Source organism: Fusarium tjaetaba, assembly GCF_013396195.1.
Source record: "Fusarium tjaetaba strain NRRL 66243 chromosome Unknown NRRL66243_c0000326, whole genome shotgun sequence".
In the NCBI taxonomy this organism is placed as follows: Eukaryota; Fungi; Ascomycota; class Sordariomycetes; order Hypocreales; family Nectriaceae; genus Fusarium; species Fusarium tjaetaba.
This window is the reverse complement of record NW_023501522.1, coordinates 1-50,598: the sequence shown is the minus strand read 5'-3', so window position 1 is coordinate 50,598 and position 50,598 is coordinate 1. Positions and strand designations below refer to the sequence as shown.

The window sequence follows — 50,598 nt, the reverse complement described above, 5'->3', positions numbered from 1 at the left end:
GGTGGCCATTTCACCCTTCTTTAACTTACCCCAGAGTTCCCCGGGGGATAAATGCTGGGATGCCCGGGCTTATAATGCTAGCACATACAGCATCATGACCAGTTCATCTCGCGATCAAATCTGGGGTTACCGTGGATCTTGGGTGAACTGAAGGGTCCATCCACGATCATGGTAAACATATGCCGTTGTGGCATCACCCTGTTCACGATCTGTCTCGTGAGATGTCCGGAGACCAGAGACGTGATAGGGGTGCATGGGGTGGTTAAGTGCCTGCTTACTAGTCGAAACGGGAGCCGCTCTGCTTCTGCGGCTCCGTATGCCAGCAGCCAGTTGGCTTGGACCTATTTTCAAAGATTGTCAACTCAACCAAGCTAGTGAGCGCTATGCGCCAGCACTAATATCAACCTCGTGGCTCGGCGGCATCGCAAAGAAGAAGCATTGGCCTGTAAGCCACGCGTATCAAGGAACTACTACAGGCTTTGTTGACAACGGAGGTTGCGAGGAGGTGAAGAAAAACTCCATGGTCGAAAGGGATGTCGATACACCAGGAAGTGACTTGGGGAGTTGACTATGTTCCGTCGGAGCCACAGTCTGTACTCCGTACCTAAGCCAAATGTAACTATCAGAAGGGACGAATACAATATGTTGACTAATAAAATCTAAATCGAGGTGATGCCACAAAATGCTCTCCCTATATTCATCGCCGACAAAGAGTCAATGAAAGGCCTATTAATCTGGGGTAAAGGACCCGGACCACAGCAACTATGTACAACTAATTGGATAAGAAGCGGCCAGTGCCGGGTGGGTGTGATGCCATGGGCTGTTGTGAACATGTCGGAGTGTTCTAGAGTTTTGCGAGTGGTGCCATTTTCTTACCCCAAGCCAAGGGTCACCATTGGCTGAGCAAAGAATACCTGGAGCTGAGGCGTATCCAGTGCTCACTTTCATGTTCAGCTCACTTTTCTTCTCTTGATGGAGCTTTATTACTCTTTTACAGTTTTAAAACACTCGTCTCCTGATAGTAGTGCTGAGGAAGTCAGGGTCAAAGATTGTATATCCCTTGGCAGTTGATAAGAGCCAGGGTTGTCGATATGTTAATAGCCACTAAACAGAGCAAAAGTGGTACTCGGGACCATGTACGGAGTATGAAGCTTATGAAAGAAGCTCGTTTTCTTCTTCTTAGCAAGGTCAGTACTTAGAGCCCTGGCAACTCCCGTGTTGGGAGCTCGTGTGAGCATGCATATATCAGACTCAGATTACAGCCGACGCTTGCAGAACAAAACAAATGCAACATATTGCAACTGAATATCGGGTACTAGTGAATCACGCATATGGAGAAAACCTAAGTCTCAGAGAAGAATCCTAGCATTCATCTATCTACCTTTCTGATTCTGTTTTATATTTCCTCTATTACATGTCCTTGTTTCCTAACTTTTTATGGCCATGGACAACTCTAGTGGAGGAAAAGTCTCTAGATCTCTCAACACTTTTGGCTCTCAAGTCTTCTGGTGTACAAGAAGGGGCAATCTTGCTAATGAATCGAGCTGAGTCGAGTCGAGTCGAGTCGGGTCGAGTTGAGTTGAGTTGAGTTGAGTTGAGTTGAGTTGAGTTGAGTTGTATCGATGTTTCTTCATTTGTAGTATCAATGCTCAAGCCCACGTTTTCTTCTACACGCCCCCACTAAAGCGGATTGGATGTCATCGCACACCCCCAAGCACAGCATCTCACTCACACACTTAATGGTGCTAAATGGCCGCTGCGGCTGTATGTACTCCATGTACCTCTCAGCTTAACTCGTTAGCGAATAGTATATTTCGGTACCTCTCGAATGTCGTTTTTGGAAGGGTGTGAATCAGCGTTGCTAGACAGAGTGGTGAGGTGAGCGAGTTGAATCGAGCCAACATGCATATTTTCCCCAGTGGGAGCCGCTCATGCTCTCGCACTGTAACAGGTAGGCCTTCAGTTGGTATTCGCTGTGCAAGAGGGCATCATCACCTTACCATTTGATTCTCGGCATTTACACCTCTACAGTACGGCAGACTCCTAAGTCCCTGAAGAGCGAAGTGGTATCATAAAGTCGTGCACTGTATCCATCGTCATCATCCACGCCTGCCCAGGCCCATGGACCGGGACTGACATGATCAAGGATGCCAAGAGCACGCCCCCATCCCCAGATTTCTCATGGTGTCTCGTTCGTTCATTGCTGAAGGTCGACCAGGTTAATCGAGAACAAGCATGGCTGGCCTGGCCTAGGCTAGCACTGACTGGCCTCTCCACTGTCCCTGGACCTCCCCCAGGATTTCCACTTCTTTCTCCACACCTCAAAGAGTCAACGACCGGGCCCCATTCCCATTCCCATTCCCTCGTTTTCTACTAAATCTTGCTCTTTCCCACCCTGAAGAATCTAAAACCTCTCATCTTTCCCACTTTCACGTTTGCATCTTTACCATTATTTCTCTTTTTTATCTCTATTCTTGTCCCCCTGGACTCGTATATATATATAAATATACTTATATATCAATCCTACCTCATCGTTCCTCTTAAAGATACCCAATAGCAACAGCCTACCTACCTACTATACTACTTACCCGGCTACTTCACATTACCGCGTCTTAGAACCCCACCAACCAAGTCACTAAATCACAATACGCCTGTCCTCACTTATTAGTCCCGGTGCTAAAATCACTCGACAAAGACCTCGGCTATCACCATTCGACATTTCGGAATTTGACCGTTTCAAGGACACAAGACAATATCGTATAATTACGAAGGAACACCGCAATAAACGAGCAACCCTGGCACCCACATCACTGACCAGTCTCCTCACTCCGGCAATTTAGCCGCTTGTTCCACCCAGGTCCCATCAACTCAACACGACTCAAACCCTTCACCTACCTACGCAGAACAACCACCGCCAAGATGCCCGGAATTCTTCCCATGAAGGTGATCAAGGTGGGCACCAGCTCTCAGAGTCGCATTGCACAGGCTTGTGATCGTTGCAGGAGCAAAAAGATTCGCTGTGATGGAATCAGGCCAACATGTTCTCAATGTGCCAACGTTGGCTTTGAATGCCGGACAAGCGACAAGCTTAGCCGCCGCGCATTCCCTCGTGGCTACACCGAATCTTTGGAGGAGCGCGTGCGACAATTAGAAAGCGAAGTCCGAGAGCTCAAGGACTTGTTAGATGAGAAGGACGAGAAGATAGACGTGCTCTCGAAGATCCACGGCAACCGGTCAAGTCCTTCAATGCCGGCCAGCAGCCCGGCTGCACCAGAGTCCCGAAATGAAGCCCTGGCCACAAAAGAAGATACTTTCCGCGTACAAGCTGCACCTCTATTACTTGGAGTTGAGAATTCCGACTCTTACTTTATGGGTGCATCTAGTGGCAGAACATTTATTGGTACTTGTCTCCATCCTTTCCTATGAATCAACTCAACTGACACCCTTGACAGAGTCTTTCAAGCGAAAAATCCAAGAAACTGGCAAACCTAGCACCGACTTCAACCCAGAGGCTTTCCTGCATATCCAAGGCTGCAAGCCCCTTGGTCCCAGATCACCAGAGCAATCTTTTAGGCTTCCTCCTCGTCTCTTCTCTGACCGCTGTGTCAATGTTTACTTTCAAGAGTGGGCTCCTCTGTTCCCCATCCTCCACAAGCCCACATTCCTCCATGTCTACGAGGAGTTCGTCGCCGACCCTGAGAAGATCAAAGGCAGCCACAAGCTCGCGCAACTCTACCTCGTATTCAGTATCGCGGGTCTGTCATCAGAGAACCCTGACCTTCCCCAGCTTGCTGCCTGTGAGCAGCAATGGCAAACCTCCCTGGATGCTATTCTCATGGAGGATACTATGAATACCTTACAGTGCCTGTCCCTCGCTCTCCTTTACTGCACCATGCGTGCAGACTACAAGCGATTACAGCACTACAAGGGCATCGCCGTTGGCCTCTCTCATCGCCTAGGCCTGCACCAGAGTCAGAAGAGATTCTCCTTCGGTGCTCTCACAATTGAGACTCGAAAGAAGGTCTTCTGGACCATTTACACTCTCGATTGCTTTTCTGCCGCTACTCTTGGCCTTCCCAAGCTTCTCAAAGAAGAGGACATACAGACCGAGTATCCGTGCGATACTGATGACGAGTATGTTACTGAAAAGGGCTTCCAGCCTACACTTCCTGGTGAATATACTCGCCTTTCGAGTGCACTAGCCTTGTTCCGTGCGACTCGCATCCTCGCCAAGGTGCTAGAGAAGAACTACCCCGCCTCAAGCTCCTACGAGATTTCGCTTCAACAGATGGCTGCTCTCGAGAGTGAGCTTGATGCTTGGTATGACCAGCTGCCCACCCATCTGCGACTGAACTTCGTCCAAGATAAGCCATCCACAGATGTGACTGGTAGCCGCTCGCCATTACTGGCACTGGCCTACTACTACATTCGAACACTTATCTATCGTCCGGCAGTAGGCTCTAGTTTGGGTTCCAAGGCAGCCTCGGCCTTGATGTCAATCGGAGCGTCGAGCAAGCACATCGTTCAGATTGTTCAGCTGCTTGAGGAACGCGGTATGACCTTCTCATTTTGTTTGAACAAGACGGATCTACTGGTGGTTTGTGGCATGGCGCTGCTCTACCACTCAATTGATCTCAAGCAAGACAGCAAACTCATGCGCGATGACGAACGATTGGTAAATGCCGTGATTCATATCCTGGATAAGACTGAGGGCTCTGGTTCGCTGGACTTCAAGCGTGTGGCTAGCATGCTGGTCAAAGTTGACGAATCCGCTGTCTCGCCAATGCACACTTCACGTGAGGCGTCGATGCCCCCCGCGCCCATCTCCAACCGAGGATCGCCACCAAGAGGAATGGTTACCAAATCCAAGAAGAAGAGCAGGGCAGCCTACCCCCTCGGTCAGCTCCCAGCCGCTGCAGCCAGCGAGAGCAACTTGATTGATCACCAGGAGAGGATGCGTCGCATGACGATGCCCTGCGTTGCCGACCAGCGACCTGAATTTTACCGTGCTCGGGGCCGTCAATCATTTGACAATCTTCAGGCCGAGGTTCCCGTGCTCCAGCGAGGACATCGCATGTCCATGTCCCCCAACCCAGATCGCAAGACTTCCCCGCTGTCCCGCAATCTCGACTTCATGCCCTTTGCCCACTCATCACAGTCACCACAACCGACTTCGCCGCAACAGACACGTGCACACTCCCATTCTGGCCCTACAAACCAGGCCCATCACATGATGGAGAGCTCTTCGGTTGCTGCCGCTAAGGTGAACGGGGTTTCAACGACTGAGTGGGAGACATTACTTGGATCATTGGATGGTGGAATGAACAACGTATACGATGCTATCTATGGCGGACAGGGACTTGTCAACGAGAGTGCAATCGCTGTTAGCAATTGTGGTGATTGGCCCCCGGATAATTGGGACCTCGGCGGTTTCAGCATCGCTGAGTTTGGAAATAACCCGCAGCCTCCCCAGAGCGTTCTCAGCATGAGTGATGAGAGCCTTAGCTCGGGTGAGGAGGTCGGCCCCTCGGAACTTGGACTGAGCGTGGAGAGCGTTGACTATCGCAACCACATGGTGGCTCAACAACATGGCCATGAAGGATACATGATGCCCGACCATATGGAAACGTTTCCTATCTTGTAAGGGTGATGGACAGAATGATACCACAGGAGAAAGTCTTTGGATTCAACATGGGTCTAACGACGGAGTTAATACTGGGGACTTGCATTTTAATGATGTGACGAATGGGAGTCGGGCTGGGAATTGACTTGCACTGAGTGTTTTTCTATTGAGCGATCTACTTTTATTGGCTAACTATTATACCGGGGAGGTGAAGTTTTGTCAGATACTCGGTATTTTGGAGTCTCTTATCCTCTACAGAGGAAACAGAGACGTGGAATAAGGATGATGGGCAGTTCAAGGACTGCCCTCGCAATACGGCATGCTAGATCATCTAGTTGTTAGTTCGTAACTTGCAAATGAATGAAAAGAACGCAGACAAACAAGCCCACTCGTCCAGCGGTTTAGAAATGTGATACGAGTACCTAGCTGATTCGCTCGGGCGGTTGGCTTTCAACGGCAAGGGGGCTTTTCTGGCAGCTGCCCATCGCATGCATCTGGGTTTACCGGCTGCCCAGTCTTGCAGGAGATGCAGTACGTGGAAATGAGAATCGACGCCTGCTCAAGCCTCAAGGGAGGATTGGACCGGGTCTGACATGCGTTGCCGGTGTTGGACCCAGGACCCGGTCAGAGAAGCAAGAAAGCATATGATCTGACCTTGAATTAGGGTGCCAAAATAAGTTGATCTAGAGCCCTAGTTAAGATATGCTAGGTTTACCCCCAAGACTTTTCATTACTTAGACAAGAGGTCGCAAGAGTCTGAACTGGATGGGCACAAGATTCGCTGTAGCCGGTGTGGTGTGCCTCGGGAAATGACCCGGCCGTACATTCTAAGTTACAGTAGTGTAGTCGCCTTGCAGTTATGTCAAGCTCGTGCCAAACAGTGAGGCATGGCTCAGGGACTCAGATCGTCGACTCACTCGAGCCAATTGAAGAAGAAATGTATAGAGTCTGGAGAGTCAAAGTGGAATCACATTGAAGTGAGGCTAGAGAAGCCCAAGTGTGGCCGTGCAGAATACCTCTAGCTACCTAGGTACGTTAAGTACTAATTCATTCAGGGGCGGGATGACGTCTCGAGGTGAATCAGCCTGTCACGACACCCCGTTCTGATATCGTGTCTATCGTGTTTCCATCCGAGCAGTGAGTGGATCTGATGGAGAAAGCTCTATTGCCCTGGTCTTGAGTTGTCTCCATAATCGAATCCATGACCTGGACTCTTCTGAACAAGAAAGCGTGTAATATTCGTCCATCTGTTTGGTCATTTCAGTCATTCCATTGGCAGGGTCCCTATTGCGCTGCTAAATCCTCATCAACTTGGCTTATCAATCGGCTTCCACAAACATCAACGATGGAGACGGAGCGACAGTCTTTAATCAAGAACAACGCCCAACCAGGGCCTGTTCCTCAAGGTCAGACACGCCAACGACAGTAGAAGCCTCTTGCAACACCGCTAAACTCCCTTCATAACAGCGCCATGGGCCGCCGCCAGACCGTCACCACGAGATCCTTCTCGGCGACTCCCACAGGCAATTGCTCATCGCGGCGCAAAGCTTGACTGGCCTGAAAACACCATGGCCGCCTTCCGAGGTGCAGTCAAAGCTGGTGCTCATGCGATAGAGACCGATATTCATATCTCGGCCGATGGCGTTGCTGTGATATCACATGTAAGTTGGAGCAGTAGGTGGTTCGCTCTTCTCCGTGACATTGCATGCTAAGTATCTACATCACAACTTGGCTTACTTATCTTGCCTTGCCTTGGCTCAGCTCGTCTGACACTTGGGCAGGATGCATCCCTCAAACGCTGCTTTGGCATTGAAGCTCGCATTGGAGAGTGCTCGTGGGAGTATCTCAGCACTCTACGCACAGTAGCCGAGCCTCATGAACCTATGCCGCGGCTCAAAGACTTCCTTCAGTGGTTAATCCAGCCGGAAATGCAAGACATTTGGGTGGTTTTAGATATCAAGGTCCGCTGCATCTGCATCTGCTCAAGCTCAAGCTCAAGCTCAAGCATGTGTCATAAGACGGAAGCTAATGCAGGCCCCCCAGCTGGACGATGACCCGGCAGAGTTGATGGCTGCAATTGCGAGGGATTTAGACGCCGTCCAGGCACCTGTGCCATGGGATCAACGTATTATTCTGGGATGCTGGAATGTAAGCTGCATTGCCTACTTAGCTAAGCTGACGCCCCTGGCACAGTTTCTACACTTTCACATAGACGCCTTGATGATGTTGCAGCTGACATGCTTCAACAGGCATCATTCCTACAGGCTGCGCGTAGTCAACTTCCAACCTATCCATTGGCCCATATCAGCACCTCCCTCTTATATTCACACCACTTTCTGCGCGTGCCCAACCTCGGCTTCAATCTCAACCACAAGACTCTCATCGGTCCATCAGGAAGACTCTTCTTACGCGAACTTGGAAAGACTGATAAGCTTCTTATGACGTGGACGGTCAACGAACCTCGCCACATGGAATGGTGTATCCGTCAGAATCTGTGTCATCCACGGCGCCGCAATGGAAAGATCGAGGGGCCTGCCTTGATAGATGGTGTCATCACTGACAATCCTGGTTTGTACCTCGAGATGTGCGAAAGGTTCGAGAACGAGATGGATGGCAAGCTCGTCAGACCAAAGCTGGCTCTCACTGAAAGGATAAGGAAGAAGGCTGAGATGGTAGCCCTCGTTATCCTGACTGAGACTTTGATGATGGCCTACCATGTTCTCAGAAGGATGCAGGGCAAGTTTGATTTCCTTCGAGACCGCCGGAGCTTGGATAAATAGTAGACGAGATGTGATGATTGACAACAGAAAGTGATGTCACTACTGGCCTAGGTAACGCTTGACTTTGAAGACAAACAATAAAACTTGGACAACTTGCTGGCTTTCTGGACTACGCCAGACTCACAATTGGCGCCAATGCGCCCATCAACCTTGCCAGCCTTGCGTGTTCACAATCAACATATGCGGTCATTCATACCAGAACTGCCCTTTGGGTCTAGCCGTCACAGCATGCCAACGTATCAACCACGGCACAGCAGCCCATGGATCATCAGAATTATAGTGACTGGACGTCCACCAAGCTCTACCTGGTCACAAATCCTCTTGGGCTCAAGTAAACTCTGTGTTAAGATATGGAGTAATCCGCCCTGCCCCGTCTCTTGGTTCTAGCCGTAACGCACTGTGTAAAGGACAACAACAACCCAAACGCTGCTCATGACGCCCCGCCCCTGTCTTTGTATTCCCTTTCAGATTTCAACGTCAATATCCAGGTCTAGTGACCCAATCACATCGTCATCCATCAGCGGCTTATGTATAGTAGGGATTCCCTTCTCCTTGTGTTTCTCCTCCTGCAGCTTTGCAAGATGAGGTAGTAGTTGGGATTTGGAGGTCGCCTTCGGTGTGCTAGCCCCAGGAGTGTTGGTCCCGCTACCGTTGGCCGCTGGCTTTTGTTCCACTTTCTCGTTAGCATCATAAACGAACTTGGCCTTGGTCCTAAGTCGTCTTGACATGTCACCTTGGTAGGTTTCACCACGTTTGAGGGCTGCCTCGATCTCCTTCGACTTCGCTTTCTCCTTCAACTGGGCCTTTCGTACAGCTTCCGCGTTCAATCGCCGGTTCTCTCGGTTACGCTCAGCCAGTCGATCTTGCTCAGTTTGGGCCTTGGGTACTTCGTTGTGCTTCGAGGAGCCCAGACTCGTCCTAAATGCTAAGCGCTGGGAACCAAGGTTGTCGAGCTCCTCCTGTAACTCTTCGGCCTTATCGTGCTCACCACGTTGTCTTGCTTCCTCGAGTAAGTGGGATATGCGTTCTCGCTCGGCGGGGTCAAATCGCCTTTTCAGCTCTTTTATCCGTGCAAGTCGAGCCTTGATTTCCTCTGTGGTCCAAGAATGATTGATCAGGCCATTGATCTCATCAATTTTGTCCATAAGGTAAGCCTTGCTTGGGAGTGTCACGCCCTCATTATGGCATGTGACCTTGTATCGATTGAGCTCGTTCTGTGGTGCCAGTTCAGTATCAACCCAATAGAGTAGTTCCAGTTCAACGTACCTCTGTGAACTTTCCGCTTGAGGCAGCGATGAAAGGAAACTCTTTGATTGCCTTACCATGCGCCGCCTTGACATACTGATCTGTGACGAACGCGCCGTTGGGCCCCTGAAGAGCATATGGGCGACTGGTCGTGAAGCCTATGAAAAATGTTAGTCCTGCTGCTGTATTGTACTCATTGTTACAAACCTTTGATGGCTGCCATGCGATACTGTTCAATGCCACTTTCAGGATGCGGCCCAAGAGCAATACGTATATAACATCCAGTGATAGCCTGCTCAAATCCAGGGGTAAAGCAGACCTGAGCGAACTCGTTTCGCCCCAATCGAACTCGTTCATAATCGCGTAACTCAGCTGGCGGTTGGTCGCGATTTTCGTCGGCATCGGGAGTTGGGGAGCGTCCGCGATTATAGTCATCGTCACTGTCCTCTGCCCCAGAGTTGCGTCTGCGTGGAGAGTAATTATCCTTCCGTCTCTCGAGATCCTCCCGTCGACGTGCTTTCTCTGCCTTAGCTTGGCGCAAAGAGTCCATCGCGGTCTCCCTCTTGCTCTCTGTGCGCGGCCGTGATGCCTTTCGATCGCCATCTTCCAGCTCCGCAGTTCCAGCACTGCGTTTCTTTTTGACCTGTTTGCGCTCCTCATTCTCCATGTTGCTTACCATCTGACGGAGCAGGCGGTTCTGTCGCTGACGCTCTATGTCCGTCATACGCTCAGCGATAAGCTGCTCTCGTTCGAGTTCCGGCAAGGCCATGATCTCTGCCTTTTCCTTCTGACTCTTGTATCGACCATCAATTGGGTAGGCCTCATCGTCGTCTTCTGCTGCCGCTGCTCGACCTCGCGATGGTTCGTCGTCGGAGTCAGATTCATCCATAGGAGCGGACTCAAGAGAGTTTGGCGTTCCTGGCGCAGACCTAAATCGCGATGGGTCAGCATACTGCAAGGATATCACAGTGATCTGGAGGAGCCGCAAACAGGATGCGGATTAGGGGGCCAGGACAGTGTTCAAGCTCCAGATCATCATGCTATCAATTTTGAGGAACATCACTCACGCCTCGCCCTCCTCCTCGGAGTCATTGTTTCCTCGTCGCGACTTCTTTCCCGCCCCTTTCTTGGAACCACTTCTTTTCGCTGGAGGCGGCGATGGCGATCCGCCCCTGCTCTCGTTGCCGGAGGCTTCATCATCGGAATCCCCACCTGCGAGAGCGAGAAGCTCGTCGTCAACGTCAGACATGGCGGCCTTGTGGTGAGCCAGCAACGGCACAGAACGCAATGGCTTTCAAAGACAACAATCGTATCCCCAGGCGCAACCGCGTTCTACGCGTATTAGGTGAACCGGGTAGGAATTTGGCGAGGGAAAGGGGTCGAGGGAGATGCGTAATCGTGCGCGCGGGGATTGAGCGATGAAAGAGGCGAAAGTGGATGGAAGAGAAGAGGATTGTGCGTAAAGCAGAAGTGCACAATAGCTTCTCCTTGAGCAGCTTGTTCTGAATTCGTGGTTTCCACCCAACACCTCATTGGCCAAGGTTATGTCATACTGCTGCACGTGTGTGGCTGGTGCGACGGGACTATCGGGGAAGCTTTAGTCCGCTCTCGGTGAGCGGCCTGCTCACCGAGAATGTCCAGGCTCATCATTCGATTTTGGGGCCCGCCATCAATTGATGATTGAGAAGTAGGTCAATCTCTGTGTAACAATAATGTCTTTATCTAGGTCACTTGCCAAGCCTTTACGCTCTCTTCTCGTGCGATCAACATCTAGTCTTTACAAGCCATGTGTTCGCACCATCGCCACGGCTCCAGCCTCAGATTCAACGTCTGGGTCTCCCAAGAAGCTCAAAGCACTCACCCAGGAGCAACGTGATTTTCTTGACTCAGCTGTAGGACTCCCACACAAATTCGTTTGATTGGTGACTGATATACTGGTAGCTTCGTGTCAACCAAGCTGGTGAACTTGCTGCAGTCCTCATTTATGCTGCCCAGTCACCCATCCTTCTCCGATCAAAGCCTCATCTTCGCAAGCTGATGGCGCACATGTATGATCAAGAAGACGGTCACTTTAAGACCTTCAATGGCCTCATTCACAAGCATCGAATTCGCCCTACTGCTCTGTATCCTTTGTGGTCCGTCATGGCCACCGGTCTGGGCTGGTCTACTGCTATGCTCGGTTACGAAGCTGCGATGGCTTGTACAGAAGCTGTCGAGACAGAGATTGGTGGCCACTACAACGAACAAATTCGGACATTGTTGGAAATGGTTACGCAATGGGAAGCCGAGGGCTACGAAGTGGGCGAGGAGCTATCAGATCTTGTCAAAACCCTCAGAGTGATACGAGACGAAGAACTGGAGCATCTCGATCATGCGGTAGCGCATGATGCACAAAAGGCAGAACCTCATTGGCTTCTCACTGGCGTCATCCGCGCAGGTTGCCGAGGTGCTATCTGGGTAAGCGAAAAGGTTTGAAGCCACGAATCAAATGTATTATAATTGTAATATAAGCCTACGCGAGGCTCCATGGGTAAACATGTATGAGTAGGAACTACGAGATAGAAAGAAACAAGCGCGTGTGAGAGAGGATGGCCGCGCTTGTCGAATGCTTCCCATGAACAAAGTGCAAAACCACCTGGTCAAACTCCTTGCCATGCCTTTTGCAAAGTTAGAGTCAGAATACACCATCTGCAGGACAGCAGGGTCAGGGTCACTGCTAGTTGCTTTATTTTGTCAGTATTCTGCCGTACATTCGAAGAGCTGGACTTACTAAATTGCCAAGGGGGCAACGCCATCGACTTGGTAACCCCAGTTCCCGTTTTGCTCTTCCGTAAGGAGCCAATCATAAGGGAACTGCACGATAGTGCCCTGGACCATATTTAAAAGCTCTTCAGCCTGCCCCCGTGATGGCATGTCGTCAATACTAAAACCACGTCGGCTGTTCTTAGTAGTTGCACGGCGTCTGCGTTTCACTGAGCCAAACTGCCCCGGTGGAGGGGCATTAGTATCTCTTGAGGATGGTTTCTCGAGCGTCGAAAAAGTAGTGCGCCTCTCTCTGTCCTTGGTACCTGTCTGCGGGTCCAGGTATCTTCCACTACTGCCTCCATCGAAGGCAGGGAATGGGGTGTCTCCCGGCGAGTAGACTGGAGATGGTGCCTCTGTATGTTGATGTGCATCAGGACCATTCTCATTCTCCAGCCCAGTGGTGGGTCGTGATGATATAGCATCGCCGTCTTTCATTGCTTGTTTTTCATCAGCATCACGCTGGCTCTCGTCAGGAATGACGATTTTGATTCTATCCTCCTCATGGTGGCCAAGAGGGAGCTTCTCGACCATTCTTCCGATTGCCTTCTCCGCTTCAGTTTCAACGGCCTTGGCCATCACCTCTGGTCCTGGTGCACTAACACCAACACCACCCGCAGTGGATCCACGATGTCTCGAGGATGGAGGAAATTCCGAGTCTTCACCTCTTGATCGGCCACCTTCCATGCTTGCCCGGAACCTCTCGCCGTAGGTCGTGTACTCTCGATATTCTGCCCAAGTGCTCACTTCGGAATCCGGCATGCAACGGAACACTCGGCGGTAGAGCTTCGTGTTGTTTTGAGCAGCCCGGTTCCAAATTTCGTCAATAAAGTTGGGGTTGACTGGATCTACCATACAGTCTTTGTCAATGTGTGCTAAATGAATATCTGCGGCCACCGGATGGAAAACTCCATTAACCGGTTTTCCCGTTTCAGGATCGAGATGTAGTGGAGGGCCGCCAATGTCAGTATCGTCGCTTATCGGCAAAGACGGCAGCTGTGCGGGACGGGGCAGGCCAAGTTGATCTGTAGTGCGACGATTTAGAGCTGGCACAGGGGGGAGGCTGTCGTTGTGGTTTCCTGGGTCCAGATATCGATTATCGGGCTGGGGAATGTGTGACTGTGTTTCCTTGGGTGATTGCAGTGTTCCCTTGCCTTCATTACTGATATTGCTAACAAGGACTTCGCGTCCGTTGATGATAACAGAATCGCGGCCGGCATCAAGGCCAGATTTCTCGGCAGTCTTCCAACGGTCAGGCCCATAACCGGTAACGTCCAGCTCATGCTTCACCTTATCCTCTGCTTGATTGATGACAGTACTATCCACTTCTGCATTACTGTCGCTACTGCTGCTGCTGCTGCTGCTGCTACTGTCGTCTTTAATCTCAACTGCAGCATCTAGATCATGGTTGATACTTGGAATGCGTAGGTGATCGGGGCGTTTCGGTGAAAGCTTTGAGGAATCGGCAGGACCACCATTCTCTTCGTTATATATATCCTCCATCTCTTTCTCAAAATCTTGACGGTCCAGCTCTGCCTGGCGCTCTTGCTCAAGTATTTCGTCAACGTCGAGGCCGAGATGTTCTCGCATCAGTCGGAGTCGGAGTGTGTGAGCAAAGCGGCCAACTTGGTAAGGTCTTCCAGCCATTGTCGAGTTGATCATATCAGTATCTCGAACGATCGCAGCACACTCCGAATCACGACTGCCAAGCATTGATCGTTCATTGATATTGGCGGAGCCGATAAGGGCGACACGGTCGTCAACGATAATTGTCTTGGCATGGATGTAGAGCTGCTCGGTGACAAGGACATCGTTACTCATGACTCCCCATTGACGAAGCGAGTAGAAGGCGATGTAGTCTTCCGGCTCAATGCCAACGGCTCGAAGCCTGCCAAAGATAGACTGTTCGCCTCTACAAATACTAGCGTACTGACACATCAAGATCAGGCGAACACTTGTACCCTCCTGCTCATCGACTGTATTTTGAAACCCAGGCATGAGAGGAATAACAATAACGCAACGCCAGTCTTCATCATTCTCGTGAGCCCGTATGATTCGTTCAACAAGAGCGTCGCCGATACGGTTCACGATTCTGGTGTTATATGCCTCAGTACTGGTAATGAAAAACTGGTTTTCCATATAGACAAAATGATCTGACTCCTCGATCATTTTGATGTATGCATTCTGAATACTGTGCTCAGTCTGTTCGATCCCCAATGACCAAGTGGTGGCAGATCGGAGAATCTGGACTTCGCAAGTGCCAGTTAGACCCAGCTCCTTCAACTCATCTACATTAGCGTCCGGCGGGGGGAGCAGGAACGGTAACGGGCGTGTAGGCTTCCGTCCTCGGCGAAGATAATTCCAACGCTGGACGAAGTGGCGCGTCAAGTCTCTTGCAGGCTGGCCAACAACTTGCATAGCAACATCATGCCAGGGCATGCGAGGTACCTTGCTTCGGTCGTACATTTCCTCATACGGCTCGTTGAGCCTGAAGAAGTCCTGCACTCGAGGATTTGAATAGTCCTTTCCGGGGAATAACTGGCAATGCTCTGCATCCTTAGGTGTCTCAGACATCTCAAATCCAGTTGGTTTGTCGTCGACGATAGGATGCTGAGGACAATCCCATCGTCCAAAGCACAAATCAATTCCTCCAACAAAGGCTACATCGTGATCCACGATGCAGATCTTCTCGTGATGAGCGAAGAAGAATTGGTTTTTCTTGAATTGGTTGGGGGACCGTTGTACAAAGATGTTAGGGTGGAGGTTCAACAATGACAACTTGGTATGCTCGGAATTTATCGGAACGGCAGCTTCGACGTTTCGGTATACTATGACAAAGACTTTAACCCCTTCTCTAGCTTTCTTCTGCAGCAGTCTATCCAGTCGCCATTTCTGGCTGATAGCTGCTGGTCTGCGCATGTACAGCTCGGGGCTTAGCCACCAATCGTGGATGTAAATAACATCGCGGGCCATATTGATAGCTCGAGAAACGTTCCACATATAGTCGCGGCCGTCGACGAGCCATTGGGCAAATACATGATTTCGCACAGGAGAGAAACTGTCAAATCGTTTGTTCTGATACCATGGTGTTTGCTTGAGCATCTGGTTGATGGAGTCCTCAAACTGCTTCATCACAGATTGGTTGCGGGAGAAGAGGCGGACCTTGCGTTCGGATGAGCGAAGGGTCATAGTGTGATGTTTGTCAGGGGGTGCCTCCACGGTCAAATCGATCTCAGCCTTCTTCTCAGCGGAGCCAATCGCCTTGACCTTACTTCGCTTCGAGGAAATACTGAATTTCGAATCGACTAGGTACACATCAAAAATGTTCATGTTTTCGGGGGACTCTACGCAGACGATATAGCTCTGCCGTACAAGGAACCATTTCCGACTGTGTCGAGAGATAACCTTGGCTGGTGTCAAAGCACGGCGAAAGTCTAGACCCTTCGAAGGTTGGATATGAAGGTAACACTCCTTTCCGTGGTAACTACCCTCGGCGGCGAGGCGAACGCCAAGTGCCGAGAGTTCGAGAAAGCGACAGAGTCGGTTGCTGTCAGCTCTGAACATTAACCATCTGATCATCTCAGACAAGTACTTTTCAAGAATACGCCGTTGCTTCTCAACATAACGTTGTCTCCTCGTTGCCATGTCCATAGCAGGCATTCCTGGACCCTCTGGGTTGGACATATCCCCAGGATCGGTAATGCCTGTGGATCTGCGCCTCGGGCCCATTCCCAGGAAATTGCGAGACTTCCTTCGTGGGAGGCCACCGGGATTTTCGTGGTCACTGAAAATGCCGTCTCCTGCTGCTTCAGTTGCTGTACCCTCGCCAGCTGTCTCTTCTTCTCCGCGAACCCTGGCTTGGTCTTCTTCGTCGCTTTCTTCTCCCTTCTTGCGAGCACCGCGAAGATAGGGGAAGGCCGAATATGGAAATTTGGGTTGCTTCGGCCGGCCACCCAAGTCCATGCGCCCTGGCATGTACTTGTCGTTGTTGATAGCAAACTTGTAACGCAAATGTAGATTGTAGATATCTCTAAGCGTTCGAGTTACAGTCCAACTCATTCTACTCGGTCCGCTGCCATATTCCAGTTCTATAGTGAATAGCCAGTGTCGGTCCTTGTCGTCATCCTCCATGGGAGAGCTATCGGTAATGCGAAGCTTGAGCTGCTCAAGAAGAACCGGGATCCTCTTATTCCCGTGTTCATCTCTTTGTATCATGCTAGCAAGCATAAGAACGGCAGGAGCACCAGCCCTTAGTTCGGCCATCAACTCAGCCGATTTAAAATAGTCAAAACGGTCTTCTTTCTTCTGTCGAAGGAGTTTGAGTGTGTTCTTGACTTGCTTCCACTTCTGAGCACCGAAAGTAGACGCACGTTCAGAAGTGAAGAAGGGACGTCGAGGTGTCATAGCATCACCATCCGAAACCCCTCCACCACCAAAAACGGTAATTCGGCGGACATGACCTGTTCGTCGTCCGACCGCTCCAGGGCTCTCGACTTCATCAGTTTCCTCGCCATGGTGTCGCACAGCCGAAGTCATCCAAGAGTTTCCTCTACGGAAAGCCATGCCCAAGCGGTCTCTGCCTTCGCCTTCAGAGACACCATACTCAGGGACAGTTGTATCGGGCATACTTGCACGGCGCTTAACCAGCTGGTCGAAGCTCTCCAACACATCGATGTCGCTCACAAAGCGCCGAGGCGTTCCGGGTGTAGAATTGGTTGCCTTCTTTGTGCGGCGCATCCTCCTCTTCTGTTTCTTTTTCTTTGATTTGCCGTCTCCGGGGCTGCCCTCATCGGCTGTTTCCTCGGCGTCGGCATCGGCGTCAGTGTCCTCCTCTGTCAAAGTACCAGGGATTCCACGGCTCGGTCGCGTCGGAGAGTTGATGTTTGATTGATTGCCTTGACTCAAAGGTCCAGCTACAGTAGATGACTTTGGTGTCGACACGCCACTATTGTTGGTGAGAGCCTTGAGTTTGGACATCAATGAGGCACCACGAGATTTGCCTGGGGTTTCTGGCTCTTCCCATGAATTACCTCGCATAAATGTTGGAGGTGTATCGACGCCATCTGGGCGGGTGAACTGTATGCTCGGCCTCGAGGGCGCCTGACTATTGTCTTGTCCGTCACCGTCAACGGCCAGGCCAAAGTCTCGGTCGCTGATGCCATGGTCCTTGAGCGACTTGGTTGAAGCTGGGGTGGATCTCGGTATGGCTGATAAAGGTGCCTTGCCGTGACCGGAAGCCAATTCGTTTGGAGCTGGCTTCGTTTCTTTGGTCGACCCTGGAGGGTTTGACAAGGTTGTGATCTTAAGACCGACAGGAGGTAGGAGAGTATCGGAGGTTGATTTGGAAACAGATGGGGGACCAGGTTGGAGATTCGGGTTCTCTGGGGAAACTGAACGAGGACTGATGTCCATGGGGGAGACATCCCCATCTGGTCGATGTTGCGTCATGACGAGTTGTCGCTGTCGATTCGAAGGTCTGGTGGTAGTCTTATCCTATACCACCTAATTGGCAAGGACAACGTGCAAGCTGAAAAAAGGTATTATGTGTTCAACTGTGGCAGCCACGTAAAACATGCTGAAAGGAACGGAAAATAATCAAACTTGGAAATGGCGATCTAGGTGCGGTCGTTCTTTTGTCACAGGGAAGTACAGAGTGTGTGGTTCGTAAAGGGGGTCTTCAAGCGTCGCACGCACGTATGTTGGTCGCGCGGCCAAGGGTGGTGACGAACTAAACAAGCGGTCGATGAAGAAGGGTGAATGGTGGAACAGGCGAGAGGATTTCAGTACTGTAGTCGAAAAGTGTTTGCTGTACAGCGTTATTGACGCCGTCACGAGACTTGTGTCGGACAGTAAATATCGGGTTCAGAGGGAGTTTGACACCCTTTATTAATCGAGGTCCATGTACCAAAATTTCGGGAGACAAGCAACCTAACCCTTGTCAAGTCAGTCGCGGATGGAAGATCTGTCCAGGCTTCGCTGCGCGTTGAGATGGACAAGCAAGAATCGAGCTCCACTGAATTTCGAGTCTACCCGGTAAGCTTTAAACTAGAAGCGGTATAGGCGTTAATTAGAGCATCCTTATTTATACATAGGTACGGAGCACCTGCGGTGCGGAAAGCAGTACTGAGGTCGGAGGCGCTGCGGGCGTTTAGACGCGTGGGTTTCAGGATCTTATAGTCTGGCAGATAGCTTCCATCCATGACCGCCATGTACGCATCTTGACCAGATCCTCATATAAAATACCTCCCTAAGTACCTACCTTATGGATGGGTTTCAGGGTGAAATGGCGATCAGCATTGGGTTGATACATAACTTTTCTGTAGCTGCGACTTGAACGGTATTTGTCATTATTCTATGACCTCAGTGTTAATCATTTAACGGTGTCTTGATCACGATGGTTCCAACGGCTTATTCGGGCCCTGGATGCCCCATACTATACCTAGGTCAGAGGAAATTAATGTTAAAATTAATCAAATCGCCTCTGGAGGTTGATATGACCCTTTATATAGGTACGTATAGAAGAAAGCTGTCCTATATTCTTCTCGTCCCTGTCGCTCTACGAAGATGCGCGTGGAAACGACTAATGTATTGACTCGTAGAATACTAAGCATATATAGTCAATTGTCCTGGTGCTTCTACATGAATTACATCCACAGGTGCTGCCATGTCTCGTACTCTTCAACCAGATTCATGTCCTTCAGTTATTATGATCTCTTCTTGCACAGTCAAATCACCTTTTTACCCACTGTTACCGTAGTGTAGTACTGTTACCCATTGTGACCAATACCATCTCAAGTTCTCTATTAGACCTATGATTTGATCAGTACAAGCTCAGTTTAATCTTACTGTCCCCAGCCATATAGTAAATATTGACAAAAACATGTCCTCTGTCTTTGCCTACCTGCAGCATGAGCAACTGGAGTTGACCAAGAAACAAATCGTACCAGTTTCAACTGACGCACCTAGGTCTAGATGCTAAACTTGTATCATCAATGATAGCCATTCATACTGTAAGTCGACGTGTTAGTTGCAGTGGCCAGCGCCTTACCCAATGCACAGGAGGACAAAAGACAGACCCAGGATTCCTTCACCAAATACGAACCCCGATCCTTTCGGTTTCTATTGTTGCCTGCCCGTCACCCTCAATAGCAATATTGCAGACACCTACCTCATCAGGCCTGTACTTTTTAACTCAGCAGCAGACCTAGTTCCGTCAATACGATTGAGGTTACCCTATACAAGAACTTATACTCCACTTGTAATCAGCCAATTGTCTAGGCATTTATATTGCCAATTTAGACAACTATCCCGTGTATTATATATACATTTATGAGTAATATCCAGACAGCCACTGTGCTTTGAAAACAAAATGGCGGGTATTATAGTATTGCTCGTACGTTCTATTCTATATTGTTCTAGCGTCCCATAGCCTTCACAAGTTTTGCAGCTTACTCATTGGTTTTGCAGCTTCGTCCGTTAACCATCAAAGTCCAGTCCTGGTAGGGATATTAGCTCGAGTAAGTAGACGGTGTCGTGTTTAGGCTGTTGCTAACACGATAGCTTCCCAGAGTCTTCACACTTAAGGTCCCTTATCGTGAAGGGCATGAAGGGTTCACCAGCAGAAGAGACATTTTTCTTGTAGAGTCACCAGGGATTTTGTTCCTGGTGGCCTGCAATGCCGAGGCTATTCGGAAAATATGTTCTCGACAAGAGCATATTATAAAGTGTGCATCGAAACATGAGAAACTACGTCAATCCAGCGATGATGTCCTTGCCGTCGAAGGGGGGACTTGGAGGTACAAAGAAAAGCAATACAGGGTTCGTTCAAAATCGATACTGCCATTTTACTCAGAGCTTTAATTCAAAAGGCCCAAGTACTGGTAGAAATGTCGACGGAACTGGCGGGAGGGATAGCGGTACCATCACTTCACTCAACCAAAATAGAATGAGGCAGACGACGAATGTTTTCGCATTTCCCGGATTTGAAGTCTACGGAATATCGCCTGGGTAAGGTAGTCACTGCCCTCAAAAGCTGACCCAAAGATGACTAGGTAAGTATGGATCTCTTAAGTCCATTGTATTGCTGCGACCATTAGGTACCTACCTACTAAGGTAGGTAGGTTGCAACCGCTTCGAAGAATATTATTATGCTTCCCCTGAACATACTGGCTTCTCTTTAAGTGCAGCACGAAGCTATGTTAAATCATCAATGCTAACCAACAATAGTGCTGTTGCCGCTCGCGAGGACTCAAATTGCGGCAAAATCTTCCTGAGAGTTTGGTTAGTATATGCAGAAGCTGATCGACGAAAAGATTATTGAAGCCTGCCAAGCTGAGAGTATAGATGGCATGGGCCTCATGGGCTGGCTGAAAGATCTAGCTGTAGTACTGATGTCGGTTCTCGCCCGCAAGGCACAGAGCTGCACAAAAGGGACAATAACACAGGATGATGTTCGTGGAAACACCTTTATTAGGTTTGCTAGCTGCAGGACATGAGAGAAGGCAGATGTGCCTCAGCTTAGTTGTTGGAGCTGGCAGACAACTCAGTACCGCAAAGAAGTCTTCATTCATATCGTCGTACCGTAATCCACGGTGGTGGCCGGGACGACCAAGCCTGATTAACGGAGGCAAAGACGACATTGACGAATGGGTCTCCGAGCTGTGGTATCGAAAGAGCCAGGAATCAATAGCAAGACCAACAGGTTCAGAGGGTGCCAGCCCCGAGATGAAGAATTTAGGAGCCCTGCTACAAGCACACATCCCTTTCGGCCAGAGGTAGACTCGTCCATCTCCTTTCAACGAAGGGCCAAGATCACGCCTTGGCTGACGGATTTCTTAGCAAGGGATCATTGCTACGCTTGTGTTTTTGATCAAGGAGTACTTCCTGGAGTTGGCTACAGAATATTGAGCTAGTGATGAGCAAATGAACCGAGAGGCAAAGCGCGAAGTAGGTATAACTACGCCAAAGCTCAGTCGAGCAGCAACACGAAGAAAACACACTTATACTAGATCAAATATGCTGGTGGTAGTAGCATATAAATCCATTCGTGCCCTCAGAGCTCGGCTAACAAATATCAATGCTAGGACTGTCCTGTACCTTGAGCCAAGTGGTGTAGTCCAATCAACACAACTTGGAACCGCATCTCAGCTCCAATCACGAGTTTAGTATGGATGTATTATGCAGGCATCGTGGGAACACTTCCATTGGCCATGTGTTCAAATTCAGCTCATAATTATTGCTCGTCCTCTCTTAACCAGCCTGACCGGCACATGTCCATCGCTGATTTGAGTGTGAGCACTGATGATCAAGTTACAACCCGTATCGTCTTTCTGTTTCATCTCTTGACTGTCAGTACTCGACTGCTATGGATGTCTAATGCCTGCATGACTACATCTTTTATACTGACATCTGCCAAAAACCCAAATTTGACATCGTGAATAATATCGATTGTGGCAGATGTTGTCATCGGCCTAGATCGGATTGTATGGAATAGAGAGCTCCCCACTCGAACGAAGCTCCTTCAAAATCTATGGCTGGCGGATAATGAGGTCATTTTTTACGCGAGAGAGCCCCGGCCCGAGTTACACTTCAGTTGTTAGAAGAAATGGAAGTGGAACGTCAATAGCATCGATATCTATTTCCTAGCTGGAAGCCCCTAGGAGCTCCAAATTTCCATCCTTTTATTGGGCGCTTCTCTCACAACAAAACCATCCACACCTTTCCTGCGGGGCATGACCATCAGATCGAAGGGGAAGACACGAGAGTAAAAAAAAACATAAACAAGGGACTGGACCCGCCGCTCATCATTGTTGACACTTGACACGGGCCCTTCCGTTCTTCTCCAGCCCATCAGCCATCAGCCATCAGCCATCAGCCATCAGCCATCAGCCGTCCCCCATCCAACGTGGAACCCCCCCCAAACAACACATTCGAGCTTGTACCTCTGTTCCTCATCACCATCACCAGCTTCACTTTCTCCTTCTGGCCGTGGCCCAGTCTCCCACTCCGTATAAATATTCTACTTTCACTTGCAACAAACGCCCTGTCAATTGCTGAAATTCACTTTATGCGCATTTGCTTTCAACCTATCCACCAACATGTCCAACCACAGATACAACTCTTGGCTGAAGACCAAGAAGAAAGGCGAACTCGAGAATCTTGCCGAGTCTGTTGGTCTCTCAGAGTATGTTTATTCCACCCCGGTCTACTGATATACGTGCCGTTTTTCGCGAGCACCACTCGTTCTCCAATATCGCCCGCATCATCTTTATTTGTTCTTATTTTGCGCCCAAGCATGTCCAAGCGCTTTTGCGACGCGCCCACTCTACCATCATGACCCCTCCACGCGATTAAGGAAACACTCTTGTGCTGACACGTATATGCAGTATCGACGGCTACAAGAAAGATGACCTTGGTGTGGCTCTTGATAACTTCCTCACTGAGAACTCGACGCGCTTTCTCGCCAACCCCGAGCTCGCTGGCTACTTCAACAGTCGCTCTAAGGCCCAAGGATCTCCAGTCAAGAAAGAAGTGTTCCGTGAAGATGCCCTGAAGGTAGTTCGAAGACGACCCTCCAAGGCTGTGGAAGAAGTGACCCCCGAGTGAGTGACCTCCCGTCTTCCAGGAGTCTCTGGCGCGTTTTGCGCCTCTTCTGAGTTGCGCGCGCGCGACGATACAAATAATGCATCGCGCGTCGCGATTGGAGTAACTAAGCTAACATGATGTTTTCTGAACCACAGAAGCGACGATGCCTCTTCTCCCCAAGCTCCATCGACAGCACTCGTCGAGACTCCTGGCCGCTCTCTGACCGAGGTCGCATCGCGCATTGCGCTTCCAGCCACTCCCGCTGATGTTGCTCTCGCTGTTGATCGCTCCACTAGTATTGTGCGCCAGCGCGTCTCGTCACTTTATGAGGAGAGTGGAATCACTGAGGTCAGTCATGCGACTCGCGACACTCTCAGCACCGTCACCAGCATCCTATTTTGTGTCGCGGGTTGGGAGCTTTGGAACGTTCGGCGCGAAATTCTGAGCAATGTTTACGCGTTTACAATTCCCGCCATCAGCGCACTCGGCACATCGGACTACCCTGTCTATGTTCCCGATATGTTCCTTCTTCTGACGTCTAGCTTCTGGTCTCCAGCCTTGACTTGGATACTGACCAGCGTCATCATCCCCTCTTTTGCTGGTTACTTCTTCAACCTGAGCGCGACAAGCCCCCCACCTTCGCGCGGACGCCCTCGCCCAAGCCATGCGGACTATGTCGTCGATCCCTTGACTTTCAGCATCGTCAAAGCCTTGGTTTCATTCGTTGTTTACGGGCAAGGCGTTAATTTTGGCGGTCTTCTGAACGATCTGTCTATAATGCGCCTCGAGAACGCCATCTATGGTGGCTACAAGGGTATCCTGACGGGGGCTGCTGTCACTGCCGTGGTCAGCATTTATGACGCCGTTCTGAGGAAGTAAGATGTTTCGAGGTGAGCCCAGTGTTATACAGGGTTACTGATTCTCAATAACCTCATATACGATTTGGGAGACAGCAGCAGAGATGACGAGCAACCTATATCACTCGTATAATCAGCGACACTCGCTTGAGTTTTACAGTCTTGCCGTAACTCGGAAACTTGCATTTGGGCGTCATGGCGTTGGAGGGGCTTTGAGTGTTGAAGGCGTCAGGGGATTTTGATACCTCGAGGATAACTCTGTTCTCTTGTCTTTGCCTCTTAAAGATGGTACTTTTGGGTTAAGCAAGTCGTTGTGATGCGCCTTTGCCTGCGATCTGAAGCGTTCACCTCGTCGTTGGACGAAGTCGAATGTGAGTGACGGGGCAAGGAATTCCCCGGAAACGCAGGAAATGGCGAGCGCGTATTGCTCTTTACTATATTGACGGCCAGCCTGGACGTGGTATTTAGTTCTTTTAGATTGATATTTTGGTGTCATTCTGAGTTGGGACATGGAGACTGGTTAGTTGGAAGAAGACGCCTCCAATTGAATGGATGATGGCTTAGCTTTATAGTAGTGACTTTGGAATTATGAACAGATAATATGCCCTGAATGACTCTTCTTCTCCCCTCCCGCGGTCCAAGAGACCACTGTTGCTCGAGATGAATCTACGCGTTAAAGGAATTTGTGAAAACATCCCGCCACCAAGTCTTGAATAAAAAGGTCTTGATCATGAATGAACCATGACAACAGAGGCCTCCCTTTCGTGCTAATACTTACTGGCTACACGTCAGTGTTCCTTATGATGTCGAAGCAGTTCATGTAAAAAAATTTGGCCCCCGATCTCGAATCTTTTCTCTGCATTTGTAGCGAGTTTATATTTGCCCGAAGCTGATTTGAGCAACCAGCAAATGAGGCACGCAAATTCGTCCCCGAAAGACTTTAAGCAGGGGAAAGACATATGGTCCTATCGCTGAACCGACTGGAACAAGTCAAGTTTCCTTCGGAAGTCGCCCGTTGAGCAACGTTTGGCCCATGTTACGAGTATCAACAATCAAACCAAAAGGTTGGTTTCAAACCCAGTTAGAATTTCACACCAAACTGCCACCTCTAATACTAGATTGAATCTATACAAGTCGCACCATGTTCACATTTGTCTTCCCAAAATCCCCCGGTCCAGAACGCCCTGTAGCATGCGCGGAGAACCCTTCCGCGGTTGGTCCTGGATGCCTCGTACCCAGAAACGACGTGCCACACTGATTGAGTGACAAAAGTAAAATAAATAAAAAGAACAGAGAATTAACAAACAAGTCGAAAACAGTGAATTTTGGGTTTGAAATATGCAGACAACCTCGAATGATTCCCAGCCAAGACGACAGGGGGATGAATTAGGACGACGTTCTGGAAACCCTTGGCCGAGAGAATACCCAAACGTTGGAAGTGAAGAATAAGTAAGGTATGATAAGGTTCAAATAATAAAGTGTCTAGGTAGTTCTAGGACAAGTTCGCTGGGTCCGTAAACGGAATGCAAGCCGGACGAAGGAAGGAACTGGATAAAATGGATGCATAGAAATCGCGTCATCTCCCTCATCGTCATGGTGTTACTAGGAATCGGATGTCTTGCCATTCAGTAGTCGTGGGTATATTTGTACAGATGCTCCTGCAAATGCATATGTGCGTGGTGATGTCTGTCATGTGCGCTGGTAGAGTGAGGACATGTAGCGTCGCCTTGCTCATGACGGCGACAAGGTTGAAGAGGGACTTGGTTTCGCGTCCCTAGGCTCAAGGTTTCTCTGAAGGATGCTCAAACTTGATGGGATGCACCAGCATACCACGCAGACATAACCGGCCGCTGCTGTTCTCGTTCATCTCTTCTGTCTTGCCACCTCTCTCCCGTCCCTCATTGGCACGACCTCCATGCTTGCCACGGCCATCTAGCTGAGCATAGCCCAACCATCGGCGCCACATCAGACCAGCGAACTCGCTGTTAAAGTACCAACTGGTGCCCTTGTGATTATGCTCGTTGAGTTGGTCAAAAGGACTGCCAGGACCAGATGTCGAATGATCACGACCGGCGTTGAAGGCTGCGTCGATTTCACTGAAAGGGTACCAGGCTCGGTCGAGGAAGATTGGGTGTGGGGCGTACACTCCCTTCATACCATGATGCAGCGCAACTGTTGGAGGGAACATCTCGGAGAACATGGTATGGTGGTATCGCCAAACCTCTTCATGCATGGACATCAACAGACGACGACTGAGACGTGATGCAGTAATGATGGCGCATCGTCGCGGAGGAGGAGACTTGTAACCTGTAGCATCGTCCGAGAAGACCCAGCCAGATTGCTCCGTGTCAAACAGCGGGTTGAGAGTGATAATATCAGCCTCTTCACCAACGCCACATTTGGATCGATCCGGAGCATCAGAGCTGCATGAAGGGGGCATCATCGACTGACCCCACTCATCATGTCGTAGCTGTTCCTTGCCCTCGAACGATACCGGGCCGAAGATGGGAGCGCGGCCTGAGGCCAGAGTGTCTTGTTGCACAGTTTGAGAAAAGTTCTCCCAAGTGCCATGGTAGGGAGGAATATAGTAACGAGCGCTGCGTTCCCAGAGAAGGGTTCGAGGCTGCTCCTTGGCCCACTTGCCTAGGCGGTCAAAGAATTCGTAGTAGCTGCCCAGATATCGCATATCCATCTCCCAGTTCCAGTAATGTTCATACTCGGGGTGTTGCATAGCGAAAACTTGGAGAGGGAAGTGGGCGCTACGGTAGATGCCGTGAATATCGGCACCACTGGGGTTCTCGATCGTCTCGCCAAATCGTCCGGGGTACATGAGTCTCATTTGAGGCTCACTCCAGAGCGATACCAGGCCTCGGAACTCAGCAGGGACGTTGTCATTGATGATACGCTGTACAGTCCACTTATCAGACCAGATGGGCTCATCAATATTTCGCACCTGCATCAGGAAGTGAACTTGATATTCACCACCTGATCGCAGGGAAAGCTCACTGATAAGCGCCCGGAAGTTCAGCACAGCTAATTCAGTCCACTTGAAGCCGGTGTATGTTCGAACGACGACGGCAATGCGTCCCTTCTTGTCGCTTGTCTCCGAGAGTTCCTGAGTGTCAGGGTTGACCTGCTTGAATCTATGCTTATTGGCCTTGTAGCAGTCTTCCTGTGCATCTGCCCAGTTGACATCGATGTAGTTGATTTTCCCAGTCTCTGCCCAAACATGCTCGTTACCAGACGCCTCGGTGTCCAAGCCAGTATCTAGACCGCCCTGGGCTCTGCTATAACCCAGACCGTAAGGTCCATACCGACTGAAACGATCGAAACAGATGTCGTCTCTGAGTCCGAGGAGCTTGTACGAACCGATGGCGGGGTCCGGCATGTGCTGAGGAACACCATTGTAAGCATACAGATCAGGAGCAGGTACCGTTTTCTTGGAGTCAAGATAGCAGGTCTTGACATCGCTACCATGGTCGTAAGGAATGTACTTCTGAGGCTTAGGCACATGGTCGCTCATAGTGGGAGAGGGCATCGGAGCCTTATCAGTAATATTGGGATATTCGGGAACAAGGTTGGCTTTGCTGACAATAGTCCGAAGACCATGGAAGTACCCGTCGAGGCTGAATACATAGTTAGTAAAAGCATTAAACTAGACTGTTCAACGTACTGAGGGAATCTCAGCCAAGGCATCTTCTCAAGTTGCGCAGCAACTTCTTTCTTTTCATCAGCAGTAACATATTCGTTTTCAGGAACGGTTTCGAGCTTTCCATCACCATCCATATCACCGGTGAGCATTACAACAGTTTCGCCGTGTGTGTTCAAGACGGTGGCGGTCGCAATGGGTTGCTGAGTCTTGGTGCCGCTCATCTTTCCAACACTGTAGCCAGAACTTCGGGATTTTACAAAAATCAGGGTGATGAGCACAGCCACGCCAAAAAGCCAGGTCAACACTCTTCGGGCATGGCAGGGGCCCAGAAGTGATCGCATACGAAGTCTGGGTTTCTTCGTTTTTTCTGAAATGATGGAATAGGGGAGAAGAGGATCGATCTTCCTGCCCGATGGGCCTCGCGAATTATTGTTGTTGCGGGCGGCCATGGTGACTGAATGGCGCCGCTGCATACTAGGCTGAAGAGTCTGGCACGCTTAGGCCGAGGGGTTGTCGGTTCGCAAGAGTTTGTACAGCGGGTGCGTGCGATGCTAAGATTTACTGGTTGAGACAGGTGATGACGAAGATTAACTTGTATGCGGAGCGAAAGTCGTAGTGGAGCCGGCCGACATCGAAGGGTTTATTTCAACAGGTTGCAGGTGAAAGTAACGACTGGCAGTCGTCGAGATATCCTGGAAGGTAAGTCGACGAAAGATGTTATCCGATAAAGGGCGGAGGATGAGGCAGGTGAAAAGACTACCTCGTCATGAGACGACGGCAGTAAGATCAAAGGAGGTAAGGGTGAGGCTGAACAGCACAATCGCACGGCGCGACGCAAACGATTGAAGCAACACGGGATCGGTGCTTGTCGAATTTGCGATTAGAAAAAGAGGGCGTCGAGGAGAGTGACGAACAGGCCGAGCGATGAGCGAAGGCGTTGACGAGGGGGAAAAGAAAGGAGGGGGGAATAAGAGAAAAGAAGTTGACCAAGAAGAGATAGGAGGGAGAAAAAAAAAGCGAAGCCAGACCAGGCCAGGAGAGGAGAGGCGAGAGCAGGGGATTATGGACACGGGACAAGGGGTTGCTATCCAGGACCTTGCAAAGGGCGATAGGGGGACGAGGGAGGAAAGCACTCAGGGCAGGTCTCTACCTACTGCACAGTACAGCTCGGATGTACCTACGGATGGGGCCCGCTAGGTACGGGGCTCCGCTAAAGGGACCGGGAAGGATGGACAGTGGAAGGGGTATGGCTACTATGGAACCTCATTTAGGGAGTAAGGACAGTCTTCTGTAGGTGACATTCACTTTCTATCTCCGACATACGTAGGTACCTAGGTAGGTATCCGTACTGTAGATACATTTTGTACTGTATTATTTACACCCATCTTCTTGACTGAAGGCCTCTCTAATTTAGACCTGCATCTGGTGGTGGCTGTCGTCGCCTAGGCAGTCAGGAACCTCACCTATGCCCCGGAGAGCCCGGGACGCATGACTGCAGACAGGATGTTTATAGCTGATGCAAAGAGCAGCGTTCGACGGATCACAAATAGGTGTTTCTCAGTGGCTGTGTTGAGAGCTAAGGAGAGGCCATAGGGAGAGAGGCTCGGGGCTCAAAGGAGAGAGGAAGAATGACCCAAACCACTGATACCAGAGACCCTAGGAAATTTGGGGATGCGCAAACGGTACCTGCGCTGCACAGTGAATGGCGGACAGTACATGTAAGGTGTCTTCATCTTCACCTCGGGCAGTTTCGAGACCAGGCCTGCAGGGAAGCTTGTACTTCCAAAAAAAAAAAAAAAAGAAAAGCCAAGTCTCGCTACTGACAAGGGACCCAGGGAACTTGGGTCAACGTCAGGCATTTGGAGAACATCGAAGAATTAGGACTGGAACATGGCTCCGTTCAAGCTTTAGAGACTGGATACCAAAAGCTCCAGAAACGGTAATAAGTGGTTCACTGGCAACTTCTTCAGCTCGCTTTCAGCACCGAAAAGTACCTAGATTTTGCCGAATCATGGAACGGGCGCCTTGACAATGCCTTTTCCCTTGACGCTCTATTATCAGACGGTGTTGCCGGGGGTGGAGACAGATGTCCAATGAAAAACACTATATCCTTCAAATATCCAACCAACGATCGACATCAAACGCCTTCGGGGCATATCTGATACTCAATTGGCTGAGCAATTTGGATTTTGGCAAGTCTCCGCTGATCTGACATACATACATACAGTACTGTCGAGGGCCTTGGGAACCAATCCGTTGCAGCTCCACGTTGTAAACAATCAACTGGGCCGTTACTGTTGTGGACAGGACAATGTCATCGCCGGTTCTACTGCCGCCATCGCTACCGCTGTCCTGGAGACGGGCTGCTGATGCTTCACTAGTCGTTCCGTATTCTCTACCGACGAGGGGACAGGACGAGGTTTGTCAAGGACAATCAATGGCAATCGCTTCCAGCTAACTAAGCCTTGAGTCGTTGCTTGGCCCAAGCCTTGCATCCCCTGTCATTGCGCCATATCCCAGCAACGTTCTGTCGCTTCCATCCCAATCAGAAAGATTAGAACGCGCACTGGGGGCTCCATGGAACATGGGCCCGTGGGTCTCCCAGCGAGGGCCAGTCCGCCCCTATTGTTAGAGAAGGGAGAGGCTCTCGTGGCTGATTATGGCGCACTTTGTCAATCATGAACCTTCTGAGCTCAAACATTGCCATGCTTGCCTCTGGCGGTGGTTGCGCGTCCTGCAACTCCTGATCGGCGTCTGATTCGAGACCATGGAATCAGCCGCCTGTCAAACCCATCGCCGGTACGGCTCTGTCTCTTCGTGTCCTGGACGAGGCATCAAGCATGGAACTCGGAACTGTCCCTATCGCACTGCGGTGTACAAGTAAGCAGTGTGTACCTACCTATGCTGAGATCTCCAGCTAGAGACCAGCCTGGAAGTCAATGGGCTCGAGGCATGTCTCACTGGCAAATGAGTGCCGAGAGCGACCCTCCTCTTTTATGCTTGTTGGCATCTCATTTCGACCCTTTCCGAAAAGTCGTCACTCCAATTATCGATAGTAAATTAGCTCTGAATTGACAACAAGCTGTTGAAACAATCCCTTCCTTGCAATATAGATCGGTGCCGTCGGTTTAGATTTTAGAATCCTTTACTGAACAATCAGACTAAAGACATAAGTCGGTGAATCTTAATCTACGCAAACCCCGATTCTCTCTCCCAGCCACGCCCCCTTCCGTCCAGTCGAAGGACAGGGACACACGATGGGCGAGGGTCCTCCCGCCACGCGTCCTTAGGGTCTACTCCAATTATTTCTTTTCCACGGGTGTCAAATGGTTTATTATGACTGTGGACATTCATAACGGAGAATTGTATCAAGTAAAACTGTTGGAGATTGACGCACACTGCTTCATTCTGTAACGTTGGTTGCGAAGCCTTGTATGCCGATCCGATCCAAGACAATGTCAACGTCAACAATAATCTGAGAATAGCAACATGGACCCCCACTGTCGGTCTTTTTCAGGGTCAGCCAGCGTGCCGATTTGATTTTACAGAATCTCACGATTAGCCATCGAGCCTGTCGTGGTCTAATACTCTGCATACCTATCTTGAGGTAGTTGGTTCTACCCGAAGGAGAGCAACGGCGAGTTCACTCATTCTCAACCAACCTGCTCTGCGATTCAGTAGAGGCGAGAATCCATGACCGTTGAAGTTTGAACTGTCTTTTTGGCCAAGCTTTTAGCCATGGTTGCATCGCGAGAATTCACCAGCGCCACAGGTGCCACCTCCAAATGAAGTTTAGCGACAGGGGCTGGCGAGCAGAGCTGACAATAATAAACAGCACATGTTATCTCAGATGGACCATGGCGTAAGGCCAGTAGCAACAGATTGCCAAGGGCTGCTCGATTGCTGACACGAAGTCACCAACTGGGCGTTTTAGTGCGTGCAAGGGGCGAGCGAACCGGTTCTAAAGATGCATGCATCGCCTTGCCCAAGGTACAGTACTCTGTAGTCAGGTTCTTTCTGCTTATGGAGTAAACCCAAGACGTTGCAAATCGCTGACTTGTAAATTAGCTCATCGTTCACTACTCCGTACGATGTATTCTTTTGTCTGTCATCGTTGTGTGTATGTACGTACGTTTACTGTGGATATGGACAGGACAGAACCATCGGAAACGTCCGTGACTCAGCATCCAATGTTCTATTGTTGGAGATGCACTAGATACGCAACGTGGTAGTTATCACTGTGGTTGATGCTCCACGACGGAGACCCCCTTCACATACACAATGCCCCCGTTCTCGTGTTTCGTCCGTGTAACGTCTTGCTGGCGATTATGCTGTCACAGAGCAACTGACCCATGGTGTGGGGGGTTTCCCGAGTCTACTTGAGGTTGTGCCGATGTCGTTGCAAAAGTATAATGCATTATCGTATCCACTATGTTTCTCTATTAACTTGAATATGCTTGATAGTTATTTGAGATCCGATGCCTTCGTATTCTTAAGCGAGCGTTTGACTTACATCAAAAAAGGACCCGCCATTTTCTGATCAACTTATTCCTTGGCAATTGGCATGTTTATCGCTACCTCCCGGCGTACCTACCTACCTGAGGATGATTGACTGGGTCGTGGTTCATTTCCTAAAGTCCCCAACCCCAATTGATACTAGTTAGAGGCAGTCGTTGTGAGAATCCAATCTCCAAAGCTATGCAAGGTCATTTCAAAGGCGGCGGGTCTCGCGGTAAGGCCAAGTTGGAAAAGCTGGTGTTGACCAGTCACCACGCGGCAATTGACCAGCCCTGTATCGTTATCATCTTATTTTGGCGTCTTGAGCTAGTTACAAAGGAATCTCTCATCTCAACCGCTTAACTCAACTGGGGTTGAGATTGACTTGCGGGCCGGAATCCCTCAAAATCTCACGGCCATTACTAGTGTAAGGTAGCTCACCATGCTGCGTTGCGTAGCACGCAGGAACTCGACATGAAGAGAACAAGTATTCTTGCGTTTTGCAAGGCGTTCGAACATGTATCATCCCCCCAAACCCTATTGTGTATCGTACAGGCTAACAGGCCAAGACGTTAAGGCCAAGGTAGTACTGTGTAACCTTGAATTCAGAGAAAACGACGAGCACATACATGAGCCTATGGCAAGCCTAACACTAAGCCTAATGTTTAAGGTTGCGTTATCTATCTACTACACTATGTATGTACATACACTTCCATCCACTGCACCCTTCCCACTCTGAGGATGTCACCAAACAACATGGCTTGCGTTGATACAGTTTTCGGTTGGTTACATCTTTCAGGCAAATGGGTGATAGTTAGTGGCAATAACACGGCCCTGTAGTGTAACAGTAGCAACGGGGAAAAATATTGTAAGGCTGGCTTATCTAGGTACTTGTTATTAGCTCCCAGGTTCTCATCTGAAATGAGGGCTGGGGTGAACAACAAACTTTGGCATTTCTCCCCCGATACATTACATCATAATATATTGATTGTGTCTACGTATCACATGGAATTGATGATTGATGGGTGCAACATGTTTATCGTCCCTTATTTTCTACTACCTTATTTCACCTGAAGTGACAGCCCTATTTGTAGGAAAGTAAAAGCTCGCGGAAATGCCAAACAACCTCTCCGCTTCACTTCTTTGCCCTTGCTAGATTCTCAGTTCTACTTCAAATACTGGCCGTTCAGTCTCGTTATCCTCGGTATTACAGCTCGCGCCTACATCTGACCAATAATGTCTCTGCAAGATGTCCCTTCTTAGTCCCATTCCTTTGCAAGAATCAGGTCTCACGGCCTATGTTTCGGCTCTGCTGTTCTGGATCACTCCCGTCAAACGCAAAGCTTGGCCCCAATATTTGAGCACTTTTGGATCGATCTGTATCCATATCATGATCGGCTTTGATCTCGTTCTCATCTTCCTTGGGACCCTCTAACCGTGCTTGAGTTCTCTCTCGCCAGCCTTTCCCCCATCGAATTGCTGCCATGGTCGCCAGAGCTGAGCCTATCAAATACGCTGCTGAGATGGTCGAAAACCATCCAATGCCGACAGCTTCGACTGCCGGTAGAACTACAGCCGAAGCGATGCAGCCAACCAGGTATCTCGCGAAGAAGTTGGTTGCAGCCACCTCTGCCCCATGGCCAGGCATGACATCGAGACAGTAAGTGTTGTACGAGGGAAAGCAAAACAATTGCGCCACGCCCTGTACGAACATGGCGATAACAGGCACTGGAATACCTCCAACCTCCCTGTCGACACTCCAGCCATATACCAGCATGCTTCCCGGCATGATTGCGCCCATGAAAGGCAGGGTGGATCGAAGTCGATCTTCTGGTATACGGACACCTCCACGTTTCTTGATCCATCGCTTGGCCATCATGTCCGCCCAGTGTCCACCTCCGAAAGTCCCTACCAGGTAACCGAAGCCGGGTGCCAGGTAAAACAGACCCGAAAGCAACGGCGAGTCGAGCTTGAAGCGGGGATTCAAAACATAACGGACCGGTGTTAGGAGGCTGTACATGTTCCAGGTTAAGGATGCACTGCCAAAAGCCACCAGTGCAATATTGAAGAATTGGAATAGGCGCAAGACTCGCATCGGGCTGATCATGCCGAGAACCTTCAGTGTCCTTTTCTTGCCCGAGAGGCTTTTCAGATCGTTGATCTTGAGGTGATGAGCTGTTTCGCATACAACAAAGTACACGCCGAGTACTCCGGCAGCAGCCAGTCCTGTCTGAAGCCAAAAGATAGTCCTCCACGAAGACCATGTTACGATGATACCGCCCAAAAATGGTCCAAATGCAGGACCAACAAGTGTGCCGGTCAGAAACCACCCCATTGCTGCACCGCGCTCTATTGGACGGTAGATGTCACTATTTCATATCAGCGACAATGGCTCTCAGGGCACTCGATGCTATTGAAGCTCCTTGAAGATCGAGCTGGCCATTTGAGTAAGCAGCCAGACTCTAGAGGTTGGTTGCTCAGAGTATTAATACTGAGCAAGTCTAGGTTATTGTTGCGATCGCCAATAAGATGGTTCACTGTCTTACCTGTGACCCAGGGTCCTTTCAAGGACATGAGACATTTTATAAGTAGAAGAATGAAAAACCTGGCAACTTACCCAATGCATGCTGGGCCGATGAGAATGAAGGCTGTGCCCCCGAACGCCGAAGCCGCCCGAAAGACGATAAACGAGGTGAGGTCAGGAGCCAATGCAGTGGCCAGACTGAGCAAGAAGAAAATAGTCGAAGAGGACAGGGCTGCCTGTGAAAATGTCAGTGTTCTTCCTGCTCTTATGGGCACTCCGTCAAGACTTGGGGAACGAGTTGACTTCCTGGTTCCAACCAGAGCACCACAAGCACTTACACTCCGCCTTCCATAAACCTGGCTCATGGGCCCCCAGAATAAAGGTGATAACGCCATTACAATCATATACGCCGCATTACTAAGATTTATAATGCTTCCCGTGCTGTTGAAAGTCCTCGCGACCTCTGGTGTCGCCGCTAACACTGAAGTGCTCGATATTGGCGACAGAAACGCCCCAAATGACAGGACGGTCACGATAGCAACTTTGCGTCTTGAGGAAACTTTGTCAAAGATCTCATCACCTGCCTCGCGGTAAGGCACATGGCCATCTGACGCAGTGATGATGGCAGCCGATTCGAACGCATCGTGGCCGGATATGTGTGATGTTGTGCGGTTGATAGCGTCTTGGGTTGGGTCTCGGACTGTAGTCTGTGGGGAAGATTCTTCCTCGCTCATGGCAGATGATGATATTCCATCCTGTGAATCATGTAATGTCTTCGGCATGGTAATCACTGGGCTCTAGATGTTGATTTGGGTTTCCGGGAAGAATGTGGATTTACATTCCCGCATCAGACAAAATTGATCAAACAACTCAATATTTTAAAGAAGTATAGGAAGTCAGAGCAATGAAGCAAACGGGACGAAAAGACCAGCAGCTAACAGGCATATATTAGCAATTTAGCATACGAGAGCTCCACATGAGGAACTCCTGCAGACTTCGTCCCCAAGAGCCCTCGATTACTACATCCTAGCAAAAGCAGTACCATGCATGGGATCACCCCCTCTCCACTTCTTCTTCACCATTGAACCTCAAGTCATCGATCACATCAATGCATAAATAGTTGCTGATATGTGTGTGATATTCACATGGCAGTCTATTCACAATCAGCTCCAATACCGAACACCAACACCCATAACCAAACGGGCGACAACTCCCCAGGACTGGAGACGTTTGCAAGTGACTGTGAAAGATCTCGGAGTGCATTCCGGCGCAGTTTCTTACACTGAATCTTGGGTTGTTTTGGGAATAACCCGGACATCGGCGCTGGTGTTCGGGTGCGGTCTGCCGGGTCGGAATGGTGCTTCCGATACGGGTCATCGTGAATCCACATTTTATTCGGGGGTACCGTTTAGGATTTCCGTTATGAGACGTTTGCCTACAGAGTAAGGTAGAGGTGGATACAAAAATCTGGTCAATGGGCTTAGCAGATCAGATCTCTTTCTAATCTGGTTTCTTATTGCAGCGTCTACAAGCAAACGCCAGGTTGTAATACAAGTTCTGTCATAGAATCAGATGCTAGAACGCCAACTCCTCTCAATGCTTGTGTATATGTTCGTCCAGTAGTCTCACCGAAAAGCCATGCCTCCCCAGGGTATTCTCATATCTAAACATGCACACCACAGTTCCTCCGTTGTTGTCCCTAGGCCAACAGCTTCTGTACACGACTCTGTAGTACTCGATCAACGGGTTGGCTGCTACGCTGCACAACCACGTTTTCTCTGCCTCCGATTGTAACGACTCGAAGCCACTCCGGGGCGACCTCGCTGGCAATCAAGCGCACGCAAGCTGCCCCCTCCTCCTTGGATACCGGAACCCGGAGAGAGTCTTTGAGCTTCTCAAGTATAACTGCCATCGTAAAAGCCTGTCGTGGCAGGGACATTGGGTTGGATAGGCTCAGCATTGAAATGGTTGCTGCAACATCGCCCACGCGATTGAGGGCTGCACGTCGCTGAAGCTCGGGCCCAGAAGGGGGAAGGGGTTCATTGGCTTTAGCTAATTGTTTTAATCGTAGCCGATCAAGCAGGCTCATCTTTGTACCATCTGGGTTGAGGAGGGGGCTGCTGGATGCCGCGTTTTGTCTTGCTGCCTTCTCATGCTGCTTCGTCACAATGCCACTCTTAAGCTCCGACAACGCACGCTGACCTTTGTTGAGAATTGGATTCGCCGTTGTTCTGTTGTCCATGTTCTTTATCTCCACTTGGGGTAGTTCGTTCAGTGAGAGACTATCCAACGGAAGGTCAATGTCCATTTCATCGGCGGAGCGTTCGGTGCCTAATGTTCTCAAATTGATTTCAAATTGTTTCAGCAAACGCTCTTCATGGATTGGTGCCATGTCGACAGAAGAGCGCTCAACACATATCTTTCCCCGGCCATAGTCGGCAATCATGAATGGTGAGCGAGTGTTGGTTTTTGTCGAAGTTTGTATAGCGATGCATCGTCGAATATCCTCGATAGTGACCTGGCGTTTACCCCACGATTGAGAAATATGTGGCGCAAGTGTGCGTATGTCGATAGGTGAATTGTTACCGTTGTGAGCAAACTGGATCATAATTGTCTTGACAAACGACCGATGTATATCAACGAGCTCGGCAAGATGGAGAGGAAGTGCATCCTTGTCGACCGCCTGCTTGCGCAGCGTTTTGAATACATTGTCGAGTTTGGTTTGCACTGTCTTTCCTTGCCTCTTGCTCTCAGAAAGAGGTGTGGTCCCTATGGGCTTGTGGGCAGCTCTCGCCCTTGAGGGAGTTGCCTTCGCAGTTCGCTTCCCTTTTGGCACATTCTTCGCAGCCCGGCTCGCAGCCAGTTCCTGGTTCTTTGATACGGGCTTTATAGGCGTGGCAAGTTCATCGTCACTGCTGGGTGCAAACGAGGCAGTCCGAGCCTTGGTTCTCGGATGGGTATCTTCTCCATCTGTGACCGCTTTTCGTTTCCTAGTGACTACCGAAGATGCAGGCAGGGCGACAATTTTCTTAGCAGTATCGTTTGGGGTACAAGCTTTCGAGACACGGGTGAAGTTGGTAATGGAATGGCTAGCAGAAGGTGCAGCTTGGTTGCGCCTGGCCGGTCGAGGCATCCTCAATTCTCTGTGAGAGCTGAAACACGTGAGGAAGCGATTTAAGTGAAGGAGCAGATGAGAAAATCGAAATATCAAGAACGACCTTTGCAAGCAAGGAAGTCGTGGTCATCAAGTGAGAGGACCCAATCGCAGAAGTTGCAGTGAAGAAAATTGAGAAGATTGGGAAAGTAAAGGCGATGTCTTGGAAAGTGGAAGTCACGTCCACAAAAAGATGGAATGTGCTCCGTCGTCAAGGGGAACGCGAAGATCTAGACGCGTTCTGGCGTGCTCGTCGCGTCTCACACGCGTAAAGCTGTTCCCCCCCACTCGCGAATAAAGTTAAGTGGTGCACGGACCAGTATAGACGGCTGAGCTAGCTGAGGCCCAGTACTCCGTATCACTGTATGTGATGTTGACCTTCAGCTGCTACGTGTACTAATTTAAGGTACAGTACGGAGTACATACTAATATGTAGTACTATAGTATAGTACCTAGTTACCTAACCTTGGTCAATTTTTGCCCGTACTGGTATGAGGTGTCGATACGAATCAGCACCTCAGGCACAACTGATCTATGCTTCCATGGTCGTGATGACATTTCTATAGGAACGAAGTGCCCTAAATTTTCATCCGTATGTCTCTATGGCCTCGAAAGTCGGTATAAGTGTTTAAATCTGTCTGTACTCCTAATACAAGGGAAAGCTGAACGTCTTTGTACATAACCCTAGCCATGCTCCCCCAACACTGGCTCGGGTATTACCAGTAAAACTGTTCCTTTACAAGACTAGATCAAGTACATGTTGATGTAGTGGCCTGATGGGCAAGCACACGTTCTTATATGTCTAGAGTACTTGGGGTAGTCCAGAGGCAGCTTAACCTTTCTGTGTAATATGGTGGTCCAGCAGGTCAATCAGCGTTCTTTGTTTCCCAGTACGCCAGTAGTAAATGTCATAATATCCCTCAGGTACACATGATTGCATTTCTATCTCTCGAAACATTGTGTTCATATAATACAAGAGCGGCAGTAACCGTTAGCTCTCCAGCCTCATTAATAAAGAACAATATTTTTAGAAAAACCACGTGAGAGCTATACATGACTGATTCTCTGAAAAGAGACACCAAGAACGATACCTAGCTGTAAAGTGTTGCTTGCTGCTTGGATCAAATAAAACGCGCCATTATCCAAAATCCACAGTCCTCATGATGGTTTGCATATAAAAAAAGAACACTTCATACTCCAATTATTCGATCTGTACCAAGACTCCGGAGCGCACTAATGTGATATCGTGATAACGCCAGCAGAATAAATAGCAAAGCAATGAAACATTCCTCCAAGGCAAAACAGAATAAAGGTTTTCTTATCCATTTCCAAGTATGGACGGGTTACATGGGTACCTAGCGAGGCTTCGCCAGAGCCATTTAAGTTTCCCCGGGCAGCTAAAGGGCTTGCAGCTCAACGGCGGCCAGACGAGGTCCAATGTTCAGGCCTAAAGCTAACAGGGCTGGGTGGGGGAGGAGCGGGTACGGTATAGTCATCCTCTTGGATATGGTGGACTGGAGTTGAGGGGCGGTTCGTTTTGGTGGAAAGAGTAGCAGTGATACTGGTATAGAGGAGGTCTTGCGAAGTGACGACTCTCATGTTGCGAGGTGCACCCTGGATGGAGGACGAGTGTTGACCAGGCATGTTTCTTTTTCGCTTCAGAAGACAAAAAACAGATTATAGTTTCTGGGTGAATGTGTTGTTAGAAGAAGATTCATTGATATGGGTGAAGCTGACTTAAAAGTCAACAAGTACCGTGCAGTACATACCAGAATAGAAACAAAGCAGCTTGCGTAAACTGTGGATATGTGATGGAGCTGGCCCCAGTAGACTTTGTGATACACGTCAGGTCAGGATATCGTATCCTTAGGCTCGAGCGTATACTGATAGCAATGTTTTTTCTCTTTTTCTCTCTTCTTTCTCAAATTCTCTGCCCCGACTTGAGGTTTCGAGGTCGCCACGGAAGGGGTATCTCGGCAGCCGGGATACTGGCTAATGGCTGCTGTTGTTAGGATGAGAAGAGTCCTGGTGAAAACAACTGAAAGATCTTGCGCGTATGCAAAGCAGCCAGGGTCAAGGGTGAGGCAATGAAAGATTGGTTTAACCTTTTCAGATACTTATCCAGGTAAGGTAGATAAGGTAGGTAAGAGATAGGAAAAGAACAATTCGGGGAAAAGGGCGGACGGCCAGTTTATAAAGGGGAGTGCTATTGCCAAAACGATAGGGATGGGATGGGATGGGATAAGTGAGGTACCGTACCGTATTATCGACGCAGTCTGGGTACCTCATCTCACAACCCAACCTGAGCCTGAGCCTGATTTGAATGAATACCAACCCAGGTCCCAACCAAAGCCGGGGCAGACAAGGGCATCACTGTCATTGCACGATACCGACGCCGTCAAAAGGTACGTTATCAGCGAACAGCATTGACAGGGCGAGCCGGCCTGTGAGACGACGACATAACAAGCCAACAACTTAGCAAGGGCAAAAGCGACAAAACCTGGGGAACAGCCAACAGGACGGGTGCCATGTCTTGGCTTTGGTGCTAAGGAAGCAGGTACATGTTTCTACCTGACCAGGTATCCATGCACGGCACCAACAGGGAAGAGGACACACACCGTGTATAATGACATCCCTGACCTGGATACCCGTACATACAGTATACATATTCCAGCCATTACCTTACCTCACCCCCGAACCCTCCGTGGCCCATTTCGTTCAAAGCCTGCATTGTTTTGGCGTTTGCAAGTGACGAACAAAAACTACTTGTACTTACTAGGTAGGTATACCTACTTATGTAAGGTAGGCTCTTAAGGTAGGGAGGAGACCACCGCCGCCCATCAGAAATCTTGGTGTGTATCGTCGAAACTGTCTTGATATGACAAGCACCATAGCGAAATGGTGCAACAGGCACGGTCTCTCCCCTTCCTCAAGAGCCACATTATCGAAAGGGGGGCAGGTACTCCGTATAGATACAAGAACTGACTACCAGTAGCACTTCAGCCCAGTTAAGTCCACCTAAAAGAAAGAAAGAAAGGCATTGGAGTTGTGACCCTGACTTTGCTGGTTCACAGCCAATAACTGCTTCCCTGGTGATTGCCCTGCATCATGCCGATATCATTGGAGGGACCTCAGCCACTGAACAAGTGTGTTGTTACCAGGACCGCTCCGAACAAAGGTATCCCAGTTACAGAAAGGAAACAACAAATCCGTCTAAAAGGGGAACGGCGAGACGGAAGGCTGACATGTAAAGAATGGCCAAGGTTGTCATCGTTACCTTAGTTGATAAACGAGGCCTCGTTCTGTATCTCAGAACCCGCACAGAAGGAAAAGACAAGTACCAGATAGGAGGTACCAGTATTACCAGTATGTTCCTGATCCTACGACTAATTATGTACGAACAAGCCATCACCAGCACCAGCTTTCTGGACCACAGGCAGCGAAACGTCAGCAATGCCACTGAAGCCCCTTGTTTCTCACTGGTGCAATTATGAATCAATTGTGGGGGCCGTAGGCCTGTTCCCGAACAGACGACAGGCAGCCCCGGCTTTTTACGCAGTTCAATATATTCCAGAAGGCCAGCCACTCACCCCAAGCAGAGGGAGCAAAGGAGTAGGCGAGAATTTTCCATGCATTAGTTACTACCAGTAACTACTCCGTAGTACCGTGCGGTTTTGCCCCTGGTAGTCTACCTAGGTAGGTACCTAGTCATTCGTGATTCTTACCAGTAGTATCCAGCACTAACAGCAAACCAATCGTTGGTCTCCGTGCCATAGATGGACCACAATCAAAATGACACTTTTTGAAATGATGCCTTCAAGTCAATGGTCCGGAATATGCCCAGCCAAGCCGCATTGATAAGAAATCGACACTAATCCATCCTATCACATCCCTGGCGCTGTATCAAGGCACACACCTGGCCACGTCGAATATGCTCAATGAACTGGTGTTGCCTAGGCGTAACGATACGTGCCACAACCTGAGTTGCCTGCAAACACAGCACTTGAGTGTCTCCGACATCCAGAGGAGCAATGGATGTCTCATGACATGACGAGCACTGAGGAATGCCCGTGCAACAAACAACGCGGCAATTTACCTGCCAAACCAGGGAGATAACCACATTCTGAGTCAACAGGGGTCAGAGGAATCACGACTCTTTTGATTAATCAACAAACTGGAAGTTATGTGCCTGCATACATGTGCATATGCGCTTAGCCGTGGGAGAATTTGTTGAGGGAGACGAGATAGTATGAGGTGTCTGTTACTATGGCCTACCATTCCGAAAAGCTGGTATAGCTTGAGGAAAGCTATGCGTAGACTTTACCCGAGATGATCGTAGAAGGCTCCGCGGATCACCAAACATACCATAATCCCTCAAGGGCAAGAGGTTCTAGGCCCTGGGACCTGGGTAATGGACATAGTCGGTATTGAACCATGCCTGAGCTCCAGGCGAGCGAAAGCCCGTTTTGTGATATACTTGTAAGCGACTGGGGAGAATCCAACCTTTCTTCTTATGTATACATATCTGACACCCCCCCGCCCCACTGCTACAGAGTACTCTGTAAGGTACTCTGTAGAGTCGGCTCCTCTACTTGGATGGCCAGATGTCAGCGCCAAAGGGAGGTGACAGAGCATGGCCCCAACCGGAAACCAGCCATTAGCGCTCCGGCGCACCCGAGAACTGACATTGTCATGAGAATTGGTGAGCTGTAATACAGGCTTACCTTACCTCTAACTCCGCGCATGCCTATCCTGTCGTATCTTTTCTCAGCAGGTAGCAGTTGTGTTTACTGACTCCTAACGTTAGGTACTTGGCTAAGACTGGGCTGGAAAGGTTGGTGGGGTGCCGGAAGATGTGTCCATGTGGAGATGCTGGGGTTAAGGACGTATGTAGGTTAGAAGCGGTACTGTAGTATATATAGCTGTATCTGTACTGTAACCGGGATATTCCTAGATTTCCTAGATGTGATAGTTGATGATAGTCTATGTATCTGGGTTTCCGGCCGAAGTCTATTTACCTTCGGATCAGGGATATCTGTAAGGGAGGGAAACATAGATATCGATACGTCTGGATGGTGGTTTTCGTACTGGGTATGATTAATGAAATTTATGGCGATGAGGGCCTATGGATTTGGAAAAGCGATTTCGGGATGTGAAGTATGCATAGTGCACGTTGTTGCTTTTGGCAGGGATAAGTATTAATTATAGAGACTTGGAAGCAGTCGAGAATGCTGTGACACTATGTAGCCTAGATGTTGTAACCTATTAATCCTGTCGAATACCTAAGTATAGGTCATGCAAGGTATTGAAGTAGCATATGTTTGTCTTATGGGATCAGTTACCCCGAACGCTTAGCCGACGTCATTTTTTAGTTTCCAGTTGTTGTATGTAGCATCCTACTATATCTGCTAGGTTTGCTTATCGTTATGTGCTTATAAGCCATGTCTAGAATAGCTTTGATAATGGGTAGGTAGGTCTGCTTATGGTTCAGTATCTATAAGAAAGGGTAAGCATTCGACTAGCTTATGAAATGAGATAGTCTGAAGCAGATAAACAGTAGAGCGCTGGAATGGGAAGGCGAGGTTATATATCAATATGTCGTCGTTAATGGCATGGATATTTGGCAAAGCGGATACCACGAATTCACTGCCACTTACGTGAGTAGTTCCATACAAGACAATTCCTACTATATCAGTTCAGCAGTTATGAGGTACAGAGTCCAGAATCTTTCCAATCACGCTTGGCAAAAATGGACAGGCAAAGTCTAGCTCAGTATCCATTATATTGATCTAGGCTTTGCATCCTTTGTCTAGGTATGTAATAGAATAGAGAAACTCATGATAGACCACGTAAGGAGCAATGATGTCAGTGTCACCACAGCCGGATCATGTTTCACAAGACAAGTAAGAATATGGGAACAAGGGGCGTCCTACAGGTGCATGAAGAACCATGCGCTTTTTAGCCCTTTTCCTACCTACAGATGTAATTCTTTCCATATCATCATGCATGACAACTATTGCAACTTGCATGATCCATGCTTACACAAAACTGGCCCCCTTCACTTCTCGCCTCTGTTTGTAGAGGCACTTCGCGCCGTCGTCGTAGTTCCAGGAGCTGCCTTAGTCTTCCGTCGTGTCGGCTGATAAACGTCGTTGAAGTTCATGGCAACACCAAGGAATCGCATATCCACATCTGGTTGATACGCAAGGTCACCCAGGAGGATCTGCACACGAGTTCGGAACGATGCACCCAAGTGTCGAAGGCGCTCTTGTAGAACGGGAAACTCGGAGGCCACGCCACCAGAACCTGTCATCGGTGTGTCAAGGCCATCGTGATCATCGTTGTGGCGTGTGGTACTTCTGACATCGGCCTCCTGACGTTGCGTGAAGTCTGACACGCTCCAGCTGTAAAGTCCGTCAACAGAGTCTCTGTAGCTGAGCATGAACCGCAAGATTTCGCCGAGCTGCATCATATATGTCGTGCGGTCATCTTCATCAGAGCTGTGCGCACGTCGTTTTGCCCCGAGAAGACCTTTGTGAGTGATGTCGTTGAGGTACCGTGTATGCGCCTTGATCAGGTCATCCAAAGTGCAGTCCTCCTTTTGGATCCGTTTTTGAAGCTCGCCCCACGAGGATTCGATGACCTCGAACAAGATGTAGTATTGGAGCTGGCCCACAAAGTGAATCATCTCGGCCAGGACACCGCGTGTGGACTTCCACGTTTGAGAGACGGCAGGGTCGGAGTTCTGAAGAACTCCACGAGCACCCGTCATGCACTTCCGCCAGGTTGAGAGTACTGCAAATTCTACTCGCTTGATACGCCAGAGAAAATTGAAGACTTTCAGATATTGTCTATTCCCCCACTCTGTCACGACAACATCGACAGGTGCATCGATCTTATATTCAAGGGTAAAGCAATCCCATCCGATATCACCATGAGATAGTTGCAGCATGCGCGCATCTAGACGCCGTAGAACCTCGGGAGAATCATACTGAGCATTTGATCCCCGAATAGCGTGTTCCAATTGCGCCGTCAGAGTATGTCTGTACTGTGCCCCAGCCGGACGGTCAAGGTTGGCAGCCAGAGATTCCATGAGGAGTGCAATAAAATCTCCTTGTCCTAGAAGGATGTAGTTCTTGAGCGCCTGAAGATGTTTGAATAAGTGAAACTTGTTGGCCATCAAGTCGATGAGACGCTTCATGGTGGTCTTGTAAGCTTCATCGATCCAGGCTTCTAAGGTAGCTGTGTCGCCATACCTTAACTCTTTGGAAGCAGCTTTAGAGTAATCCTCAACCCACATGGCATCACCGCAGCTATGTCGAATGAAGTTTAGTGACTTGCCGATTAGGAAGACCTTCTGGGCAAAGTCCTGAGTAATTATGCTGGGGATCATGTCTGTAGCGATCTCAAACTTATCCTCCCAGACATTGCCTGCACCCTTAGCCTTCGCTTGCTCTTTGTCAGGAGCCTGCTCTCTAACAAAAAATTCCTGGAAAGGGTCGGACAGTTCACCGTCATAGATCCAGTGCCGCAAAATGTCGTAAAATGGCCGTGTAAAACTCCTTAATAATCTCTCTGCGAATGCGGCCACCACAGGATCTCCATGAGAAGAAGAGAAACTATGAATTAGGGAGACAAGCTGGCCCCCTCTGTTCTTCTCAGATTCCTCAGCAATGAGGCTCATCAACCTGAGGCCCATTGTTGCTTCGCGTGTCCATACTACACATCTTTTGAGCGTGACGCCTGTTCTTCCGATACCTTCTCTTGGAGCCTCCTCGTCAAGAGATGCAAGTGCTCTCCGTATCTGGGTCTCGAGAGTTGCTATCAAACTCAGATATGACTTGAGCTCACCGTGGATAGCAGCTCTGAGGCTTTGGCCTAGTAGCCCTTTTGCGGGAGTCTTGCAGAACCCGTCGAGGCCGCGATAAAGCAGCGAAGGCTCAGCCAAAGTGTGAAGTAGGGAAATGATTGGCAAAGGAAGTGTCGCCGGTAATTTGATAAGATCTGATTTTGCGAAGGGTAGATTGGTTGATGATAGCCCCTGCAGAGTAAAGGGAAGATCTCTAAGGATGACCGACTCTAGAGGCTCTATTTCCGAGTAATTATTTGCCAGCAAGGTTGATTTCAGTGAAACATCTCTTTTTACTTGCTCAGGGCGTGGATCCCCCTCTTTGCTGGATGGCTTGCTCTCTTTTTGTGTAACTTTCTTGAGTCCCTCTGACTGAAACGCCTCCTTGAATTGCTCCTCCTCAAAGCGAGAGGCCCTACTGGTGCGTTCCCGACCTTGGCGTTTGATAGCATCGCGACTGATGGCGTCTCGGTAATTGGGCGCCGAAGGCTTCACCGGGCTCAGTGGGAGCGGTTCGCTAGGGTCTGGGGAATCAGCGAGCTGATAGAGGAGGTAGAGTATTGCCCATTTATGTTCCAGCACAGGAAGTGAAAGCAGTCGGGTATATAAATTCGAGAAGCGCAGAGCTTGGGAGGGATTGCTCTGAATGAGCTTTCGTTTTATAAGGTCGGAGGCGTGGTTGACATCAGAAGAAATAGCGGGGGAAACTGGGCTAGACCGCGAATGGTGGGTGAGTTTTGGCATATTTTTCGGATACATTTGGGAAGAGGAGCATACCTGTCTATTATCGATTTGACAATTTCGAAGCAAGTGTCGTGACGTTCTTGCGCAACATCTTCAGGATCATTGGGATCACTGGGTACGATGTGGGTTATCAGGCTGTCAATAGCGTTGGTGATGCGATCGGGAGCCATGACGGCATCGTCGCGGGCCACTCAAGCAAGTATAGGAATGGGGCTGGTGAACAATATAATTGCAGAGAATCTTTGTTCGGGAGGTAATCCGATCAAGAGGCTTATGCGCAGGCAAAAGCTCTGGGTATCTTGTCCAATATCAGCGTGATTGGGATCATGAAGCTCAGACGCGACAGGCGCGACAGAACAAAGTTGGTAGTGATGCAGGGCGAGTTGCTTAGTGCCTGTTTTAGAGGTTTGATGTAGCGGGGACCTGAGCTCCCTCGACTATTAGGCAGCGATTCAAGTACAAAAAACCTTAACAATGCGCTGGTGTATCCCTGGCTGGGTGTGCTCGCGGCAAAAATCCAACTACACTCGAAAGCATACATTCACCTTTAACCTCACGTCAACAGCAGAACGAGTCGCCCATCAACTTACACGACGCAGCATGCCTTTCTCATCAGCTTAACGTCACCATAGTGATCGCATCAAAGCCCCCGTTCGTTTCGTCCAACTCATGTGTCTTTTTATCGCGCCGTGCCGCGCTATTTTGTCGCACGCGACGCTGTCGCTTATTCAACTCCTATCAAGATGCCAGACATCGACCCCGCGGCTTTGAGCCGTCCATCCGTCAGCCTCTCGACGCCGATTTTATCCAACAAGACACTTACTGGGTCTATCTCTGGTGCGCCAAAGATAGCAAAGTCAAGCCAGATCATACCCGCCCGAATTGACCTCGAACCGCTATATACTGCGCTCAAGGCTGCCATTGGCAACGAGAAATGGGCAATATATAAAGAATCAACGACCGAATTCCTGATAGGTAGATGCTACGACATCTATCAAGTACGCATGCGCAATTACTCACATATCTTCAGGACGCTTAAACCAGACCGAATATTCTGAACGAATAGACCCTATCCTCGCAGGCCCAGGGGACAAAGAACACCTACACAATAATCTCGTTGCCGCCATATATGGAAATGTTACTCGAGAGATGCCCGATCAAGGGCTGGCCCCCTGGGTCAGCGCCAACGATAAGCCTGCGGCGACGACAGGGACCAAGCCAGTATCCGGAGATGCTACGGAACGGAGGTTGAAGGGAGATGTCATGCAACTGCCAACCCGAGACCGCAGGCGCATCAAAGATTTGGTACAGAACGATGTCAGCGCCTCCATACCGCATCATATCCAACTGCTGACCAGTAACAAGTGGGATCCTCACGAGAGCATATCCAACATCTTTGCCGATACACGTCGCAAACTTTCCACAGTAACAGATGCCACCCCGACGGCAGGAAGCATAAACAACATGAGTATGTATTCTATCGAAACGTTTCTACTTTGGAAAAGCTTTAACAAAGTGCAAGATTTCGATTTAGAAATTCGAAAACGTTATGCTCAACCTTTGGCGGTCGAATCAGGCGAGTTTCCTGACATCAATATGATCTCCGGCCGAATGATACCCTCTTGCTACGAGGCAGGACTGGTCAATGGGCACACAGCGGATGCCCCCCAATTTCTGTCGGTAGCTGTGGAAACTTTTATCAAGGAGGTCCTTACACAGGTCTTCAGCCGCACGCGGAGTAATGGACCTGGTGAATCAGGCAGTGCTGGGTTTGGCGTCGGGACGACATGGATTCAGACGCACAAGTACAGGCGACAGCTGGAATACGAAGAAGAAGCTGCGATACGAGGCGAAATCTCCAGAGACAAGAGCGGGCTTTTGCCAATTGAATCCAGGGCTGCGAGCGAAAGAGGGCCCTTGGGAATGTCCGATCTTCGCTTGTCCTTAGAGATGGCGGACACAGGAATGGCTCAGTTTCCTGTGTTAATGACACAGGTTATATATGGATACCGGGAAGGGGAGCTGGAGAATTGGGATGACTATACCTGGGTGTGTGATCAGCCACCTGAAGCCTACACAGACGAGAAACATGATTCAGAGGCAAATGGAGGACATGTCTTTGAGCTTGCGAATGGTTACCCTGATGCCATGGATATAGACACGGAAGCATGGTGGGAAGGTGCGGAAAGTCAGGATGCTGATATGCTGGATGGCATATTGGACTCATGCCTTGCGGCAGGGTCCTGAGACTTGTCTAACGAAGTTGAAAATCTCGACTTAACGGACTGCATAAAATCGGACGGCTTTATCTTTGGCGTAGGGGTTTTTGGCTGATATCATTTTTGCTTCTTCAATTGGGTTGCGGCCGTGGGACACTCATTTTCATGGTGTTCATATTGTATGTATTTCTATCGCTCTGTAGGGTTGAAAGTCACCCTATACAGCATGCTATCAAGAGGCAACGAAAACTTGCCGCGGACTGGAGTAATGGGGACGTAGGGGAGGCGGTGGGATTTGTACTTTTATCATTACAGGAACGATACCCGGGTAGCTCGATGAGAGTAGAGAAGAAACCGCTAAGTACCTACCAATGATGATTTAAAAACCACTGGTTTTGTCGTGCTAGGTTAGGACAGTACAGTAGCTGGAGGCCTTCTTATGGTTGGCCAAAAGGAATTGAAATCGAATGAAGTCATAGAACAATTGTGAAAAGTGTCGTAACATTGAGTGTTAACTGAAATCCTTGCTATCGAGCTCATTGGAATGGGAGAGCTTTGTCGGGAAATGTACCTTAACGAACTGCCAGAGCCAACTTGACGTTCTGATCAATGGATTGGCCTCACGATGTTTGCAAAGCCAAGCAAAGCAAATAACTGTAGCGTTCAAACCTGACGAAACTTCTTAGCACGCACCCCTGCCATGCAATTCCCTATTGCCCACCCAGGCCACCGTGGATGAGAACAAGAAATGTCGGGATTGTTTGGTGGCTGATGACTAGCGAAGAACCATCATCCTCGTTGCATGCCAGAGTCGCCCGTACCTAGCTGGGAAGAGATGAACGCATCGGGGCTCCAAGTTCCTTTTCAGCCCCTTTGTTGTTTTAGGTGATTCTGCTTTCGGGAAAATAAATGCGTCAGCTCAGAAGCCTTCTCAGGTTGCTAACTAACACCAAAGCTAGGAAACCAGCTTCTGAGCTTGTGGAGAAAGAGAAATAGAAACAGAAATAGGAAAAGAAAAGAGATTGAGATACCAAATACGCGCAGCCAACGAGTCTCAAAAATCATCATAGTGCGAGCACTGGCAAAGGGTAACATAAATCATCCGTTCCCATTTGGTAGTACTTGGTTTTGGAGAAAGCTACCTATTCTGGACTTGCGCTTCGTCTCTTCGGTTGGTGCCTACCTAACTTAGGCAGGCAGGCTTGTAGATCATTGATGTGTTAAGAAGAGGGAAAGCATGATGGATGAAATCAGTCACACCTGTGAATCCACTCCAAGAAAAAGATTCTCGGCGATGTCATGATAGTTCACAGGTGCTTACCTTAGAGACTCGGCACGTACGTACAGTAGGACAACATGTACACAGTCCAATGAATCCTCATTGAAAGAGGAAGCTTGGATTGTTCCCAGTTCGGGAGCTGCACCGAAGAGCAGCAGAAGTGCCTGTAGAACAAGCGCCCGAGAAGCCCGAGCCCTTGACAGGTCCGTGCACAACCTTCTAGAAAGCTTCCATGACGGCAAGCATCTCCCAGCTCCCAATCATCCCCACTTCTCCCCATTCCGTAGGTCTTTGGCTTGGACCAGAGAAGCTCCTTCTCTCTGTCTGCCCTACCTTAGGTACCAGCCGCAAACTACCTACTAAACCAAAGGAAGTACCATACCTTAGTACTTTACATGCCCGCGCTTCGACAGGAGACAATAACTCATCTGTTGTCTGTCCTTGTCCACCTGACTTTATCCATCTTTTCCTGAACTCGGTCATCCTGCCTCGCGTTGCCGTTCCTTTCATAGCTCCATCTCTCACACCCGCATCTGCTAAGCTCTTCTTTATCCTTTGCATCTTCAACCTCCTCCATCGCCATCAGTCTCCTTGACGACGAGGCGGGGATCGGAGCAACAGAACCCCACTCACCTTGCTCATCAACTCTTCCCGGCCCCTTCATCATTCCTCAGCACTACGACATCGTGAATCTCCAAAGGTGCTCGACATCGGCCTTCATTCGCGAGATTCCTGTCGCCTTTTGATTTTCTCCGGTCTCTTATTATATCAAGAATTGGACCCCTGTCC

General features: G+C 49.4%; 11 protein-coding genes across 11 annotated transcripts; 5 read left to right on the top strand and 6 right to left on the bottom strand.

Moving 5' to 3' along the window:
• Positions 1-2,919: 2,919 nt before the first annotated feature.
• On the top strand, positions 2,920-5,644 carry FTJAE_12223 (transcriptional activator acu-15; the record flags this gene model as incomplete). The annotated part of the gene is made up of 2 exons (XM_037345247.1): positions 2,920-3,400; positions 3,453-5,644. 2 exons carry the CDS (start codon positions 2,920-2,922, stop codon positions 5,642-5,644), a joined length of 2,673 nt encoding a protein of 890 aa, XP_037200745.1.
• A 1,324-nt stretch (positions 5,645-6,968) lies between these two features.
• On the top strand, positions 6,969-8,403 carry FTJAE_12222 (glycerophosphoryl diester phosphodiesterase; the record flags this gene model as incomplete). Its single annotated transcript, XM_037345246.1, has 5 exons — positions 6,969-7,029; positions 7,091-7,284; positions 7,405-7,584; positions 7,658-7,771; positions 7,873-8,403. The coding sequence occupies 5 exons, from the start codon at positions 6,969-6,971 to the stop codon at positions 8,401-8,403; spliced, it is 1,080 nt and encodes a 359-aa protein (XP_037200744.1).
• A 464-nt stretch (positions 8,404-8,867) lies between these two features.
• On the bottom strand, positions 8,868-10,897 carry FTJAE_12221 (Pol II transcription elongation factor; the record flags this gene model as incomplete). The annotated part of the gene is made up of 4 exons (XM_037345245.1): positions 8,868-9,617; positions 9,670-9,806; positions 9,856-10,577; positions 10,716-10,897. The coding sequence occupies 4 exons, from the start codon at positions 10,895-10,897 to the stop codon at positions 8,868-8,870; spliced, it is 1,791 nt and encodes a 596-aa protein (XP_037200743.1).
• A 463-nt stretch (positions 10,898-11,360) lies between these two features.
• Positions 11,361-12,123, top strand: FTJAE_12220 (ubiquinone biosynthesis monooxygenase Coq7; the record flags this gene model as incomplete). The annotated part of the gene is made up of 2 exons (XM_037345244.1): positions 11,361-11,540; positions 11,590-12,123. The coding sequence occupies 2 exons, from the start codon at positions 11,361-11,363 to the stop codon at positions 12,121-12,123; spliced, it is 714 nt and encodes a 237-aa protein (XP_037200742.1).
• Positions 12,124-12,417: 294 nt separating this feature from the next.
• FTJAE_12219 (phospholipase D) lies at positions 12,418-17,898 on the bottom strand (the record flags this gene model as incomplete). Its single annotated transcript, XM_037345242.1, has 1 exon — positions 12,418-17,898. One exon carries the CDS (start codon positions 17,896-17,898, stop codon positions 12,418-12,420), a length of 5,481 nt encoding a protein of 1,826 aa, XP_037200741.1.
• Positions 17,899-22,547: 4,649 nt separating this feature from the next.
• On the top strand, positions 22,548-23,913 carry FTJAE_12218 (uncharacterized protein; the record flags this gene model as incomplete). The annotated part of the gene is made up of 3 exons (XM_037345241.1): positions 22,548-22,633; positions 22,836-23,051; positions 23,190-23,913. 3 exons carry the CDS (start codon positions 22,548-22,550, stop codon positions 23,911-23,913), a joined length of 1,026 nt encoding a protein of 341 aa, XP_037200740.1.
• Positions 23,914-25,671: 1,758 nt separating this feature from the next.
• Positions 25,672-27,992, bottom strand: FTJAE_12217 (uncharacterized protein; the record flags this gene model as incomplete). Its single annotated transcript, XM_037345240.1, has 2 exons — positions 25,672-27,517; positions 27,565-27,992. The coding sequence occupies 2 exons, from the start codon at positions 27,990-27,992 to the stop codon at positions 25,672-25,674; spliced, it is 2,274 nt and encodes a 757-aa protein (XP_037200739.1).
• Positions 27,993-33,322: 5,330 nt separating this feature from the next.
• Positions 33,323-35,298, bottom strand: FTJAE_12216 (dityrosine transporter; the record flags this gene model as incomplete). The annotated part of the gene is made up of 3 exons (XM_037345239.1): positions 33,323-34,409; positions 34,658-34,800; positions 34,903-35,298. 3 exons carry the CDS (start codon positions 35,296-35,298, stop codon positions 33,323-33,325), a joined length of 1,626 nt encoding a protein of 541 aa, XP_037200738.1.
• A 965-nt stretch (positions 35,299-36,263) lies between these two features.
• On the bottom strand, positions 36,264-37,697 carry FTJAE_12215 (uncharacterized protein; the record flags this gene model as incomplete). Its single annotated transcript, XM_037345238.1, has 1 exon — positions 36,264-37,697. The coding sequence occupies one exon, from the start codon at positions 37,695-37,697 to the stop codon at positions 36,264-36,266; it is 1,434 nt and encodes a 477-aa protein (XP_037200737.1).
• A 6,079-nt stretch (positions 37,698-43,776) lies between these two features.
• Positions 43,777-46,481, bottom strand: FTJAE_12214 (spindle pole body component alp6; the record flags this gene model as incomplete). Its single annotated transcript, XM_037345237.1, has 2 exons — positions 43,777-46,279; positions 46,345-46,481. 2 exons carry the CDS (start codon positions 46,479-46,481, stop codon positions 43,777-43,779), a joined length of 2,640 nt encoding a protein of 879 aa, XP_037200736.1.
• Positions 46,482-47,054: 573 nt separating this feature from the next.
• On the top strand, positions 47,055-48,558 carry FTJAE_12213 (transcriptional coactivator HFI1 ADA1; the record flags this gene model as incomplete). Its single annotated transcript, XM_037345236.1, has 3 exons — positions 47,055-47,286; positions 47,342-47,779; positions 47,834-48,558. The coding sequence occupies 3 exons, from the start codon at positions 47,055-47,057 to the stop codon at positions 48,556-48,558; spliced, it is 1,395 nt and encodes a 464-aa protein (XP_037200735.1).
• Between the last annotated feature and the right edge of the window lie 2,040 nt (positions 48,559-50,598).